The sequence below is a fragment of the Lemur catta genome, chromosome 8 (assembly GCF_020740605.2).
Source record: "Lemur catta isolate mLemCat1 chromosome 8, mLemCat1.pri, whole genome shotgun sequence".
Lineage (NCBI taxonomy): Eukaryota > Metazoa > Chordata > Mammalia > Primates > Lemuridae > Lemur > Lemur catta.
Window position 1 is genome coordinate 9,982,688 of NC_059135.1, and position 62,444 is coordinate 10,045,131.

At 40.2% G+C, this 62,444-nt stretch overlaps 1 protein-coding gene across 1 annotated transcript; it reads right to left on the bottom strand.

The window, feature by feature from the left end:
- Nucleotides 1-569: 569 nt before the first annotated feature.
- Nucleotides 570-39,062, bottom strand: DAW1 (dynein assembly factor with WD repeats 1). Its single transcript, XM_045559131.1, has 13 exons — nt 38,946-39,062; nt 28,729-28,801; nt 26,484-26,628; nt 24,954-25,012; nt 22,643-22,765; nt 19,024-19,123; nt 14,433-14,540; nt 11,862-11,968; nt 10,858-10,960; nt 9,945-10,059; nt 5,139-5,215; nt 3,118-3,280; nt 570-977 (listed from the first exon to the last, which is right to left on the bottom strand). Exons 1-13 carry the CDS (start codon nt 39,025-39,027, stop codon nt 943-945), a joined length of 1,290 nt encoding a protein of 429 aa, XP_045415087.1. The 5' UTR covers nt 39,028-39,062; the 3' UTR covers nt 570-942.
- Between the last annotated feature and the right edge of the window lie 23,382 nt (nt 39,063-62,444).

Consider the following 62,444-nt stretch of genomic DNA (forward strand, 5'->3'; position numbering starts at 1 on the left):
TACCACAAACAACAAAATAACATAAGGAAATTGTTGAGGGTGATAGATATATTTAGGATCTTATTATGATGATGGTATCACAGGTACATACATATATCCAAATTCATGAAAATGTATCATTAAATATGTGCAATTTTTGTATATTAATTGCATCTCAATAAAGTTTTTCTAAAAGAAAATGATTTCATAAGATTCTCATGTATTCTCTTGCTCTGGATTCCAGCATCATTAGTGTTTGCTTGTGTTTTATCTTTTAAAATTAATTTTTTATATGTATTTGTGCACTTTTACAAAGAATAAGCTTTTTTAAATCTTTTTTAAAAATATTTCAGCAGTACTCAGCCTGGTGTTTGATCGTTTTTCTCTCTTACTTCAATTGTTTTCCACCCAAATTTTCAAATTCAGTAGTATGAATGTCTATTTTGCTTAACTTTTCCTTAAAAAGTTCAACATTTTTTCAGCCAACTATCGATCCAACATATATGTACTATTAAATAAGAACCAATTTGTTTTCCTTGTATCACCCTAAAAACATACATTATAAATACAGATGTAAAATTCACAAGTAATTTCCTCCAAAAACTTTATTCAGTAGAAACTAGAACAATAGCCTTCAAGGTAGAATCTAAGAAACACATTATTAAATCACTCTGGTTTCATTTATCAGCATCCTAATGCTATTAAAAAATAAGAAACAACTAAAGTAAATAGTGGCATTAGCCAAACACAATGCTGTTTCCTGTCATCCCCATCAAATAACATCAAGAAATGGTAAAACTTCATCAATTTTAATGATCATATCTGTGAAGTTAGGACAGAGTTGATAAACACTTGACTTGTAGAAAAGAGAAAATATATGAAATAGTAAAATAGCTTGCTCTCTGTGAAGCGCAAGCTCTTGATCGCTGTTGCCGCAGGTTTGCTCAGACCAGCTTCCTTCAGTCAGCGCCATATTCTACAGGTATTATCCTTGCTGCCTAATAAAACACATATCAAAGAGTCATTTTTCTGTTCAATTTATTCACTTCACTCTCTCTTTTTGCAAGTTGACATTTCCTGGGTGTGCTAAACGCACCAGATTCTCAGTGCCTGGCTAGCAAAACCCAAAGCAGTTCATGTATTTTTGAAGTAAGGGTTTTTGGTTTTTTCCATGATATTAGCCAGTCGTAAAGTGAGCAGGGTTCACATTCTGCTCACACCAGCAAGAGTCAAGGCATCTTAGGACTGAAGAGCATCTGAGAGTCCAGCCACTTCAGCCATCCCTCTGCCCTCTCCTCCAACATCACTGCCCAGTGGAAATACAGGGACTCCGAACATCCCCAGGTGTGGGTGCCAAGCTAAGCGGAGGACATTCTACTTCGACAGGTTTTCCTCATGGGCAATAGGTACTACTGGTCCTTTCGCCCGTCGGGACCAGGCATATAACATAAATATAAGAAGAGTGAGGGTTATAGGAATTGGGAAAGCCTGTACAAACTGCACATCCCCCAAAAAGACGCCTCATATTTTTAAGAATGTAAAGACCATGCCAGCCACTTTTATGCCAGTTTATAATTCTAAACCCAGGGTGGGGGGAAGGGCGTTATACGTAACCTAAACTTTTATACCCCCATAATATGCTGAAATAAAAAAAAAAATCTAAACCCAACCTCAGGCAGCCCACTAAAAACTGTCTGCGGTTAATCACACTGAGTTCCAACCAGAAAATAGGGCAGATAGTTTTAAATAAAGCGATTGCTCTACTGATGGTGAGATAGAGGTGTCGCCCTGTTCTAATAGGCTCTGTGGTCCAGTGAGCTAGTATTTAACACTTTGGTGCTTTGAGATACACATTAAATCAATAATATCTTACAAGAACTCAGGAATTTAAGTGCCAGCACTAAAGCAGGGCACAGATAAACACTATTCCTTCCCCCTAGACTCTCCGGGGTCTCCTGTGAAAACGTGTTGAGGGAAAAGGTATTGCAGAGCCAGCCTCACGCACCAGGAACGGCTGGTCCCGCACGAAGCCAGCCCAGACTTCCTTTCTCCTCGCATGGCAGCAGCCCCCTGCAGGGGCGTCCTGTGCCCTCCATCACAGCCCCCACTTCCTTCCTCATCATGGGGAAGGCATTGATAGTGTGTCCACAATAAAATAATGTGGCTTATTATGGCAGTGCTTAGAAGTACCTACATCTTAGTGAACGTTTGAAAATCATAAGCCCAAAGAAAGTAACATGTGATTTTAGAACTTACCCATAATTAAGTAAAAGGGGAGGTATTTTAGGCAGCAAGGGGAAACAATTCTCAGCACCCCTGAGGTTATATGGCTAGGAAGCCTCCTATTCAGCCGATATGTAAAGCCAGCCGTGGGTGTGTGACATTTAACTTATTAGACCAGTTTGATAATTTTTAAATTAGCTCAACACAATGAGAATCACTGGTAACTAGGCAGATCCGGTCCTCTGTCCCGGCTTAGGGCATCCCTACCCCACACTACCGTAGCACCTGCTCTCTGCCAAGGCCTCCCCTAGAGGCACCATGCTAATATTATACCATAATCTTGTCACTTTTCCCCCCTTTCCATAATGTGAATTAACTTGTTCTCAATCCAGTTTTTATAAAACATTGGAATTAATTCGTTACAAATTGTTAGTGGTTGAAAAATGTTCAGTATATGTTCTTTCCCAAAGATATTAGTGCCTTAGCAGGGGACATCTAAAGAGAAAACAACTGAGCTCAAAGAATAAATCTTCTAATGGGCTAAAAAGCCAATTGTGGAGAACGCTGGTCCTGACTTGGTTACTAACGCTTACTGACGTCTGTTGAATATTAACCATTCAACTGATGAACGACATCTGGGGCAATGTAGTACCCAGTAAGGCAGGCCGCTAAACTGCTACCTCGTCTAGAGCAACTGAAATTCAGACTTCACAAAGCCTTACAGTCAATGGCAGAGCTCACTTCTGTGGGTCCTGATGCACCTAAATTTAATAACGGAAATTGAACAGCAGACCAAGGTGAGCCAGGGGCCAAGGCGGAGAGGTTGGAGTGAACTCCTTTTGGAAGTCAGCTTGGGGAATCCTAATAGCCAAAGAAAAACAAAAACTGAGTCTGTGGTACTCATCTCTCCCGTACCTGTAATGACTATGTTGCCTTTATAGTTGAAAGCACATGAAAAGATTTCATCGGTGTGCCCCTCAAGGATCTGGAGGCACTGGCCGGTCTGAGCATCCCAGATCCTAGCTGTTTTGTCAGAGCTGCCGGTTAGAAGACGGTTCCCCTGGGGGTTGAAAGAAATCTACAAAGGAGAAAGAAAAAAAAAATGATCACAGGTTTATGTAATGGTTCTCAATATATTTTTCATCAGCAAAAAGGGGGCATTACTGAGCACCTGTCACCTTCCCAGCCTGGTGTTTATTCTTACACAGAACAATTTCTTCATGATGGGAAAAACATCACAGGGACTAATACATGAAAGTTAAAATCCAGAGAGAAAGTTTAAGTGTCTGCTCCTCACAACTCTAAGAATAAAGACCAAGTCACCCTTATAAGTTGAGTATTTTCCACCCAGCTTCTTTCCAAAGACTCGTAATGCCCTTTTCTGTGCAGAGGCAGAGCCCTGGTGTGGATGAAAACACAAGTCAAGTTTTTTCTTATCGAAACCCTGATGTCATCTTTGTCATCAAAAACATGCAGATCAGCTTTCAAGCTGTGCCATAGGATCAGTGAACATCAGGACCAATAAGAAAGGATATTCTCATCTGTTGCTACCCAAAGTGTAGCATTTTCCATCAATGGAAAATGGGCTTGGGTGCCGCCCATGTGACAGGCATTGCCAATTGGTAATGGAATGGCAGTCAAAGGAATCATTTCCTCCATTCCTTTGGGTGTCACGCTTATATCCCTCTCTAGTCATCAGAAGACAACAATTTTGGCCACATCCTCCTCTATGACTGAAGATCTGAGGAGGGCAGGGCCATGTCTGTTTTGTGTCACTATGTCACCAGTGCCTGTGCAATGCTAGCACAGTGGATGATCTCTGGAAGTGTTTGCTGAATGCAAAAATGAGTGAATGAATACCTTAGCTTTGCACCCCACAGAAATGCCATCATTAGGTGGCAATTCAATAAATAATATATCCACTTAACAACCATAAAATTTAAGAACACAGGGTTTGAGACCTCTTTGTATTCACATGTCCATGAAAGCAGATGTGTACTTGTTGAGGGGATGTGACAGACCTGTCAACAGCTGCCGAGCCAGACGCTCAGACACGTGGTCAGGGCTCTGTCCTCAGCCTGCCTCCCAAGCCCCACTTTCCCACGCTCTCCTGCCATCCTTACGCCTCCTGGCCAATGAAGAGGGTGTGGGCTGCACTGCCATGGAGAGCAGCACTGACCAGCCAGAGGGCAAAGGCCACCAGCGGCAGGTGCAGAGGCAGGAGGGGCGAGAGTACAGCATGGGCAGTTCCAGGGTCTAGATGGAGCTTTCAGAGTCCTGAAACCATCAAGCTGATATTCTACAAGGAAGGAGCAAATCTGATCTCAGATATGAGACCATGAAATTGGGCTGAGCTGGGAGGTGAGAGCCACCAAGTCCCAGCTACACTACAATTTTCTGATGATACATCCCAAATCACTGACTGGGTGGCCCCGTTCCGTGAACAATCCTTTAGGAGGAGTTTATACAAAATCCTAAGCTACAGCTTTGCAGTTTTAAAATGGATAATTTTATACTTTAAGTGTTGAATATTTCCAGGAAATAATTCCCCAATTGCATCTAATTTACAGAACACGTGATACTTGCTGCACAGCATGATTTTTGCAAAATATCAACTTGTGTGTTTACGAGAACCAGGAAAAGCACTTCATAAGCTCCTGCAGTTGCTGTGTTAAGTATTTTCAGCTAACTAAACCTTTTGATGATGGTTGAGGAGAATGCTGCTTTATGCTTTTTAAAAAGGTTTTAGAACTCATTTATTATACTGAGCTTGAGGACACACTTAAAAATAAAGTTTTTATGTAAATGATTTCCAAAAAGGATAAGATAATTGAACAAACCTTAGTACCTCGGTTCCAATAGAGACCTATTTATACTAAACATGCTGTTTATTTTTGGAAAGTAAATAAACTGCTCGAAATATGAAAGCAACTCACCTTTGAAATTTCACCTTCATGGCCTTCCAATTTGGCAATGCATTTTCTTGTGGCTGCACTGAAAACTCTTGCTGTTCCTTTTTGAAAGGGGTGGGGATATATATAAATTCATCTTAAATACACAACTTTGTTTTTTTTTTTAATTTATTTCAGCTCTTCATGGGGGTACAAAAGCTCAGGTTATATACATTGTCCGTGTCCCACCCATCCCCCTGAGTCAGAGCCTCAGGCGTAAATACACAACTTTGGACCAAAGACCTTGGATTATCTAAATATCTATTTCTCTGAAACATGAGCTCTGTGTGAAGTTTGTCTGCTTGCTTGTGGTAAAAACCATCACTTAATACTTTAAATACAAGCTGGTCCCACTGCAGAAGAGGGTGAACAGAACCTCCTCTTTAGCCATGGGCTGATTAGAAGAGATAATGCATTCCAAGGTAGAAAAGGGGATGAGAAAAAAAGAATCCAGAAAGAAAAAAATGTTTTAAAGAGAAAAGGGGTGAATCAAAGAAAGTTTCAAGAGGGAGGTGATGAATCAGCAGCAAGACCAGAATGCTGCAACAGGTATGAGTCTGAGTTTGTGGGAGGTGCACAGGCATTCCTCCGAAGGAACATCAGCCACTACTCCATGTGCAAAGAAGAGGCTCTGGAGTGGGTTTCCACATAAGGAGCTAATAGAATGTTTCGTCCCCTCTGTGTCACCAGTCCCCAGAAGTGACAGGCACATAGTAGACAATAAATAGATGTAGGATAGATGGATGGATGGATGGATGGATGGATGGATGAATTAATAGGTGGATAGATGGAAGTAGTTTTATGTGCATTTCTTTAGAAATAAGGAATGGAGGAGTTGAATAAGCACAGAAACAGAAAATTATCAGTAGTAAAATTTTTGTCAGAAGAAAAGTTACAATTTACCTGGCCAGATGATGGATGCTTCCTTATCTCAAATTTTCTTTAACTATTATTCATTTATCTGCCAATGGACACTTAGGTTGTTTCCTTATCTTGGATATATTACAAAGCTGTATTAATCAAAATAGTATTGGCATAAAAACAGACACGTAGACCAATGGAACAGAATAGAAAGCCCAGAAATACAGTCATACATATATCATCAACTAATCTTTGACAAGAGCACTGAAAACATACAATGAGGAAAGAAAAGTCTATTCAATAAATGGTGCTGGGAAAACTGAGTATCCACATGCAAAGGAAAGAAATTGGACCCCTGTCTTATACCGTGTATAAAAATTAACTCAAAATGAATTAAAGATTGAAATATAAGATCTGAAACCACAGAATTCCTAGAGAAAATACAGGGGAAAAGTTCCTTGACGTTGGTCTGGCAATGATTTTTTGGATATGACACCAAAAGCACAGGCAGAAAAAGCAAAGGTAAACAAATGAGACTACACAAAACTAAAAAGCTTCTGCATAGCAAAGGAAATAATCAACAAAATGAAAACGCAACCTATGAAATGGGAGAATATGTTTGAAAATCATATATGTGATAAGGGGTTAATATTCAAAATATGTATCACACAACCCAATAGCAAAAAAAAAAAAAAAACAACCCCAAAACCAACCAAACAGAAAACCAAATAAATCAATTAAAAATGGTCAAAGGACCTGAATAGGCATTTTTCCAAAGATCTACAAATGGCCAACAGATATATGAAAAGGTACTCAACATCACTGATCATCAGAGAAATATCAAATGTTAGCATATATGGTCATCACATAAATGATGTGGACATAGGGTAGTGTCATGCATAGTCATGAGGGAGATGACACAGACACAGCTTAGTGTCATACTTAGTCTTCAGAGAGATGACACAAACATAGTTGAGGGTCAAATGAAACCACCAGGGAGATGATGCAGTTATAGTGTGATCATCAAGATGACCTAGATACAGTGTCATATGCTGTTGACAAGAGATGATGCAGACATAGTTCAGAATCAAGGGGATGAGGATACATAGTGTAGCACCAAACACGATCATCAATGAGATGATCCAGATGTAGATGTGGACTGAATTCCAACACCAGCTTTCCTGGTTCTCTAGCTTACAGATGACATATGGTGAGATTTCTCAGCTTCCATAATCACATGACCCAAATCCCATAATAAATCCCTCCTTGTATATCTTTATATATCCTATTGGTTCTGTTTTTCTGGAGAATCCTGACTAATACAAGCATCATAGATGGTTGTCAGGGAGATGATGTGAGCATCCTGCACCATCTAAATGGAAGTCAATGAGATAACATACTGTTATCACCACACAAGGTTATCGAGCTGTCACACAGACATGCTCAGAGTGGAGATGATGCATAATATAGCATCATATATAGTTCTCAAGGATATGACAAAACACAGTACAGTGTCATAAGCAGATTTCAAAGAGATGATCCAGATATAATGTAGAATCATACACTTTTCTAAAGGAGATGATGCCGACATACTGAGCCCTGCAGACGTGTTCGTTAGGGAGATGAAGTAGAAATATTATAACATCATATACAGATTTCTAAGAAATTACTCAGTCATGGGATAGTATCGTACATGGTTATAAAGAATTGAATAAAGATATAGTATAGCATCCTACATGATTATAAAGGGGATGACAAAATGTAAATTAAAATATAGTATCAGATATATGACATAGATACAATGGAATATCATACATGGTCATTGAGGAATAACATAGACTTGGTGTAGTTTCATACATGGTCACCAGGTATATAATACAAATGTCATGTAGCATTATCTGTGGTCTTCAGGAAGATGACACATAGCACTGAATCATACTGTGTTATCAAAGTGATGACTCAGAAATCAGTATCACACATGGTGTGTGATGTCATGAGATGATGTAGGCTTAGTGTAGTATCATATACCCTTGCCAAGGAGACAGATGATGCAAACGTAGTACAGTATCACATGGTTATCAAGGACATGGTGTAGAGATAGTGTAGTGTCGAACAGGGAGTGGTCAGGGAGGTAACATAGAAATTGGGTAGTGTTAACACGTTTGTCAGGAATATGCTGCAGACAAAGGGTAGCATCATAAATATTTGTCAGGGAAATAGCACAGACATAATGAATCATCATATGTGGTTGTCAAGAGATGATATATAGTATAACATCATACATGGTTGTCGTGGAGATGAATTGTTGTTTAGTTTCATTAATGTTACCCAGGACATGATGTACACATAATACATCAATACAGATGGTTGTCAATGAGACGATACAGACATCATATAGCACTGCATGTGGCTTTCAATGAGATGACACAGACACAAGGTAGCATACGTATTTTTCAACAAGATGACTCATACATGGTAATCAAGAATATGATGCTGACATAGTATATGTAATAAGTGGCAATTAGATATAGCATAACATCATATATGGTCTTTAAGATGATGCAAGTATAGTGTATTACAACCCATAGTAATCAACAAGATGATGCAGACAGTGTTGCACCTACCTGGTCATCAGGGAAATGGCAAATACATAATGTAGTCTCTTATTTGGTGATCAGAATATGGGATAGACATAGAATAATATCATGCATTGTCATCAAAGAGATAACACAGACACTATAATGTCATAAGTAGTTATCAAGGATATGATGTAGATATTGCTTAGCATCAAACATGATTTTAAAGGAGTAAATGGAAACGGTGTAGCATAATACATGACTTTCAAGGAGATGATGATACAATGTATAACAGAATAATACATGGTCCTTGAGGGGATGAGACAGACACAATATAATGTCACACATGGTCAACAGGGAGATGATAGAGATGGTGTAGCATCACATGTGACCTTCACAGAATTGAGGCACACCTAGTTTAGCACCCTGTACAGTTATCAATAAGATGACACAGACATGGTATAGAATCATAAGTGGTAACTGAAAAGATGATGTATAGCATAGCATCATGTATGTTTATCACAAAGATTTGGCAGACACAGTGGAGCAGGACATGGAGTTATAAAGGAGATCATGGCACCATTAATGGCAGTCAAGTTGATAAGGCCAAGACAGTATAGTACCATACATGACAGTTGACTTTTGAACAACACGGATGTGAGCGGTGCAGATTCACTAATACGTGGATTTTTTTCTGCTTCTCCCACCCCATAGACAGCAAGACCAACTCCTCCTGCCCCTCCTCCTCCTCCTCCTTAGTCTACTTAACATCAAGATGACAAGAATGAAGGCTTTTATGATGATTCCCTTCCACTTAATGAATAGCTAACATTTTTTCTTCCTTATGATTTTCTTAATAATATCGTCTTGCTCTGGCTCACTTTATTGTAAGAATATAGTATATGATACATGTACTTAATAACATACAAAATATATGTCAATTGATTATTTGTGTTATCAGTGAGGCATCCTAGTCAGCAGTAGGCTATTAGTAGTTAAGCTTTGGGGGAGTCAAAACTTATATGTAGACTTTCAACTGCACGGGAGGTTCGTTTCCCTAAGCCCCCCATATTGTTTGAAGGTCAATGGTAGTTATTAAGGAGATGACACAAAAACCCACATATATATTTACAGATGGTTACCAAGGAGGTGACACAGACTTTGTATAACATCACACATAGTTATCAAGAATATGATATGGACATACTATAGTGACATATATGGTCACCATAGAGATGAGGCAGTTTCCATCATATCTGGTCATCAGGGAGATGAAGCATAGTGAAGAATCATGCATGTGTACTAAGCAAAGCACAAATCCCTCTATAAATTAAATGTTGAACAGATTACCTACCATCTGCTGAAGCAGTTGCAATAAGCTTTCCAGCATAATCAAAGCAGCTATCTAGTATTTCATCATCATGTCCTGTTAAAGTTGCCATACATTTTCCATTTGTAGCATCCCATAGCTGTAATTTTAAAACAAACAAACAAACAAAAAACAAAAAAAAACTATGATTTTCTGTCTAAAGTATGAAGAAGGCCAGTAGTCTTCATGACATACTTATGGCTGGCTAAAAAACCGTGCTGTATCCATTGCTTGTATAATTCTCGAAGGTTCAGTGTTATCTTGATTCATTACCAGAGACCACAGTCAACTCCTATAGCAAGGCACACTTTGGTCACAGAGAAGACCAACATTGCACATTTAGAATCTGCTGCTACATTAAGAAAAGAAAAAAACCTCTCAAAGTGTATGCTTTACTGGTTGGAGTGGATGTGTCCTCTTTTTATAGGAAGGACATCAAATGATAAGGAGCTTGATCTAAAACTACAATGCCAGAAAATGAAAAGTACATGGTAAGATTATAATACATTTGGTATATAAGCAAATGATAATTCCAGAATATACACTCTTAGTAAATAGTTTTTAAAGTGCAAAAACCAGGGGCAGGGTAGACACTGTATTTGAGGCTCCTCGAGGGTTACTCTAACCAAAGTTTAATAAATGAATAGTAGAACATTAAACAAAAATAATCTGTCTTTTCAAATAAAATCTTTAATACATTTGAAGCAATTAAAATTGCTTTACTATCTCATAATTTCTTCAAACTTAGAAAATCTAAAACTTGAAATAAAAATATTACCAATTATTATTCATAAATTAATACTTTAATCACCTTTGAAATGTGTTAATGTTACAACAAATATGTGACACAGTAAAGACTATAGACACAACATAAAGCAAAGATGTTTCTTGAGCTCACCTTGCAGGTTTTGTCCATAGAGCCAGTTAATATTAGAGAGCAATCCCAATTGAATAAGGCACTGCTAATCTCAGCACAATGACCAATTAAAGTATACACCTTCCTACAAAATGGAAATAATTGAAACTAGTGAAAGAATTCTTACTTTGGTATATGCACACAACTAATGAGGCCAAGCCCATCTGTGTAAACTAATCTAAATTTTGCTCTTCACAAAATAATACATTTGATGACAAAACAAAAATGGATCTGCTACAGCTCAAAAGGAAGCTACTAATAATTTCATTTCAACAGAAAGGAGCTTAAATTTTGAACAGTCAATATAACATTACTTAAGGCAACACTTCAAAAAGGAATGGGTAACAAATAGTAAAGGCAGTCTAAAATTCTAGAAATATTGTCATACCAGGTGAGTGGACCTTTGGTTGTTCAGAAACTACAAGTGAAACGATGGAAAAGCCCTTCCTTCTCCCTCATTTCTCGTTGCACACATCTTGGTCAGTAGCCCTGATAATTAGCCCTTCCATCAAAATGCAGGCAAATCCACGAGTGGAGTTTTCCAAGACAAATATGCTAATTTAGTTAACTTCTTAGCAACTAGGACCAAAAATCATTAGGAAGGAAATTGAAGTTCTTGGACTAAATTAAATTTGGGAAATTAACTATGAGTTTTATTTATTCATGGTATTCATGCCTGCCATAATGAGAAGCCACTGAAATTTGATTATATAGGACATAGAATAAATAACAGCTATATAACCAGGCAGGTGCTAACATTCTCCTTTGTATTGCTATTTGGCATTACTTGCTCAGAATGCTGAGAAAGTACATATTTTGTAAATCAGAAATATCATTAAAGAATGAATTAATTTATGTTTTTAATGTATCCTATTCCTATGGAATCCAAAGCACAATTAATAGATATAAGATTAAACTAAAAAATAATAGAATGTCTTCTTAACCCCCAATCCATGTTAAGAAAATTCTTCAGAATTAAGAATTACCTTCCGGTATCAGCATCCCACACTACAACCGTATGATCAAAAGACCCCGTGATGATTCTGTCTCCTGAGGTGTCAAATGACAAGGAGATGATTTCAGCAGAATGTCCCTAGAAAAAGAGCAGATATTGTCATGTATACCTGTAGACAAAACAACTTCTGCAAGTATACCATATCAAAGTATAACAGGAGGTGCTGGAGAAGGCCAAGCTCTAGGACAGGAGCTCAGTGGCTGTCGGGTGGGGGTGGGGAGTGTCTGCAAATAGGCATCAGGTTGCTTTTGGGGTGATGGAAATGTTCTGAAACTAGATTTTGGAGATGGCTGCATAATTCTGTAAGCTTACTAAAAATCATTGACTTACACACTTAAAGCCAATTCACTTTAATTCATTAATGCTGTTTTAGGACTGCAAACTAGTACAATCTCTACGGAAAGTAATATGGAGATACTTCAAAGAGCTACAAGTAAAACTACCATTTATTTGATCTAGCAATCCCACTATTGGGCATCTACCCAAAGGACAAAAAGACATTCTATAAAAAAGACATTTGCACTAGAATGTTTACACCAGCACAATTCACAATCGCAAAGATGTAGAAACAACCCAAGTCACCATCAATACATGAATGGATTAATGAAATGTGGTATACGTATACCATGGAGTTCAACTCAGCCACAAAAAACAATGGTGATCTAGCACCTCTTGTATTATCCTGGATGGAGCTAGAGCCTGTTCTACTAAGTGAAGTATCACAAGAATGGAAAAACAAGTACCACATGTACTCACCATCAAATTGGTATTGATTGATCAACACTTACGTGCACTTATAGTATAACATTCATCAGGTGTCAGGCAGGTGGGAGAGGGGCAGAGGGGATGGGTATATTCACACCTAATGGGTGCAGTGCACACTGTCTGGGGGATGGACACGCTTGAAGCTCTGACTTGGGTGGGGCAAAGGCAATATATGTAACCTAAATATTTGAACCCCCATAATATTCTGAAATTTAAAAAGAAGAATAAAGAACAGATCAAATTAATTCACACTAAAAAGAAAAGAAAAAAGAAGAGGGCATGTTTGGGGGACATTAGGGGGCTGCTTTCACCTTGTATTGGAAACACCAAAAAGAGCTGTGTACTTCGTGGGCTAAAAAGAGATGATGTGCAAAAGAAAACAGTGTATAAAGTAAAATTAATTACACTTAAAAAGAAAATTCTGAAGATGATTTGAAATGAAATAGACTAATAAACTTTCACCTGGTTACAGTCTAGTGGGGAAGAATCAAACTGTGCGGGACTATGGGAAGAGACCCGGCTCTACGATAGATTCGGGAATCTGATAAAGGGATCCTGCTTGGACTACGTATATCCCCGTTTCCCCAATTACTTTAGTAAACTAACACAATTATATTTTTAAATAATACAAAGAATTAGAAAAATTCATTTACGAATTGATTTTCTGGTTGATTCCAAATGAAATGAAATGTAGCTAAACGTTAGAATTCTGAATACACATAACAAAGGTACTGCCTGATGGCAGACAGGTGTGCAGAGCAGGACTCATGTCATCAAATGCTGTTAGGCATGGCAGTAAAAGGCATGATTTTAGTTGAAACTGTGGGCATTAACAGGGGTTTTGCCTGAAAGAAGAGGTGGTCATAATGATCAGAAATGCTAAGAACTGAAAACATAAAGATTATACTTATATTAATAATGCTAGCTGGTCAGATTTAAGAAATTTCAAACTGGTGATTTTTTTTTCTTTTTTAGCCCATTTTTAACTTTCTTAGAAAAAGCTTCCTTGCACCCTTATAACCCTGACTCGAGCATTACAAAAATGATCCTTATAACCAAAAACATTTGTACCCCCGTAATACTTTGAAATAAAAGAAAAAGCTTACTTAGCAAAATAATCCTGTTTTTTAAAATTCATCTATAATTTTGAAAGGACAAGAAAACTGGATTTCCCATCCTGCCATTCCCTCGGATTACAACGTTGAATCGCCCCGTTTTTGTTGCCATAACTCAGGCTGGGGTAGAAGGAAGTGGGGGTGGCAGGTGACAGGGAGGTGCTGGACAGTGGTGATGACAGACAAGAGCACCTGCCCTCAGCATTCCCTCTGTGGATGGTGCCCTTTGGCCTTTCCCCTCCAGTCCACTTGCCCCTCATCACTTCAGACTTTGAGATGCAGGAGGGCTCTAGGGTGGGCAGGTACAGAAGAGAGTGTTCAGGGTCATCCCTTTAAGGAATCTCTGGCGTGGTTCTGCAGTTCTGCCTCTTCCAAAAAGTGCCAGCTTCCACCTATTTTCCCTTTAGCCAGATAGATGACGATCGGTTCTAAGCTATCGTTTGTGTGTTTTAGAGACTAAAATGAGTCAAAATAAAAAGCTTACCTGGCTTCCCGGCACCTCACGCAAGTCTTTGGGAACACCCAACCAACCAATTGGAACCCTCTCCCACCGCAGTTTGAAAACCAATAGCTCCAAAACATCTAATTTAGAGGTCATTTTGTAGCAAAAATACAAACAAAAATGAACACAAGTAATAGGCTTGTTAACATTATTAACATACTATTAAAGTGAACACCTCCTCTCCATTCTGAATGTTCCACAGTTTGGCTGTTGTGTCCATACTTCCAGTAGCCACCAACGTGCTTTGAGGGTTAAACGATAAACACACCTACATTAAATGAAGTGGAAGAAATTTTAGGATGAGAGTTTCAAATTGTTAGTCGTAGATGGAAAAGCTTTAAGGTGCAATCACCTTAGCAGATTCAGTTTAATTCTTTGTACAAGTACACAACAAAACTACAAATGTGAGTAACCTGCGATGCCCAGGGTGAATCCTCTCGAAAAGAGGCTGCTGTCCTCCCATGTCACCCAGCTCAGGCTGGGGGAGCACTGGCCCCCCCACTACCATCTCCAGACATAGAAGAACAAGAACAAAAGCAAAACCCATCTCCTATAAGCTTCACGCCATCTGGCTCTCATCCTCCCTGACTACTGCTGTCGTCAGTCCTCCCAATCACTCCCCCTGCTCATCAAAGACTTTGGCTACTGGCTCACAGTCTCAATGCCAAGCCCTGGGTGGCCTTCACATGGACAGTCTGTCCAGTGTCCCCAGACCCATGCCCCTGGGCTCCTTTCAGTAATCATTCCCATGGTCACACCCTGGACCTTGACATCACCTTCTCTGAAAGATTCACCACCAATCCATCAGTCTCCGGTTACAATTTCCTGATACTTTCCTTCCCACTCCCTTCCCCCAGAATATCTTCCATCTCTTGGAGACCCCTGTCTTTTCTCCTGGCCCAGCACCCCCATTCGACTGACACCACAGAAGCATCACTCTTCCAGCATCCTTGACACGCTTAGTTCCTGCTCTCAGATATGTCACCCATACAAATTCCTAATATGAACTTTTATCAAACCAGGATTTGATCCAATCATCTGCCTTCCCTGTATCATCACTTAGCCAAGATAGCTTAAGAAAAATACACCGAAGATGACTGGTGTTGCTCGTTCATGCCTCTGTGCTCAGTGGAGTCCTGAGCACAATTCCCTACTTTAAGATGCCCCCGGCTCAATACATTCTTCCATTCCCTGCTCTTGCCCCTACTTCCATCCTCACCCCTTCTCAGCAGATAACCTGGCTTCCTACTACTTCCCTGATAAACTCACCTGTCAGTGGGAACTTCCTCACCTGGACCTTCCTTTCCTCCCCTTCAGTCTCAAATGCAGAGGGGTCCCTTCCCGCACACTAAAACCCCCTTCTCTGCACTCCTGGAGAGATGTGCTCACTAACTCTGCCTTCCCTCTAGCCTAGATCCTTCCTGGTAGCCTATAAATATGCTTGAGTTTCTCCCACATAAACACAAATCCTCCCTGACTCTATGTGCCCCTTTTAACTACCTCTTTTTACCTTTACAACCAAATTCCTTGGGAAAACAGTCTACTATCGCTTTTTGCCCATCTTCCACTCACTCCTCAACTCTACAGAAACCACTGTGGCTAAATGTCCATCCAAGAGGCTTGGCCAGCCACCCCACGTAACTTGGCAACACCTGTGGTGTTGACTCCTTTGTTCTCCGTAGTTTGTTTCTTCTTGACAGCTTTGACAGCTCTCTGCTTTTATTCTCTTTTTCATGTTTTTATTTTTCTTTTTGTATCAACAGAAGTTTTCTCTTCTTTATCTTCCCAAGAGTCTGTCAGTCTTCCCTCCATACTCTGCCTTTTCCTTTGGGCAATTTCAATCATTGGTTTCTGTCCACATGTCAGTGACTTACACACGTCTCCTTCCCAGACCTCGCTGCTCAGTTCCAGCTCCAAAGAGCCCACTGCCAAGTGGATGCCTCTGTCTGGGTAGCACACAGACAGCTCATATCAATCTGTCTAAGACACAAGGGTCATATGAACGCAAACCTGCTCCTTCTCTTTCATGCGCAGAATTGGTGAATGGCACTGCCAGTCACCCAAGCACAAAATCAGGGAATGGTCTTGGGTTCTCTTTTCCCTCATGCCTCATATCTACCTGGTAACCAAGTCCTACTCCCTCTACTCGCTTAACATCTCTCACATTCTCCTCATCTGCATTATAATAAGCCTTCGTCCCTTATCACTTAGACTGCAGCAAGATTCCCAACTGGCCCGTATTTCTGGTCTTACCTACTTCCCATTTCTCCTTCACAGTGCAACAAAAATAATCTTCCCAAAGAGCAAAATTGATCATACCACCCCCTGGCTAAAAATTCTCAACAGTGTGGCATTACCTACAAAATAAAGTCCAATTCCTTAGCATGGCATATAGCACCCTCTATAAATCTACAGTATGGCCCTTGCCTGCCTCTCCCACTTTAATTACTCACACCCTTTGACCTGACTTTGAATGGGCTATAAGTGTGCCAAGGCACTGATGCCCTTAAGCCAGGCAGCTGGGCAGCACCAGGGGTCCTTGCCCATCGCCTCTGGCCATGTGCAGCAGGCAGCTCTCTTAGTGTGTCCCATGTCCATATTAGCATATTCTGGGCATCACAGGGAAGGTCGGGGAGTTCTGCTCTGATCACACAGGGCCTCCTGAGTTCTCAAGTATGCACCACTGTTGCACGCCTCCTCTGAGCATTTGCCAGTGCTGCTCCCTCTGCCTGGAATGCATGCGCCACCTCTCTGGGAAGTCCTTCCCGAACACCTCTCCCTGGCCAAGGGGACTTCACTGCTCCTCATTGTGCCCTCACTGAACTCCCTTGCCCACTTCTGGCACACTTACAACACACCTCTGAACTTACTCACTGATGCTCTTACTTCCTCTACTAAACTGCAAAATCCCTGGAGGGCTAGAACTGCATCTGATTCTATCAGGTACCACAAGCACGTAGGCCAGGGCTTCAGAAATCGTCAATGTCTAGTAAATATGTATTGAGTGAATGCTGTTGACTGTGAGAAATATGAATGTCTTCCTAGGAATTATACATAAGGAAAGTATTTCCAAAATTCTAAGGGAGCGTGGAAAAATGGCCACACTCTAATGACAAAAATTGTGGTTTTTTCTAACCTTGGCCAAGTTATTTAAGCTCTCTATGCCTCAGTATCTTAATCTGTAAAATAGAGAAATACCTACTTCTTAGGGTCATTATGGGCACAACTAAGCTAACACCTGTGTGTGTACAGGGCTTAGGACAGTGCCTCTCGACCAGTCAGTGCCATCAAAGGGTGTTATAATTGTTCACTGCAGTATCCCCTGTATCTAGCAAAGTACCTTGCACACAGCATGAGTTCCTGATGGATGAACATACCATTAGTTTTTAGGATGACTATAAATAAATTTTACTTCCAAAATAAGCAGCCTGTTTTTGTTCTTGTTTTCTCCGAGGTGCATATAAATTAGCAGAAAAAAAGGACCCTTTCCTACCTTCGGGCAGTTTCTTTATCCTCCAGAAACATTTCTAGGCATCCTGCAATCTGTTCCCAAGTGTCTTGTCCCTAAGTTCTGGGGGCAGAGATGGGCCTGGGAACTAGGACACTGCCTGCACAGTGGCTGTCACCACCTTCTCACAACGGCTGTCACCACTGTGGCTCGCTTCGCCTCCCTCCACCCCTAATAGCTTCCTGTTTGCTTTTTTCTGGTTCACAGCAGGTTTCTTTTTTTCTAGTGGATATTGAGGTTGAAAGGCCTGTGACTCTGTTATCAATTTCCCATCTTCATCTAATAATAGTTATTAGCACGTTCCTTTTGTGTCTCTTTTCAATTCAAAAGGTACTGAGCTGTATTTCCCTACTGCCAATTATGGGGAGAGGTGGTTACATTTTTTTCCCTGCTTTAGCTTTTTCTTTTTTTGACCCTTAAAAGCCTCATTATTTTTATCCCACTAGCGCATTAGTAAAGTGGAGAGCTTCTATTTATGGATCCCTCATTGGTATTATCTACTGAAGAGTGATTTAAATGCATAACAAGTGAAGTGAGTTAAGCATGTTCTACCTGATGAAGACAATAAAGGGAGGGGAGGGGGGGTCCCCATCGACAGGTCAAAACATACCATGGGAATTCTTTAAATGCAGATAAATTTTTCTTTGTTTCAATCTTTGATTAAAGCAATATAAAGCACTGTCAATTATTAGGAGCAGCAGCCTGTTTATTTTTAAGAGCTATCGCTTGTTCTCCAGGGTGCCAATTATCTCACCAATTGTTCTAAGATGTAACACAGGATTGGCCCAGGGCAAGGGCTTCCCAGTAGTGAAAACTGTTTAGAGCATCAGACTATTCATGCAAATTTGAATTCTAATGCTATCCAGAAAACAATTAGCCTAACTATTTCACATAATATTTAAAAAGTTATTTTAAAAGCTATTTTAGTAACTTCAATGACCCTCATTAAGTCAGCATGTTAAAAACAATTCAATGGAAAAGAAAAAGAAAAAAATGGGTATTGTATTCTTATATTAATATTCATCATATTACATATCTATTTAATCATGCAGGATACAATTGTCAGTATTTTCAAGATATAAAAACTAGAGTAGTTTTTAAATTTTATCAACACCACCATTGAAAATATATGCAGACTGAAATTGCTGGAGTAGAATTTGAAAATTAATTATAAAGGTAGAACTAAATAGGATCCTAAAAAGAAACAACACAAAATATATAATAAATTATTAAATATACTCACTATTTCTGCCGTATGGCCCCTAAAGGTGTGATAACATTTTCCTGTTTCTACACTCCATAGTTTACAAGTCTTATCAAAGGACCCAGTGGCAATTTTGTCCCTAAGATTTTTAAAAAAATGTAGATTATAAAAACAAATCAACCACATTATATAAGACACTGAACTAAGACAAAAGATATCAATACATGGGTCTCTATCTGCTTAGAAATTTACTTTACTTTTAAAGCGATAAGCAATCCTGTATTTGTTTCAGTGGATAATAAAATAAAGGCCTAATTTTGAATGGTATCAATTTGTACATACAATTTTCAATATTAAGGATAACACTGAATGTAAATGGAAAATGAAAAATAAATCCAGTTAACCCTATGGCTAATCAGGTTTTGAGAAGTTAGACAGTGAGTGTCCTCTTGAGAAAATCATGCCTGTGCTATTCCAGTAGTACGAGGGTTTAGAGAGGAGACACGGTAAAGACTTCGGTCACTTTCAAAGAAGAGTCTTCTCACATCGACCCACAACACCCAACAAGGAAGAGTGGATCAGCCTGCGTGGCCTTTGATCTTGGAACTAAAACCTTCTCTTTCACCCCTGGCCCACAGCTGCCCTTTACAGCAACTCCATAAGATGTTCACTCCGTGGGGTCATCACTTACAGTAAAACATCATTGTTCAAAAGTATAAGGGGTCCCCTTAAGGCCCAAAACACAGAGGCTAAAGCAAGTTACATAAGAGCCCAGCACAGGTACAGAATTTGTGCAGACTAACACAGACACCTTGCTCCCCTCCTTTGTTCCTGGGACACCCACACTTCCGTGGTGTTTCTGTGGTCCCTCAGACTACAGGAAGGCAAGGTCCTTTCTGTCCCTGCTCCAGGGGCAGCTTGTCCAGGCAAACACCCACCCCCCTCCCAAAGCTTCCTCACACTCAAGGCTAGTTTGCCACCCAGAGTCTCTGAACTGGCTTCCTCCCTGGGCGTCCAGTCTAGGGCATTCCCTGCCAGCTGCTGATGTCTTTCCACTTCTGCTCCAGACAAGCTCAAAGCCCTGTGAGCCCTTTATCACTTCGCTCACTCCATGTTCGCATCCTCCCTGACCCTCAGACACGCTAGTCTTGAGTTGCTGCTGTTTACCAATTTCTGTTCTGTCCCAAACTGTTCTCTATATCCATATAACGCTACATTATAAAAGATACTACTAATGTCAATGGTTTTTAGAATTACTTTGTTGAATCAAAGCTTATTCCTGCTCTAATGTATAGAACAGATAAACACTAAACTGGATGAAGTTCTCTCTCTCTCTCACACACACACACACACACACACACTCCCTCTTACTTTCAGTGTCTGTCTTGAACTCACTCTGCTGAAACCCCAATACCCCCCTAAGTGCAATGAAAATGCTGCTTTAGCACATGCATAAATCATCAGACTGAAATAACTATCTAATTGGACAAGGGAGATTTTCATCAGGGGCTCTTGGTAGAATCCAACTCAAGGGACAAAAAGTATTCTTCACCTTTCCACCCACAGAAAACCTTGTTCTCAGATAGACACCCAAAAATATCATGTCCGTTGAGTAGACTATGAAAGGATATTGTATTATATTATACAGAATACCCTTTAAATAGCATTGCAATGAAAGTAGGAATTATACTAGAAATAAAACAGTGTCATTTATAATTTCAATAAAATCTCTTCCACAAGCTGGCAAAATAAGGTATTATAATTATAATGTAAAAATGCATAGATCAAAGTTAAATTTTCTATAATTTAATTGGAATATTTAATCATTTTAATGTACCAATTAAGTTCAATTGTGCCATCACAGTTAATGTGTTTTGAAAGGATATTACATTTTAAAAAGATATAATGGCCTTAGCAACTTAGATAAAAAGTTTTTAAAAACTGTAGTATAAAATTTCTACTCTAAGTGCATTAAATAATTATAAAATTCCTGTGTTCCTTCTGTCATTATCCCAGATGAAGTTCCCATTGTCTCATGAGTGTACTATGGTATCTGCCTCCTACCTAATCACCTTGCCTCCTGTTTCTTCTCACCTCCAAACCCTCTGACCCCTTCTCTCTGCCAGAGCAATACTTTATTTAAAATAGCACTTTTGCTGTTCCACTTGTTAGTTCACCAACCCTTAGTGGCAACTGAGTCCTACAGATGGAGCTTAAATGCCACAGAATGCCCTGACCTCCCCGACTTCTGTTTCTCAACACGAAATGTTCACTGGAGAGATTGGCCCCTGCGCATGCCCAACACATTCATGCCTTGAAATACTGAGCTGCTGAAGTCCCTGCCCCGGCGTCACCCCCACTCCGCCCCACCTTCCATCCTTCAGGCCCGTGCTTTAATCTCACGTCAACTTTAAACACTCTCTAACCGGGAGAAAGCACAATGATCTCTCTCTCTCCTCTTAATTTTTGAACCATTGGCTGTTTTGTTCTAGTCGTCATTACACTATAGTAAATAAACCATATTTATTGAACCAGCTTCATTAATGGAAAAAGTTATTTAAAGTGGACAAACATGAAAAAAAAAGCTCTTCCTGTCTACAAATGTTTACTTGAATATATGTAAACATACATTCATTTGCCAATCTTTTCCCAAGAGGCCAGGTCTTTTCTTTGACTGTGAGATCAGCTAACTGGAGTTCATCATCAGTCTAACAGAAATCATACCAAACCTCCAAATTTCTAGTTTTCTTTTTTAAAAATGGAATGAGAACTTAACAAACTTAAACATATTTGCAGAACAATCTGAGTGAGAATTTTTTCTATATTTTTACAATGTGTTTTTTAATTTAACATTGATCTCATCTACAACCTCATTTAGAAACAATTTTCCCAAAGTTTACCTTGTCTGTGTTTTCATAGAAAACCACAGCTTTTTTTTTTCATATTCACATTTCATTAGTTTGTGTAATATTTAGTTAAATTACATAACTACAACTGAAAGCACAACCAGCATAAGCAGGTTTGTGGACAAACACCACGAACTCCTGATAAGCTTAGAAACTAACCAGTGGGAAGAGAATACCCACACGAGCCGGTAGCCTAGTTGCTACACACTTTGAGAGTGCCAGGGCTATCAGCAGTATGTCATGTGAAAAGAGAGAGAACAACGGTTAATCTACTGAATCAGTTACTAGAGGTTGGTTTTTAAATGCTTCTATTGTACTTGCTACTGTTATTTAGCATGTTACCACCCCCCATACACTTTTTTCCTACCTGGAAAGACTGTAAAGTAACTTCTCCATGAAGTGAACCATGTCATGCATGTCGCATTCCCCAAAGGCACCAGCCCAGGGCTGCACATCAGCAGGAACTGCCTGCCAGGGACCTCCCAAGGGCCAGAGTCGGGTCTTGCTTGGGCGTGAACGCTTCACCACTGTGTGGTCCTGGGAAGGGTCCCCGACCTTTGTGTTCTACGTGAGGATGGTAATACCCACCCCAAAGGCTCTCCTAAGCACTGGAGGAGGTATTTAAGAGGCTTCCAAAGCACATACACAGAACTCAAAAAATGTTTAATCCTCTGCCTCTTCCCTTACTCCTCCAATAGATGGAGGGATGAACAAATGAATGAATGAAGAAAGAAGTGAATGGATGGACAAACCCATAAGGATTGTTGAACGCTATGGCGTACACCACATTCCTGTGGCCCTCCAGGGTGTGTAGCTCCTCTCCAGACGCGGTGTCCCAGAGCTTGCACGTGCGGTCATAGCTCCCTGTGATAAAGCTGACACAAGCAATATGAGCGTGTGGCAGGAGGAGAATGGCAGTGTTAACAGAGACTTCGCTTCTTACCTGCAGGGTAATAACTCCACTTACTTTGTCTTTTACAGTAGAAATCATGTATACAGAACAGTTCAATTGAGAACAATATATAAGTCCTTTCACTTAGAAATTAATTAATAAACCAATTTTATCTCAAACCCAAAGAGGAGTCATTAAAGAGTAATCTTTCTAATAATGGCTAATTATATAATTAAATAACATGTATAAGAATCAATAATGTTTTCTGAAACTCTAATATATCTCTCTATTATTGCATCATTCTCCCAGTTATTCAGACCACAAAATCTTGGCGTCAACCCCCGACTCCTCTCTTTCTCTCACACCCCACACAAAATCTATCAGTAAACTGTTAGTGAAATCTCAAAATACATCCCTAATGTGGCCACTTCTCACCAGCTCCACTGACTCCACCTCTTGCCTAAACAAATGACACTGTCTTCTAGTGAGTCTTGGCTTATGTATGGTCTTCAAAAATCTGTTTTCTTCTCAGAAATTGGAGCTATTTTTTTGACCTTCCTTAAACGGCTTAGCAGCAATCTAGAGGGAAATTCAGACGTCTGCTCATGGCCTATAAGGCCAGCGGTCCCTGGCTATCTGCTCCAGGATCCTCAGCTTCTCCCAAAAGTACCCTCATCAGCCACGGTCACATTCTTGCTCGTCTCTGAAGTACCAGATGGCTTCTTGTATGCACGCTGGTGCTCCTGCCCATCACCATCCCCGGGACCCAGGGCAATGACTGGCACACTAGCAAGTGTTCAACAAACATACTGTGTTTAATAAATAAACAGCTCCTTTAACATGGCTATTCTGCAACAAGAACAGTTGGTACATTGACATCTAATATTTTAATGTAAAATAGTAGCATCTTAGTCCTTCCTCAAGTATTCAATTAGAAAAGAGGCTTTATTTTTAAAACATAAATAGAAACATTGCTTCAAAAGTATAACAAACACATATTTTCCAAACACAGGAAAAAAGTACACAACATTGAAAAGCCAATCTGAATGTCAAGTGTTAATGATAAAAGGTGAAAACAAATTGTTACTAAAACTCAACTAAGCAAGAAGGATGACAAGCCAGCGGTATCTTTGATACTCTTCCAGGCATTTCCTTCTAACTGCTTCTCCCATGGCCTTCCTCTACATATGGGTAAATTTAGACTAAGGTTTGCAACTCTACACATATCTACTATAGACGTTGTTACGGGTTGAATTGTGCCCTCCTCAAATGTATATGTTGAAGTCCTAACCCCAGTACCCTAGCATGTGATTTTATCTGGAAACAGAGTCATTGCAGATGTGATTAGTTAAGATGAGGTCATACTAGAATAGGGCGGGCCCTTAATCCAAAATGTACTTATAAGAATAGGAAATGTGGACACAAACACACACACACACACAGAGAAAATCGTGTGAAAATGAAGGCAGAGGGCAGGGTGATGCTTCCGCACGTGGAAGAGTGCCAGCACCGCACCAGGAGCTAGGAGAGAGGTCCAGATTCTTCCTTACAGCCCTCGGAAGGAACCACCCTGCTGACACCTTGACCTCAGACTTCTAACGCCCACAGCTGTGAGACAATAAACTTCTGTTGTTTAAGTCCCTCGTTCTGCGGTACTTTATTGCAGCAGCCCTAGCAAACCAAGACAGGCATGTTTATATTTATGTCTGTAGGTCAAGAGCAGGCTTCTACCTCATCTTTCCTACCTGGCACCTCAGATCCCAAGCTGACCAGAGTCGGGCTCTGAACACAGGCTTGAAGCTTCTCTTCGCCATCCTGCAAATCACTGCACTAGATGGAAAACACCTGCTCTGAGTCAATTACCGCCAACGACTCAAGGCAGTTAAGAGACCCCCCCACCTGACCCATTCCTGAGCCGAGTTATTCACCGGCTATAATGTCTGCTGAGATCCCAATATACCTCCCATTCACAATGGCACAAATATTATGGAAAGCTCAGATTAGAATAGTGGGAGAAAGGGTTTGTATTGCTCCTCAGTATTCAGTAGGATACTGATACCAGAGAAATGAACAAATTACATACTTAACTGACTGGAACCTTGGACAAATAAACATTTAAAAACTTTTTAGCCCTTGATTGCTAAAAATTAGAAATAAAAAGAGCATCTTACCATGAGCCCGATTTGTTAAGTGCAACATTAGTCAGTGGCAATATGTGTGCTCTGAGAACCTTCAATAAAAGAAAACACCATTTCTTAGACTCAAAGCAAATTAAGTTTAATTCATTCATTTTAATTTCAAATCAATGAAGATACTCATTCTTGTTTTAATTATATGTCATAAATGAATAATATTTAATATCCAAGCAAATGAGAAAAAAATACATTGTACCCCCTATTATTAAGACAAATAATACATTTGGTAATTACAGATAATTAGAAAAACATAATTTGCTCTTTATTTTCCATCAATTTACCTTTAAGGTAAATTATGGCTATTAAATAAGATACCAAATAGCACTAATTTGTAACATTTTCTTTTACATATTGTTTATAGGTTTGTATGAACAGTATACATAGAAAATATACTAAATAAGTTTCAAATATGGATTTTACAATGTATTATTACTTTTTGAATCCTAAAGCTCCTTCCGAGTATGTCTTATTTATCTTACAATCCCTACAACGTTTAGCACACATAGTGGCTGCTTAATGAATATTTATTGACTGTATATACATAAATTGGGATAATCTATTACTAGAGTGGCTGGCTAAGCTGGGACACCCCCTTTATGTCTGCTGCCAGAGTGTAACTATTAAAAGTGTCCACTTTCACTATCAAAAATGTTCCTTTTGGAGAATAAATTACCAGATCATAGGCGTCACAGACCTCACATTTGAAGTTAAACAGTGCCACCTTCTGGAAGCAGAGATATTACAAGCACATAACCTCATCCTCTTCTATGAACTTGAATGAATGGGAGACTACAAGAGTGTCTAGATATTTTGTATCAGATCGAATAGCTAAGTATATAAGTAATAATTATATTTTATTAAAATAATTATATCTAAATTATAAAATATATTAATAAAATCAGTGTAATATGAATCAATTCTAGAATACACTATTAAATATGTTTAAATAATAAAGAAAATAGAAAAGCTTATCCTGAAGTACTCAATGACATTTGTTATATTTTGTATTTAATCAGCAAAAGTGGTAGAGAAAAATAAACATATTTACATCACATTAAAATTACATAAGTCATACAGATAAATAATTTACTGTGGTATATTTTAGATCATATGAAAGCAGAAAATATGAAATGTTCATATACTTTGAAACACAATTTCTTAATATTACTCTAACCAAAAAAATTTTAATTATTCAATAACTTAAAACAACCTTAATAGATAATGATAATCCTTTAAATTTATCATTACAAAATGGAGCTACACTTACTACAAATCTTTACGTAACCTCTCAAGAAATAAATGTTTTGAATTTCCCTCATTCATTTAACAATTATTGAGATGTAGTCTTAGCAAATATATGTGAGGCACTGAAATAAATTGCTGGTAAACTTTTTTTGTGGAAAAATATTTTTAGGGAAAGAAAAATATTTTGGGGGGAAAGAGATTAATAAAAATCAATTCGTTCACTGAAATTCTTCTACCTAGTATTTTTAAAACATGTATTACCTTAAAAAGATAGAATTTGTGGTTGCCATGCTGGCCAAGTTTCTCTTGCAATCTCTGTATTAAAAGTTTGACTTGCTCTGTCCGGGAAGCTGTGATTAGAGGTTCTGCTTTGCGGATTTCTTCTACTAAAGCGTTGACATCAGTACTGAAATCATCCCAAAAAGTAATGTTACTTTTATTTCATGTCAAAAATTGCCCATATGTTTATTACATGAAGAATTGCATTCCTTTATGAAGCACATTTATAAAATTCAAAAACATCATCATATTTCCTAAGAGGTGTCTAGGGGGAAAATTCACATTAATCAGTAAATAGCACGGTGGCATGAAAACTACTCTCATTGCTATTTTCTCATACTGTGACTCCAGTGTGTCATCTATGATTCAAGTATTTTTATAGACACAATACTTCCAGATTCTTATACAGAACTAGAAAAAGAAAGCATACATTTTTTGAGACATTTATTTACTTTCCACATCACCAAACTGTCATGATTAAGAATGCCCAACCTTACATCTCCTCAAGAAAACACAACACTATTGAGTGACTGTGGCTTCTTACGGAGAACTTCAAAATGTTAAGAGTGCCTGGATTCACAGCCCACGAGCCCTTTTGGAAATGACATAGGGATCCACACTTTTTCAATATAAAACCTGCATTTTTGCTGAATGTCCAGCTGGAAGTTATTCTCTCATACAGGAGTTTATCGGTACCGCCTGTATGATGTTTTGTGTTGTACAAGTTGTCTCTCAAACTAGAAAATAAGCCCATTAAGCAGACAGGTTATGACTAGTATCTTCATAGCCTCTTATAGAACATAACCTAGAGCTTTGCATGTTGGAGGCACACATACATGATTGCTGACTAAATAAGTGAATATCTATCAAAGACACTTTCTGCATGTTAGCATAGACACACAAATCAGTAACATGTTCCATTTACAAAAATAACAAGTTTGGTTTGATCCTAAGCCTCATCTTCCTTGAAAATAGATTAAACAAGGATTGTTGTAGATGAAATTCAATGACACTATCTTTGCCACTGTTTCTTCTTCGATTTAAAAAAAAAAAAATACCCATTGAGTAATTTCTCTGTGTCAGGCACCTGGAATAAAACTTGGGCCCTACCTAGACCATCATCCTCTGAGCCATGGCCTGGTCTCCCCCTAAGACAAGTGTCTCCCTGAAATGCTAATTCCCAAGAGTGGCAGCAGCTCCAGGATTAAGAGAGTCCTTTTCACCAGCCATGCTGCCATTTGGGCTTCTTTTAAAACTAGAGAGCAGCCCTGTAACCTATAACCTATAACCTATAAGAGAGGTCCCTTTGCCAACAGTCTCAAGCCACAAGTCTAAAACACAGTATTTTTCTTATTTTTTTATTATTTTCATCCACTGAGAATATCTTCACTTTATCTGAATTTGGGCTCCCGCAGGTATAAGCACTACTCTGACTCAGTCTCCTGAAGTGGAGTTTTGCATGAGATTTCCTAAAGGGAGTGAACTCTAGGCATTGTGACCTCACAAGAGATTTCCTCTTGGCTCACACTAAGCTTCACAGATAGAGACTAGTTCTCCCATCTTTGCAACATGACGATTTAGGAGGCACATATGCCGTCAGCCCTATAAAATATTTATTTACTTAGAAAATAACAGGCTTAGTAAATATTCTTAAAACTCAATAACAAGTGTTTCTCAAAAATGTTAAGGTCTTCAAAAATAAGGAAAGTCTGAGAAATGGGGACAGCCAAGAGGAGCCTAAGGAAGTATGACAAGTAAATGTCACGTGGGATTCTGGACTCAAAGGGAATTACGGAAAAACTAAGGAAAACTGAATAAAGTGTGAACTTTAGCTAATAACTATGTATCAATACTCACTCATCAATCATGACAAATGTACCATACTAATCCGAGATGTTAATAACAGGGGAAACTGGGTGTGGGGCAGTTTCAAAACTTTTCTAAAATTATTCTAAACTAAAACTTTTATTTTTTTTTTCAAAAAAAAGACCTGTTTTGAAAGAAATTAAATAGCAGAGTGATGGCCCTTTTCCCACCTCCTCCTCCTGCAGCAAAACGCTCCAGTACAACTCACTGAAACAAACAGAAGGTAACACACCACAGAAGAACGATTTTTCAAAAATAATGTATTGTCTGTAGTTTATGTAGCTCATCCACCATCACTCTATGTCAAGCTTTTCCAAAAAAAATTTTGGATCTTTAATACTTGTATGATATAGCTACTTACCTGGGCTCGAGATCAAGCAAATCTATGGATTTGGTCTTTAATTCTCCTCTTTTTTCATATTCCAACATAATTCCTATAAAAATGAATGACAATGTTATAAAACACTTATTATGACCACCTGTGCCAAAAGTTAATCTGCTTTCCCATAATTTTTATTTTTAAGATTTTTATTTTTATTTGTTTAAGATAAATTTTTATTTTAATTTTTTTTAATTTTTATTTTAAAAATTTTTAAACTTTTAACAAAAAATGCACAGTGATGTCTGTTTCCACAACAAGGTTGTGTAGAATCACTTTTCTCTGGTCCTTTCCTCTAAAGATAACTAAATACCCTTGAAATTATTCAACAGACAATGATAATGGAGATTTGGTAGAAGAAGGTGAACCAGCTGGAGGCCTCAGGGCTTGAGGAATGACAAATGGTGAGATCCCTGGACTTTCTTTTCATCCCCCACATACCCCTAAACTGGAACCAAGGGGACCTGCACCCTGGAAGCACTACAGATATAGACAAAAAAACAAAATACAAGAAACAAAAAAAGCTTGCTCCCTGTGACCAAAAGACCAGTAAAAGAAAAGCCCAACAAAGAACTACTAGGGAGCCCTAAACTCTGTCCCACAACTGGGGTCCTCGCAGGTTGTCCAATCCCCCAGTGGACACCGTGGGCTGCCCCGGTCCCCTCTGCACATGCTGGATTTTTTGCCACATATCATATATAAATTTAGTTGTACATTGCAAAGAAATATTCAAGTTGTTTTGATTTGACATGATATCACACAGAAATGCTACATTCTTATAGAAGTCTTCTTTCAATAATTCACATTGCTGATTCTGTTCTTCATAAATTTAACTATATGTTCTCACAGAGATAAAATTTTGGCTAACACCTGTCCCTGCAATAGCCAATGTACTTTAGAATGATATGGCAAATATATACTGAATACCTCATCATTCAACTTTAGCATGTTACCAAACTGACAATGCCCTGTTGCATTTGCACGAGTATAGTTAACAATACTTACAACTTGTTGCAAAGTGCCACTTAAAATAGTAGGTTTAGAGCAGAGATTTTGCTGACACAAGATACAATGAAAAGAAATGAGAGCATCTGGATCTGTTAATGCTTTTTTTATCTGTGCAATAAACCCTTCATGGCTTCCTGTCACAGAAGGTGCACCATCTGTATATACACTCACTAAATTTACCAAATTCAGTCCAACTTCACTGCATTTATATTGAAAGTTGTTGAAGATATCTATTCCCTGTGTTCTGTTCACAAGAGTGCCCAAAGTGAGTGACTTTTCATAGCAAATAAAATCTTCTGTTCCAACCTAAATGAAGTATAAAACCTGCACCAAGTCAGTAGTATCAGTTGATTCAGCAAAAACAATTGAATAATATTTAATATATATTTTCCTTTTGAAGTATTGCATGAAATTGCTAATTCATGCAGCCAATCAGTTATGGTTCTCCTTGAAAGAGGAAGTTGTTTGTACTTTGAAACATCATTGGGGTCTAAAGTAAGCATCCTACAACTTCAACAATGCATTCTTTCAGATTTTCCATATCACGGAATGGCTTTCCTTTTTTCCCCCGAGTACATATCTACTTTATAAGTTACTTAAGTGGCATTATTTCCAAGTCTTATTGCTGCTTGAAAGAGTTGTCTTTGCCTTTGCTTTTCACCTTTCAATTTCTGCAATACAACCTTTCATGCCTCTCCTTCTAATTTAAAATATTTGTCCTCCTTATGGGTGTTATAACACTGATGAGCATTGAATTTCTTTAATATTGATATTGCAGTATCAAAAAGGAAGCAAATCAGTTTATCTTTAGCAGGAACAAGATAATATTGCAATTTCTAATCCTCACTAAAAAATCTGTTTTCTTCCTTCAGCGTTCTCTTGGTGGTCTTTGATATGATGGGTTGTTAAGCAGACAGAATGTAAAAATTCCATTGGAGCTGTGCAACTATTCACAAAGTCCACTTCAAACAGAAACACAGTTCACTGTTGTCAAAAGCTGATAATAGACTGGCGTGCTTGACCCTCATAAACTCTTGCCAACCAGCCTTGTGGAGTAGCGGCGCTAGTCAGGCAGGGGAAGTTAGAACTAAATCATGAGCATAGCAGCCATCAATTTAGCCCTGATAACTTACTAATGTTCTAATTGTGCTGGTCAATCTGGGAGGATTATTTCATTAAAACTTATTTTATTCTTTTGTATTTTAAATATGTTCATTTTAAAAATAAAATTATAAAAGATGAACAAAAAGGTATTAATAAAAATAAAAGTATTTGTTCTGTAAAATTTGGATTCAGTCAAAAGGCCACACTTAAGGACCTGGAAGGCCACAGGTTCCCCAACCCTTTCCTAGGACCTCTCAGACCCCACTCCACAAACAGGCCATTGGTGAACGGTTCATCTACCTACAAGGAGCAGCAGTGAAGTCCTGTGATGTCTCAAACACCACCCCACAAACAGGCACCAAAGCAGCATCAAAAAGGCCCAATGTCTCCCTGCCTCCTAACAAGGCCCAGGAGTGACCCAGAAGGACACCCAGTGACAGCAGGCACATCAGGGAAATTCCTTCTGCCCCTGCAGGTAGCACCAGCAGGGAATGAGCAAGAGCCTTAACAGCACCAGAAAAGCAAAGTCAACCAAAATAATCTTGCAAGTGCTTAGAAAACTAAACTGCCATAAGAACTAAAGCCCACAAAAGTAGACCAGAGCCTATATGCTAAATCTAAACAGATTTAGCCAAATTAGAAGTTTTAGATCCAGTCGAATCCTAATAATAACCAAAATGTCCGGGATATAATAAAAAAAAAAAAAACCTCATCATGCCAAGGATAATCAACAAACACTAACACCAAGATGAATCAGAGGTTAGAATCATCTGACAAGGATTTTAAAAGAGATGTCATTAGAATGTTTCAATAACTGTTTACAAATTTACTTGAAACAAATTTAAAAAATGGAAAATAAAGTTATTAAAATTAACCAAATAGAAATGTTAGAACTGAAAAATATAATAATCAAAATTTAAAAATTTGCTAAACTGTTTCAATAGTAAAGATGACAGAAGACAGAATTGACAGATCAATAGAATATACTCCATCTGAACAACACAGAGATAATACACTGAAGAACAAAAACCCGAGCAGAGCCTCTTAGTCATTTTATTGTACAAGACCAGTAAATCTCAAAAATTTTGGACTCAGGACCAACTTACACTCTTTAAAATTACTGAGGACAATGAAAAGTTTTCATTTTTATAATATTTTCCACATTAAAACTAAAATTGGGAAATTTTTAAAATATTAAGTTGTTTAAAAATAATAATTCATACATGTTAATATAAATAGCATGTTTTTTAAAAAAATAACTATATTTACCCCTTCACAAAAGTAAGAATAACACTGTTTTGCACTTTTTCAAAACTCTTTAATATCTGGCTTTAATTAAAGACAGCTGGATTCTCATCTCTGTTTCTGCATTCAAGCTGTTCTTGTATATTGTTTTGGATAAAGTACAAGAAAAAATATGTTGATACACTGATACATAGCTGGAAAACAAAGGAGTACTGTAATAGCCTGTTTAGATTATTATAAATATTCTTTTTTATATTATATTAAAATTCTTTTTCCATGCATGATCCATATATGATCATGCACTGGACATTTTTAAAATGTAGGTTTATTGAGTTATGTATATCTTCTAAATGTTGACATATTTCATCATGCAATATCAACAACCACATTTGTTACTATCACTATCAATATCTATCATAAGAAAACTCTTACTGTTGATAAGCTGTCAAGTCATGGTGGTAGATAAAAGTTTTCTGAAATTATAATTTTTGCTTAAAAGCTCAAATTTATCACTGCCAAGAAATGCTGACAGTTCTGAATGAAAGTTTCAGACCCACTTTGTTCATTTTCAAGAAAGTGTCTGCCAAATGTACAAGTTTGAAAACCATGTTTGTTTCTCAGTCTTTCAAGTAAAAATGTTCTTCCATTTAAAAAAAAGGTTAGCTCATTTCACAACTCAAGCAAACACATGTGCTTTCCCTAAGACTGCGGTCCCCAACCCCAGGGCCCTGGTTCAGTGGCTCAGTACCAGTCCATAGCCTGTTAGAAAATGGGACCCTCATCACCACCTGAGCTCCGCACCATGACCACCGCCCACTGCCACCTCGTCCCCCACAACACCGCACACCCCCACCCCCACCCCATCCGTGGAATTATTATCTTCCATGAAACCAGTCCCTAGTGCCAAAAAGGTTGGGGACCACTGTCCTAAGATAGCTATCAGACTTAATTAGGCAGCAAAAGTGCTATGTTAGTACTTCTTACTTCATCATCCAGAATATTTAAAATACATGTACTCATATGTCAATATTTCACTACATTAATAATTTTTACTGCTTCATCAAGGACATTCTTAAGTGAAACTGGGTTATTGGGGTTTTTTTTTCCTACTATGAGTGTGTATTAGTGAAGAATATAATGACCACTATTAGAGTTTGCTATCACTGCCTTGATCTGTAGTAAGGCACCCGCAGTTTCACCTTCCATTGCACTTTTGCACCATTAGTGACAATGTCAATACAGTGAAAAAAGCAAATAACATCATATTATTATTATGAAACTAGGTTTGACCTTGAGACCCTGCTGAAAGTGTTTGAGGGTTCCCAGGGATCCCCTACACTTTGAGAACCACTGATTGAAAACCACTGATTGAGAATCAATAAACACATCAAAACAAAAAGTTCCCAACTTTATTAATAATAAAAAATACAAATTAAAATAGACATAATTTTTTTATCCATCAGATTGGCAAATATTACAAAGACTGGTAATACTCAACATTAGCAACCTTGAAGAAACAGGAATTTTTATGCTACTTGGCTCCTTTCAAGAGATTGTGTCAGCTACGATAACCTTTGTCTTTTATTGTGTGCAGTCTAGTTCTTTGACTGAGAGAAGGAACTACACAAACATCAATTAAACTGGCTAATATTCTGGCCACTGTAAAGGTTTCTGCTGATTGAATATGATTTAAATAAAGAACTAACATCATTTTACGTAAACCCTTTTAATATGGGCCATCCCCCTTTCAAGGGGCCATCACATCTTCAGGGGAATAAGGATGATCTTAGATATTCTTGTATTTTTCATGATTTGGCTCTGGGTAAATATTTTATAACCAAAAATATAAGAGAAAAATAAGAAAATGGAGAAGAATGATAAGGATCAACATTATTAGAATATAAACACTTGAAGATGAAGATTCCCCATGAGGTTATTTGAAAACTCAAATGAGATGCCTACTTTAAAACATACAAAGTCTATATCAATGCAAACTGTCATTATCATCATTATCATCAAGAATTGTTTCTTTCCTGATCTGTAATTTTAGTTTTTTTGCATTATATATAAGAGTACTCCATATGCACTATTTATTATTAAGGAAATAAATATTTGAGTAAATAAATTATGGAAACAATTAATAAGCAATATAATAGTAATCTATAACTTAGAGAAAGGTTGAAAAGAATTAGCACTTAACAGCCTACACAGCATAATCTACTATCCTAAGAAAATGCATTTTTTAAATTTTAGCAAACAAATTAACAAAAGTCTGTTTTCTCTATTCACTACTATCTTATTTCTAATAAAATCTTTAAAATATTCACAGTTGTTGAGCCAACTACTAAAAACTAGTTGGGATGCTGTACAAATGGATCTAGAAAATAAAGTGCAAAATCTGAAATATGCACATTTGACTGCTTTACTATGACCAAACATCAAGGCAAAATGATTACTGAGCTCCAATAAGAGCAAAAGGCTTTGACAAAGCTGTGAAGAATAAAAACAGCAAATAGATAAAGATGCTGCCAGAAATATATGTTTTTCTTCAGTTATTGTTTCCCATAGTATTCTTTTTCTTAGAGACAAGATCTCACTCTGTTATCCATGCTGGAGTACATTAGGGCAGCCTTGAACTCTTGGGCTCAAGGGATCCTCCTGCCTCAGCCTCCTGAACAGCTGGGGCTACAGGCGTGTGCCAACACACCCAACTAATTTTTTATTATTTTTTGTAGAGACAAAGTCTGGCTATGTTGCCCAGGTCTCGAACTCCTGACCTCAAGCAATCCTGCACCTCAACCTCCCAAAGCAGTGGGATTACAGGCTGAGCCACCACGTCCAGCCTCCCATAGTATCTTAACAGTCTTGATCTTCTATTATACAAAAAATATAATTCTTACGTAAGAAGCCTGTATTCCCAAAATTCTTCAATATATAAGAAGGGTATGCTTCAAATGATATTAGTGTTCTTTCTGAGGTCATAATCAATAGAAATCTTTAAATTGCTCAGAATATTAACCAGTTTGATTGATGTTTATTTAGTTTCTTCTGGTCAAAGAACTAGGGGCAGCAGACAATAAATAAAAGACAAAGGTTGCCCTGAGTCAGCTGAAAAGCACATAGTCAACACTTACTCTTCACAAAGCATAGAGCTTCTGAATTAGTGAACGTGACCAAGATAAAAAGAGAATGTCCCATGTTTAGTTAGCCATGTTACTGCTATGTACATTTAGACCTCAGGAATTTAGGTAGGGAGAGGGATAATTCAGTGGGTGCCAACAAGATAATGCTCCTGACCTATACATTGTTCCAAAGAAAATAGGAGGGCTGAAACTGGAGGATTAGGAAGCAAAACAAAACTGCTCTACATGCAGAAGGGATAAAGGTAGCATGGGAATGATTCAGTGGTGAGCAATTTTTTCCTATTTGATAATGTTATTGAAACACCCACCAACTATTCATAGTACTTTGGAAACTTGCATATAATATGGCCCACCAAAGATTGGAATTCAGAAATCAAATGTCTAAGCATGCTAAGTAATGTAACCTCATTAGAGTCTAACGCCTTACTTGAATCAAGATTGTTATTAGAACCCTAGACTTTTAAAGCTGGAGTGAATGCCAAAGGCCCCTTATCTGGCCCTTTCACATTTCAGGAAGAGTTCAAGATATTCTTCTCAGCACATGCCACGTCATTAAGCTCATTTATTCAAAAAACATATGAACAAATATATGAGTACGTATTTTATACACCAGACTCTGTCTAGATGCTAGAGATACAGTAGTAAACAAAATTGACAAAGTTCCTACCCTCACAGAGCTTTTTCTTTCCAGTGGGGAAGACTAAGCAAGATAAATAAGTAAAATTATGGTCTGTTGGATTGAGATAGGGCTGAGGAGAAATGACAGATCAGGGAAGGGGACGGTGAAATACCTTGGAAAGAAGATGGAAGTTCTAGAAAAGAAGGTCACCTAAGGTTTCACTTTACACATTTTTGAGGAAATAGTTTTTAAAAATGTAGAGGCACGAGCTCTGCAAATGTCCAGGGGATTATTCCAGACAGAAAAAACAGCAACCGCAGAGACCCTGAGTGGGCACACACACTGCCATGTCCAAGGAACACCAAGAAGAGTAATGTTGCTGGCAGGGGAATTGCAAAGTGGTGAGATCAGAGAAGCAAAGCAAGGGGCAGATTCTACAGGGCCTTGGGGATCACGGCCCCTTTACTTCAGGTGAGATGAAAAGCCATTGCTCGAGCAGAGAGTGACATGGTCAGATTTATGTTCTAACAGAGTCAACCCACTGCTGTACAGACTGAAGTAGGAAGTGGATGGAAGGAAGTTTTAGCCCTAAAGAGAACAGTAGTGTCTAACTGGGGAGAAGTTGTTGAATTCAGCATATATTCTGAAGGTAGGACTGACAAGATTTGTTACTGTACCAGATATGACATGTGAAAGAGAAGAGACAAGGATGAGTCCAAAATTTTGGCATGAGCAAGTGGAGAAATAGACCTGCAATCTACTGAGATGGGGAAGACCACTGGAGATGCCCATATGAGATGCACACAAGGCAAGGACTGTGGCTTGGCCTGTTGATTTAGCAACACGGAGGTCGTTGGGGATCTTGAAGAGGACAGTTTCCATGAGCAGTGAGGATGAGAACGTGATAGAAATGAGTTCAAAGCAGAAGGAAGGAGAGAAATTGAAGAAAATATTCTTTTAAGGACATTTATTTGCTCTGAAGACAAAGAATCAAATGAGATAGCAGAAGGATCTTACCATCCTCGAGCCCACATTCTGAACCTAAGCTCCACAACAAAGAGATGAGGACAAAACCTTCATTTTATCGGTCCATATATGGGACCCAGCACTGGCCTATGGGCAACTATAGCCAAAAGAAAACTGTGGAATGCTTGAAGGGAATAGGCTATTAGTCTCTATTTAAAATTTCCTACATACTAGATACCTATATATAATTTAAATTTCATAGATACTTTCATATCTGTAGCCTTTTCGTGTTATTTTAACTGGAACACTACAAGGGAGACAACGAATGCCTTTCTGACAAATGTTAACTTCACACTGGAGAAAGTTGCTGCCCAGGCCCACTCTTGCAAAGAGGCAGAAGCAGCACCCCTTGAGACTTTAAATACCTATTCAAAACAATTTCCATGCCTGGACTGACCTTTTTCATCATACACATCCATTTATTCACACATTCATTCAACATACACACCTCCTGTGTCCCAGGATCTCTTGTAGAAGCTAAGGATACTGCAGTGAACAGAAGAGACAAGGTATTAGTTTATATTCTATGAGAAAGAGGCAGATATTTGAAACATAATAAATAGAGTTTCAGACGACAACCAAAAAACATAAAAACAAAAAACTAAATGGCATAGAGTGAAATCAGTGCAGGCTACTTTGAATGGGTGGGAAAGGAAGGTCTCTCTGGGTAGCTGACACTGACTGAAAATGAATGAAGAAAAGGATCCAGCTATTCCTAGGTCTAGAGAAAGCTGGGTTCAGAAAAGGAACAGTGAGTAAAAGGCCCTCTCTTCAATCTTGGAAAATCAGCTAAAGAAGTCTGAAGTACAGTGAGGGTAGAAGAGTAAGGTTCTAGAAGTCAGCAGTGCAGGCTGAGTCAGATTCTGCAGAAGTGGGGATTTTATTCTAAGCGTGATGGGAAACTGAGCTTCAATGCAGATCCCACTGCCTGCTGGTGGCAGACGGATTGTAGGAGATGAGAGGTGAAAACCAGGAATCCAGTTGGCAACTCACTTAAGTAGCCCAGAGAGAGGAGACCGACGCCAGAATGGAGAGTTGGATTAGGTTGGTAGCTGGAAGGGATGTTAGACCAAGAAACCTGTGCTATGGAATGAGGGATAATCTGATGGATTCACAGAATATTCTGGAAGAAGAGCTGACAGAATTCGTCAATGGGATGGGTGAGGGAGTACAGAGAGGGGCCGTGAGTGATCACAAGAGAGAAACAAAGGATGACCACCAAGGTTTCTCCCAAAAACCTGGACGTGTGATGCCATCTACCGACAGGCCCGGGGGAGGAAGCAGCAGGATTAGGATGGGACTGGAGAAAAGGAATCGTGAGAACTCTGTTGGACACCTCGGTGGAGACGTTGACTAAGCAGTCGGATGTGTTGCCTGGAAAAGTTGGACAGTGGACCCTAAATTCTCCAAGTCCCACCCTTCATAAAGCTATCCTAAATCAAACTGGCCCAAAGTTTCTTACCCTCCTTTGAAATCTTTATGACATGTCTTATCCGAAGTTTTCTTTGGGCACATATATTTAACCATCTGCTGCTTTGTGGCAAGTTTTATAGATTTTTTGTTTTTTATTTTTAATATGAGTTCTGTATTAGAAGCCTAGTTCCACTCCCCTTTTTGGCCCTACCAAGACGGGTGATCAGTGAAATTCACCTATTCTCTAAAGGTGACCATGACCTATAAAACTAGAAGACTAGGCAAGGATATCCTGCTCTAAAACTGTAGCATTTTGTGGGTTTATTTCATAATTACTTAACTCAATGGAATCAAGGACTAAGAACCTAAAGTCCCACAGCACGGAGCACAAGCGTGCGCGCAGTAGACAATCAAATGACGATTGATTGACATGCACAGAATAGTTTAATGACGTCCTAAAAGAGTTATTTAAAGTTTTGAGGAACAGAGTCCAGCATCGGAAGGAGCGAGGGGCCCAAGCTGGGAAGTGCGCGACCTCGCGTCCCACCCGGGTCACCCACTCCGGGACCCCGCCGGCCCCCCGGGTCCCCGCACCCTTCCCCGCCCAGACCCTCCCTCTGGGGTCCGGGCCCGGCACGTACCCGGAGGGTAATACCGGAGCAGGAGGCTCTTGAGCTTCATTTTCTTGCTTTCGGATCCGCGGCCGATGGGCTTCGTAGCCATGGAAACAGCCAAACAGCCGCGAGACGCGGGCGCGCATGCGCGGGAGCCTCGGTGCGGGGCCTGGAGCTGGGAGCCAGGACGGCCGGGGGCTGCGTGGCGCTGAGCCGGGCGAGTGTGGTCACGGCTCCTGGAGTGGCCTGGGCTAGGGCAGCTAGGGTCCTCACTAAGGGCGACCTCAGAGGAGCTAGGCATGGCAGGGGACCGGGACCGTAGGCCTGGGAAACAGCCTGGGTCTCATGCACTTGAGCACGCTGGGTTTCCAATAAAGAGGGGTGGGAGAAAAATCTCGCTCCTGGTTACCCTTCCAGGGCCCCAACTCCTGCCCTGTCCCTGTCCCCGCAAAAGAAAAATGACCTCAACGTATTATCCTATATTTCCTGACCGACATACATTGCGCTGGACGGTTTATATACCTAAACTCATATAATCCTAACAAGGTGTGAGTTATGCACCACTTATTACCATCCCCATCTAAAGGATGAGATAAGTGAGACTTAGAGAAAGTGAAGGACAACCTAATGAGTGATGGGGGCAGGATGGGAAGGCAGGTGTGTCAGAAGCCTACAGCAAAAAGCCTACAGCAGTGCTCTCAAGCTGGATTTAAGGCTTTGGAGGCCTTCACGTGGCCTGTTCTGTTTCTTGCCGGCATCTGTGCTTCGCCTGCCAAATTTCCATCAGGAGACCTGCAGAGAGGAAGAGTCAGCTAGCCAGCCTGTCAATTTCCTTTAAGGAATTTGGCCTAAACTGAAATTTCCCAGACTTAAGTAATTCTCATGCTATCTTCACAACTATGGGCCATATCTTCTTACCACTTCCATAGCTCCCTGCCTAAGAGTTTTAAGTTCTTAAAATTTCTCACTTATTTTACTTCACTTTTTAAAATGTAATTTAAAAGAAAGATTTTGTTACTACTATTAATGAAAATTTTACATAACATTCAATAAAGAGCCAGTAACTATAAAAATATATGTAATTTTTAAAAAAGGTATTGAAGTACTGTATACTATTGCCTGCCAAAGACCCTTTCCTTCCCTTTCTTTGTCCCTTTTTTAAAAGAAAAGGAAAATATTAGCAACTAGCACCCAAATGAGCCTTCCTACCAGATGTGCCCAGAAGATTGGAAAGATAATTGCTATTAAGTGATACAATGAAATCTAATACAAATGTGCAACACATAAAAATCATCTTATCCCACAAGCAGTAAGCACCCCACACTTGGGAACAGGGAACCACATGAAATCTAAGATCGCTTCCAGCTCAAACTTTCTTCTAGTCATTAAGATACTCTGGAAAGGGTTTAAGTAGGGAGGGACAAAGTTCATTTTATAGAAATGGGGGAGCCCTTGGTAGATTTTGCTCACCCATGTTACTGCTTACATTCATGAGATTTAAAGTGAGGTCTTTGGAAAAATAGTAACTTTACAGTGGAGAAATCTGTTGGACACCATCTTAACTGCATGATCAAAGTTAACATCATCACCAACATTGGGACAAACTGAAATCCAGTACCTGCTTTTACAATGTACTGAGAGGGGACACAGCAATTTTCAGGAATTCCTGCCCAAAATGCATTAGTTGATTCTAATCATGAGGAAACATTATAGCAAACCAAATTGAGGAAATTGTACAAAATAACTGTCAAGGTTAGGAAACAAAAAGACTGAAGACCACTCCAGTTTAAAGGAGACTAAAGGGATAGAACAAATAAATGCACTGAGTGATCTTGAATCCTGGACCAGAAAAATAGCTAGTTACAAAGGACATCATTGGGACAATAGATGACATTTGAATAGAGATTATGGTTTAGATCATAGTATTGTATCACTGTTAAGTTTCTTGACTTTGATCACTGTACTGTGGTTATGTAAGAGAATGTCCTTATTCTTGGGAAAAGTACACTGATTTATTCTGGGATAAAGGGGCATGATATCTGTAATTAACTCTCAAATGGTTTTGGAAACAAATTATATATAAGTATAGACATGGTATACATTTGGATAGATAGATCAACAAAGAATGATAAAGCCAATGAGCAAAATGTTGAATCTAGGTAAAGGCCTCCTTTTGAGGAATTTCTTGTGTGATTCTTTCAACTTCTCCATTAAATTTGAAATTATTACAAAATAAAAAGTGTTTTTTGTTTCTTGCAGGCCTGCTAATCTTTAAAACATTCCAGGACATAGATGACAATTGCAGAAGTATTTGGCTTAGGTTTTGTTAAGAGAGCCTCAATTTCACTCTCCCTTCATCACCCCTGGGCTCATCTCCATCTTCCTCTTGATAAGGGATGAAGAGTCCTCATCGTTGTTGCCTACCCTTTACCCCCTGTGTATCCCAGGGTTCCTGTCCTACCTTTTTCAAGTGGAGGATTTTCCCTAGTTCCTTGAATGAAACTTAAAGAGAGGTTGTTCTGCTGCTGCTTGAGAAAGAATCCCAGCTCTGCTTTTGACAGCTCCTCCCTTGGCTCCAGGAGTTTGTGCCAAGTTCTCCCACATAAGTAATTAGAGAGCGTCCTGGGGGGTGGCTGCTTTCCCATCATATCCAGAGCCATCTTTGCCAACCCTGGAACACAGGACGGTGAGGTCCACTCTTCCTAGGGCCCATGTCCACCAGGGGCAACCAGCCCTAACTTCTGTCTTTGCTTTTGAGCCCTTTGCCTGGGGCGTGCGAGCACTCTGACCTCCATGCACAGTTTCCAAAACCCTGACAGTTTCCTCCCGGGACCTGGCACCTCGCATGGAAACAGGGCTCTGGCGTCCTCACTTGCTAATCCAGAATCCTTGTTAGGTTCTGCATTTGAGCTCTCCCAGCCCCGTTTCTAGGAAGACAACAAAGTTGCATGCAAAGGAAGGGATGATACAAAGCAGAACAAGTAAAGCTCATGAGGGAAAGCAAATTTCTCTTTCAGCCTTGGCTTGAATTGAGGTTAAAGCTGTGCTTAATCGACTCACCCTTCACTCATTCCAAAAAGCTGCTGCACTATTCTCTCAACCTGAGTAAGGGATTGTTTCATTCCAAATCACCCCCAGGTCCATTAGTTACAAATGATATACAGAAATCTACAAAACAAAATCCCTACATTGCCCAAGTGATGGGTGCTCATCCCAGTGTGGGCTGACCTTGGTTTGTCTTTTTCACTGGGTTCCTTCAGAGACCTTTCTGAAAGTTTTAATCAAATAGTTCCATTCTTGACCATTGGCTCACTAGATCAACAACTGATATGCATATAGATTTATATATATAAATGTAATATTTGACTCTGGTTTTTTTCTCTGCAATGGACTGAGTGCTTATGTCCTCCCAAAATTCATATCTTGAAATCTTAACCCCAGTGGGAGTTTAGGGGAGGTAATTAGGTCATGAGGGTGGCTATCTCTGAAATGGGATTAGTGCCCTAATAGAAGGGACCCCAGAGAGCTCTGGCCCTGTTTCTGCCATGTAAGAATAAAACAGGACATTGGCAGTCTGTAAGCTGGAAGAGGACCTCACCAGAACTGACCATGCTGGCATCCTGATCTAGGACTTCCAGCCTCCAAACTGTAAGAAGTAAGTTTCTACTGTTTACGAGCCTCACAGTCTATGGTACTTTATTATGGAACCTGAACTAAGACATTCCCATTGAACCTGCCTTGAACAAGCAGAAACTCAATAATTAGTAGCATTAATTTCACTACCCAAACCAATTCAGTCTAGTACAGTGAAGTCATGCTGGCTTCAGTCCTCAAAGTGTGGTCCCTGGACTAGGAAGTTATTGGAAATGTACATTCCTGCCTCCTGACTCTCCCAGGCCTATTGAATCAGAAACACTGATGGTGAGGTTGAATAATCTGCGCTTAAACATGCTTTCCTGGTGATGCTAATGAATGATGAAGTTTGAGAACCACCATTCTAGCTTAATAGGTTACATTGGCTTGGTCAGAGCAGAGTGAGTGGCACTGGGCTCTGTCCCCCACTGTCAGGCCTGCTATGCATCTGGACAGCCCTCCCTGACTGTCAGGGACAGTGAACTGGCTACTCAGCCACAGCCTCGAATATGAATGAGACCCAGAAACAACACAGGAAGAAACTTGAATTCTCTGCATAATTGGGTTTTAGATGATCCCAACGCACTGAGAGAAGTCAATGGACATCAGGTTGAGGGAGGGTAAGAAGGTCCCGGGAGGGTGGGTGTTGGGGAGGGGGCAGTCTCTAAACTAGAGAGAGAGAAAGAGAGAGAGAGAGGAAGGAAGAGGATGAGAGAGGTAGGGCGGGTCATCCTGGGGGGTCCAGATTCCACATTGAGTCTATGCAGGGTGGGGCAGGAGTGGGGCTTCTGGTGACAGCTGGGCCCATTCATTGGCTTCCTTGTGGCCCTGTGCCCCCTGGAGAAAGTCACAGCACCAATGAGGTGACTGCATCACTAGTGTTTGGGCCCTCACTGAGAGCAGCAAATAAAAAGAGAGGCACAGTTTCCTCCTGGAGAGAAAGACGGAAAGAGAAGATGTGGATGTTGACAGCCAGCAGGAGCAGTCAGCTGGGGTTAAAGGCGGCCTCAGGCAGCAGGCTCCAGAGCAGAGGGACTGCGTCAGGGCAGGGGCACACTGATGACACGTCCTTCTTACCCTGTCTCCGTCCTGCCACCGCTCCCACCACAGGACCCAAAGGCATCTGATCTTACCTGGGACTCGAAAACTGACAGGGCAGGGGCCCCTAACTGAATCACTCAATAAACATGTATTGAGGACTTACTGGTGCCAGGCATGTGCCTGTTACAGGGATCTAATTCTGAAAAACATTACAAGGGAACCATTCACAGAGAGAATCAGACTTCAGGTGGGTTTGGAAGGATCGTGTATGTCACACAATGGCTCTGTCGCTGAGTCATTAGAGCAGAATGCCTGACGTGCAGCCTGGCTGTACCATTTGCCAGACGGGGCATCTTGGATAGGTTCATAAGCCCTCCGGACTTCAGTTTCCTCATCAGATCACAGTATCCAATTCATAGAGTTGTTACCACGAATCTGGCTCGTTTGAAAACATTCTGTAAGTATTAGGGATGGTGATGATAGTAATAAGTGTTATTATACTAAGTTTGTTTGAAACTGAGGAAAGGGTATATACACATTGTCTCCATTTCAATTGATAAGCTGGGTCAACCATTGCTCCAATAACTACATGCAATTTGGACTCCTTTGTGTGATACTTGACAACAAGTGTACTTACTACTTACGTTAGTGAGTGTTAGTACAATTAGTTTAAATATTAAAACTAGTTTACATTCCTTAAAACATAACTACTTTCTCTGTGGCTCTAAATAGATTTATCTTCTTAAAGAAATGGCCTGTGAGGATTTAGAAGGGAGGAACGGGTTCTGTAACATAACAAGCTAGAGTCGGTCCAGAGAAGAAAGATACAGGTGCAAAAGGACCAGCAATGTCTGAAACATGAACAAGAGGACTTGGGCTGGGCAGGATGACACCTTCTGTGCCCAGCACACAGTAGACCTCTGATTAATGAGTGATGCTCGTTATGATTCAGAGGACCCACTTGGAAGAGGAAGTAACTGATTATGTGCAGGACCAGAGGCTGGGGCTAAAACAGCAGGACATGCAGAGGCAAAGATCAGCCCCATATGGAGAAGTCTGTACCAGTGTGTCCAGTAACGACCCAGGCTGTCTCCAAAAGCACTGAGAGCTTCCCAGCATTGGGAGGTTTCTAGCTGAGGCAATCTGCCCAGTTGCCAGGATTATTGTAGAATATAATACCAAGTTGGCTGAGAGGAAGACTAGATAAAATTTCCCTTCCGTTTCTATGATCCCATGATCTTGTGATGTCTGTGTGTTTTCACAAGGGAATAAATGTGGAGAGATGGGAAAACGTTGGGTTGCTAGTTAGAAGACACAAGTTCCAATCCTGCCCTCTCATCAGTGACCTTTAAGCAAATTATTTACCCTTCTAACTCTCAGTTACTCAACTGCAGGTGATCTTCTCTCATTCCGTTGGGCACTTGCATACCACAACTTGCTTATTCATGCTCTGGGCTTTTATCCTTGTCATTCCCGCCACCCGATAAGCCTCCCACTTCAGCCGTTCTAGGGTCTTACCAGCGAAAGATCACCTTGTCCACACGCTCAATTCAGTTTCCTACGGCAGCATGTGGTAGGTGTGGATTTGACATCACAGACTCAGGAATGTCCCTACCAGGCAATGTGGCCCCAGCTCCCCTGCAGACAACCACATCAAGCCACTTTCATGTAAACTACTATAACCCTAGTGATGCCTCAGTCATTTCACATGGAGAACTCCACTACATTCATTATTGCTTGTTAATTTGTTTATTTCTTCCTCCAACAGAGTTTGTTATAAACTCCTGAGGGATCATATACAATAGCCAGTTAGTGTAATTGACGGAAAAAAGTCTTCAGTCATGGTTATCCTTGGTCCTGTGCTGCTACCTGCAATTGTGGCTCCACCCTCGGCTTGTCAGCATGCCTCCTACTACCTGGATGCAGCCATTTGCTAAGTCACTTCACCCTGCTTCAGTCCCCAGCTGGACTGGCTACCGGCACAGGGCCTCTTCTCTTGGCCATGGAACCTGTCAAGGACCTCCAGCTCTTGGTAACTTCCAGGCCCTCCTCCAGGGTCCAGTGAACTTTCAAATACCTAAACTTGCCAGTTTGACCAGATAAATTAGGGGACCCTCTCCAGCCCGCATTGGGCTGCCATTTCTACTCAATTTCCATTCATTTCTACGATGCATGAAAGCTCTTTTTAGGGTTTGTTGGATTCTGGTATCACCTCAGGGAAGCTTGACATCATTCTTCTTTCTGTTTGGATCCCAAAATTCCAAAGAAGCTCTCTCCTGCCCTCCTACATCCAAATGTAACTCATCATCTCCCTCCTTCCTTCTACCCAGCTAAATGATGCATTCTCTAAATACGCTGGTGGCAGCGGCGCTGGTGGTGGGGGATTTCCTGGTGCACCCCGCTTTGCCTGAGAAGAGGGCCCTTGCCAGGCTTGTGAATTTCGTTCAGGCAGGTAAACCCCTTCAGCAATGCTTCCTACAGTGCCAAGACCAGCGCAAGCCATGCCTCCCGGCACATTATGAAAAGGTGTCACCTTTGGGTTGGAGGGTGTGCCTTCACTCCTCCAGAGCCTCCAGGGCCAGGCCTAATGGGAGCATTTCCCCAGCTGGGAGAGCCAAGCTGAGCAAGGGCCAGACTTTGCCCACCACATCCCTCCTGGTCAGGCTTTGGTAGCTGCCCAGACCTCCCGGTGGGCCGTAGCAGCCCTCCACAAGTGCCCAGGAGGCTGCTGATCCGCGCAAGCCTTCCCTAGACTAACCCTGCCCACACGAAAGCCTTTACCCCTACACACCTCTTTCTTCGCTCATACTTTACTATAGTGTATTTGCTTGCAAATCGCTCCTCAATGAAAAAGAAGTGGAGGAAAGATGGTGCAATACCTCATTGCTTCAGACTTGCCGAGAATCAAACTTCTAATGCTTGGGTTGAAGGAGTTTGAAGTTTGCATGCCAGTTCTGCCAGTTACTAGCAGAGCCACTTTTAGAGTCTCAGTTTTCTCAACCTAAAATGGAGATAATACTACCATCTACCTCATGGGGCTACTGTAGAAATAAAATTATGTAAATTTGTATAATGTGCTTGTACCCAATTTCTAGGCACGTAAAATGGTTTTTCTATAGACATTATCTTACTGAAATTATCCACCTCTATAACTGAGTCATTTAACTCTGGAATACATATTGATATACATAATATATTTAACCCCCCATGCAAAATAAACATCACTTACAGGGATTTTTGCAATCCAGTCAAGGTTATTTATCTGCTGAACAGTTCTTTGGCAGCAGAGGGCAGCAGTGTACACATGTTGTATATGAGAAATAACACTTCTTTCCTTTGAACACCAGAGCCTGGGTCAGAAAAAAAGATTGTTAAGTCGCATAACAGGTACAATGCACACTATCTAAGTGATGGGCACACTTATAACTTGAATTCAAACTGTACAAAAGTGATTCGTATAACCAAAAAGTTTGTACCCGTGTAATATTCTGAAAAAAAAAGAAGTGTAAGTATTGAGCAAACGCCTTCCTTTTAGCTTCCTAAATTTTATCTTTGAAAGTAACTCCCTGTATATACTAAAACAGTATATTAATATAAGACAGGCTCTTGTTTGTTTTTTGTTTTTATAATTTTGTTTTTATTTTTGAAGTTTTTATCATTTGAAGGTGTCCTCTTTGCTTTGAAAGAATAGCTAACATTGGTGAACTAGATTTATTTGTTGCTTTCTATTGCATTTAACTTTCCTTATGTGTTATTAATGTATTCTTAGCCATAATTTAATATATTTGAGAGAGAAAAAAATCCAGATTTTTGGATGTATAATTAAATTGTGAGAATTGTGGTTGACATAGCTATTTGAAAAATCTAAACTTACAGTTTGAATAGCCCTCCTAAAGACACAAATATGCTAGCAATTTTAACAATAATAACATTAACATTTTTTTGAGTGCTTACTTTGTGCCAGACCCTGGGTTAAGTGTATTACACAAATTATTACCTGATTCAATCTTCACAAAAACTCTGTGCAGTAAGGACAATTGTCCCCATTTTACAGATGAGAAACTAGGACTCTGAGAAGATAAGATAGCATGATAGCCTCCCTCTGTTTATGGCTTATTTTTCATAGTTCTTTTATCTAGCCAACCTTTTTGTTTGCCTTTTAGTCTAAATTTTTTATTTAAAAGAAAGCAAATTTTTATTTTCTTCTTTTTTTTTAAGAACATAGCCCTTTACCCATGAGTGAAGAACTGCTTATAATACCACTTCTCTGAAGTGCGTCTATCCCAACTCAACACCACGCAGTCCCTGCAGGATTCACTGTGATGCCTAACAAATTCCAGGGTGATAATAGTTTGCATATCTCACAGCCAGGAGTTTGTGTGTATCAATTGAACTGAATGTGTGGTTGTTAAAAGGTGATATTTTAAAACAGAAAGGGAAAAATCAGCTTGTCCTTGTTTTCTTGATTATATGCACAGATATTTTAAACAATAAAAACTTTGAGGACCTGTGCTTTTATTGTTATTGTTGTTACTGCTGCCGTTAGCTTTTTCCCCGGTTCTGAAATCCCACAGACTGTCCACCTCTCCAAAGAGCAATGTTTGTGGGTAATTATGGGAAGATGCAGCTGAGTGTATCTTGGCTACTTTCCCATAAGTGGGGTTCCAAACCCTTTCTCCCTCCTCTCGTTTTCTTTCTGTTGGCACGCCCTTCCTGAAGCTTCTTTGGCTTTTTTATGCCTTTCTGATCTATTTTTTCCTCTCTCTCTCTGTCTCTCTCTCATCTCTATCTTGTGTTTTAGTCCCACATTTCTTTCTCCAACTCTACCTTTGCAGCATCTCCTTTTCCCAAACCAGCTCCTCTTTAGTGACTCCCTTTCCCTTTTCATCATAGTTAACCCGTTGATAAGTCCTTTTGTTTCCATAACTCTTGCATGGCCACTTTGGCAGATCCGGTAGGTGGGCTCACTCAGTTCTGTTCCCTGCCCCTGGCAGGTGGCCTAGTGCCTGCTGGAGACTGCACACATCCTCAGAGCCCAGGTTCCACGTGTGGCCTGACTCCCATCACACAGGTGACACTGAGGTGGTGTCCATGCCACCTGGAAGCAGAAGTAATGCTGGAAGGCAAGGTCTGTGCTGCAGCTGGCAAGCTGGGTCCTGGCACTCGGTCACGGAAGCAGGCTCTTTTTCTCTGCAGCAGCTTTAACGGGATTCTCCACGTGTGGCCTGTGGCTTCATGGGTATAGAGAAGCAGAGTGTGGACCACTGAGAATGCCAGCAAGTCCGGGGGCCCATGGCCATCAGCTGTGCACTGGCGTCCTGGTTCCCTGCTCCCTGACCACGGCACAGCTGGCCACAGACCTGGTTGACGGGTTCTGCAGTGTTGTCTCTAGTAGACCCACCTGAAAGCTCTGCTCAGAATCTGCTCTTCCAGCCCTCCAATCATTTGAAAAACTGCTTATTCTCTGATTTAATCACTTTAGTTCAAGTTACCACTGAAGCCTACCCCATCATTGATGAGTAAAAGGAATGAGTAGAGGCAACACACTCTCCAATACGGGAGTCCGACGGGTTTAGGTCAGTGACCATCACAGGATGAGATCCTGAGAGTCCATAGCACACAGGGACCTGGGTCATCTGACCAGCCCACAGGAGATCATGCTGCCTCGCTAGACGATGACACTATGCTGATGAGATGGTATGAACAAGAAGGCACAGGATACTCTAGTATGACCCATGGATGTCCATGATTAAAAGAAAAAATTCCATTTAATGTGATGACCTGCCACCCTACAGATGTTTCCAGGAGATTAGTGTTCAGATCTCAAGCTTGTTGAGATACGCCCTACAAAGAGAAAAATAGGATGCTGCACTCTGCACCCCATTCCAGGGAGAGCCAAAAGACTTGATGAGAGTGTGAGGACTCTTTGAGTTGGCAGTTCCTACTCATGTACTGAGTAACCTCTGACGTAACGTTGAGCGGGGCTGAGCGTAAGGAGGCTTTTCAACTGGTCCAGCCGCCATACAGGCAGCTCTGCGGCTTGGCCTCATGAGTCCAAGGGCCTCTGGCAGCTCAGACTGCTGCGTAGAGCCTATGGCAAGCCTGGATGGAAGAATCACAGCTCAGACCCCTGGGATTTGAAGCAAACCATGCCTTCTTCTCTTAATAACTCTTCTTGGTTTGCTCTAGGGCCCTTCTAGAGACTAAACACCCAGATAAAGGACACCTGTTGTCCTTGTAAAGAGAGGTGCCCATCTGAACTGGGTGTTGTCTGGCTCCTCAAGCTGCCAGGTCAGGCCTAACCAACAGTGTGCTGAGTGGGAACAGCACTTGGGGAATCCGGCCGGAGCATATGCTGAAGGCGCAAGTCAGCTGTGTGAGCAAAGCCTGTACCCCTGTGTGTCTACCCTGACACACCTGTGGCCACGTGGAGAGCGCCTATCAGTTGATTAAAGCAGAAAAAAAAAATCAAATATGGCTTCCCAAGTTGGAAGTGGACTGCTGCAAAGTCACGGCCACAGTCAGGGGTGGCCCTGAAGGACAGTGTAGAATGGGAAATCACGCTTGCAGCTGAACTTGAAACAGCCCATCTCCAAGTCCATTTTGCTTGCAGTGGGAGAGCCGGCCTGGTCATGAAAAATTGCTATAGTTTGGACAAGAGTTCAGGGACTTGGGAGGAAAAAGATTGGAATTTGATGACAAGGAAGTCTGGAGAAGAGGAAAGCAGAGAGACATCTCAAAGTGGGGCCTGAGGGGGGCTCCCCAAAGGCCTCTCGAGTGGAGGTTAGCAGCAGTCAAGACAAAAAGACCCCCGCACTGGAGCTGTTAGCCTCCTCCCACCATCCCCACTTAATGCTCAGTGGGCTCACTAATAAAGTGTCTTCAGCAGAAGGGAAACAGCGCTGACACGGCCCAGAGAGGACTTCTTCTCACCAAGACTGACCCTTCTGTCATCACTGGGCTGGCTCGCGGACTGCGCCGCTGAGCTTTCACGTTGCCTGCAGCTGCAACCAGCCTGGAATCCCGTTCTTGTACCACACCCCGGAGGACCCGGCTGCTGCCCGTCAGAAGGTTGATGATGTTGGAACTGCTCCATCATTGAGGGGATAGAAAATTGCCCTCGGTGGAAAGGACTTTTGCTGGATAAGAAGTTCCCCTCTCTGCCTACCTGCTCCCTCCTGCGACACAATCTGCCTTATCCATCATCACGGTATCCAAACAATATCGCTTCTCAACAAGGAACTCATGTCTAGGCACAAGAATTAAGGCAGTCAGAGTTCCCTGCTCTTGCCACGTACTTCACCATCTGCAACTGGCCCACAGGGCACTCAATTCCGGGGCCAGTGGAAAGCAACACTTTGTTAGGTCGAGGTGTGTTGTTCTTGATGTGGTTATCTGCTGTGAACCAGCAATTGTATTGGGTGCTGATGCTCCCAAGGCCAGAACCCATTGTTCTGGAATCCAAAAGATGGAAATTGGGGTAGCATCTCTTACCATTTCACCTAATAATTCCCTCACAAACATTTAATCATCTATTCAACTATGGTTGTGCTGGTTTAGAAGTCTGAGAGTCTAAGGACAAAATTATTCTACCATTAGACACAACCACTTTCCCATAGCTAACTGGCCTTTGGCCATTTCAGGTTCCTTGTGTCCCTGAATAAACAGGCGAAACAGGGGGCTTACCACGTTGACTGGAAATAGTAGATGGATTATCAAAGGGAACTGCAGTTCCTGTTAAATTATGCAGTTGATGGGAGAGTGTTCGTCAAACCCAGACATCCTGTGGAGTGGCCGGTTACTGTGTCATCTCAAGCAGTAAAAGTCAAGGGAAGACCGTGGGAACCAGCTCAAGGACCTCCCTAAGGTTCACACTGCTCACGAATGAAGGTTTGGCTTGCCCCCTGAATAAGGGCACTAACTTGCTGAGGGACTGGTTGTGGGCCAAAGCAAGGTAGAATTGACACTTGGCACTGCAGAAGGAAGATATCAATAATAAATACCAAGGAAACCTCATGATCAGTTGCAGAAATGAATACCACTGGTCGTTATAGCTAACGTATTTCTTGTCTCCATGCTGTGTCATATTGCTTTCTCTCTCCCTTTACCCTACTATTTTACAAAGGGCTTGTTGGTGGGTGTTAACGTCATAATTTTATCCACAAAATATAACAGTAGAGGACTATGATTAAACTAAAGGAGGAAGGACCCACACCCAGAGATGAATGCTGCCACTGACAGCATTTGGAGTCTCTGCTTTTGTAGAAAAGTTGAAAATACTCTCATTTGCATGAGGGATGGTTTTATTACAATTATGAGAGAATTTTTGTTGCTGTTGTGTAGTTTGAAAGTATAAGTGTGGCAAGGTGGGGAAGCTTGGGTGTCCAATAGCCAAAGTTGTGGTCTGTGGTGAGAACTGTATATTAGGTCGCCCCACCCCACCCTTGACCCTGGCCTTGCTGCAAGCTGGAGCATGAGAAACCAAAGACTGCATTTCCCAGGTGTCCTTCCAGCTCAGGCTTCCCCCATGACCTTGCCACCCAAGCCCTCTCTGAGCTACAAGCAAGAGCAGGAGAAAGGTGTTTAAACCCAGCGTTGGGCTATGTTCTTAGCTACAACGGAAAGTTCAAGGGTGTTCAGGTCAGAAAGATGGGAGGTTGAATCCGTACTCTGCTACTACATCCTATGAGGATGTGGGCAATTTATTGACCTTCCCAGAGCCAAGCCTCAGTATCCCATGTGTAAAATGTTAATCTAGACCTGGAAGAATTATCACAAAAAATAAGTGTAAACCACCTAGTACAGTGCCTGGCACAAGTCACGAAATTTCATTTCCATATAACAATTGACAGACCTCTCTGGCTGTCAGACAACTGGTCCTATCTTTCCCAAGGCCATGATGAGTAAAAAAAAAAAAACTGTGCAACATTACAGGAAAGATAAGAAAAGATTTATGACATTATCTAACAAGGCATGAAGCCAGGGGAAATTTTATCCTAACTGCGGTCTGATTTCTTTTTGGAGGTAGAAAGTTATCTGGGCAAAAGCCCCCTTTAGACTGCAGGACCAATATCCCATTAAAACTTCGAGACAATATCCCTGTTTCAACAAATATGTTTAAACATATCTGCCCACAGCTTACAAGTGAGAGAACTGTGTTCCTATGCAGCCCCTGCTTCCTCTACTGTCTTGATTTACTTCTCTCTAGGAGCAGGAAGTACTGTTTAATACATAGGAATTGCCTACAGGGATATTTTTTTAGTACTCTCCAAGTTAAAGTTTCTAAAATATGTTGTTACATGCTCTCCACTTTCATGTTACAGCAGAACTATTTGAAATGTTTGCTCTCAAAATTCACCCATGATTCTAACCTCCAGATGTGAAAGAAATAAAAATTCAAACCATTTCTTCACAGTGGAAACCACCACTTTTTAAACAATAAAGCAAAGATAGCTGTCAGGGTTGGTCATTCTACTGAGGCTATTGTTCTCGAAATGTTTGGCACCTGATAACCCTGAGCAGAACAAGAGAGTCATTCATTAGCCAGTAACAAAATATACAACGTGGAATATATTTCCTCGTATAAACTACTCAGTACTTCCCATGTCTAAGGTGGAGGGAGGAAATTCCCCTTTCAGAGAATTGGTTTGGAGGAGAGAACAGATCCAGTTTCTCTTTTATTAAAATATGTCGTGGGCTTTATGAAAGGTACATGTGATACTTAAATAGTTTCAGACTGTATTAATTTGACTTTTCTATCATACCAAGGAATATAGAAACAATGAGCAGATGTTTAGGAATATACCTACCTAAGCATAGTACTTAGATATTATTTAATAAATGTATTAGTTCCACTCATATATTAGCAGGTAAGAGGAAGGGGGTAAGTGGAAGAATAGGAGATAAAAGAGAAAAAAATAACTAAAAGACAGATGGTTAAAGAGGAGGAAAATGAGACATTATAAATAGAGACAAAATGAGATAGAAAAAGATATTAACTTTAAAATATAAATAGAAAACACAGTGCTAAATAATCTGAACTCAGAGTCGAGGTCTCGGGTGAGTGTGGGAGGGAAACTGTTTATTTCTCTGTCTTTTCTGCTAGCCAAGTCTGTGTATTCACCACTGTATCGCTAGTGCTTAGCACAAGACCAACAAACTCTTGTTCGATAATTGAGTGAAGTTGAGGAATCATCACAGAACCATTAAATGTCAGTTACAAAGATCTCGAAAGGTACACCCTCTCCGAAGCTATTGTTTGGCTTATCTTGGTTCCTTCCAGTAATAAAGAATACAGTTCTTAAGGCAGTTGGAGGTAGCTTTCTTCTAATAGGATACATCCTCCAGCCTAGATCTACCACCAGTTGAACCCTCAGGACTGTACCCAGTAGGTCTGGTCCCTCTTCTCCAGGACAGCCCAGCATAAGGCAGCTGTACACCCCCTCCAAGGTCACCTTGAAACCCCTCTGGTTCCTTAAACCAGTTTCCAGTGCCTTCATCATTGTGACGTCATCCTCTGAAAGCTTTTCCTTCCTCTTCTTCTTTTCAAAGCTGGGCTCATTATCTTGGCATGATCTGAACAACACAAAGGAAAGGGGCCTCATTCTAGAAATTGCAAGTGTAATTGCAATTTGCAAGTGCAATTTGCAAGTGTAATTGCAAGTTGTACTTTCAACTCAAATGACTTTTCTTTGGGCAGCCACAGGGTAATAAGAAGAGCTCACTACTGAAGAGCACTTTACAGTTTACATGCTTCACACTGTAAAACAGTTTCCATCCTCTCCTCTGGGTACAAAGCTCTGGGAAATTGTTGAAATAGGACAAGGAAGTGTGTCTTTGCTCAAACAAACTTCATGCACCAAGTCTTCTTCCCACTAGGGACATTCCCAAGTGCTGTTTCCCTTCAACTTCTGCATTTAGCAAGGCCCTCCCTCGACTTACCTTTATTTGCCAACATGCTGTGAGCCTCTAGGTTAACTGCTGGATTTAACAATCCCCCTCCAAAGCCTTCCCTGCCCAGCATTCTGGTTAAGAGGGTGTGAGCTGAGCCAGGTTACATAATGACTTGGCTGCATGAATTCAGCCAATTGATTCAACCTCCATTCCATCTCCTGTAAAGTGAGGATAATAATGATGCTGACCTCCTTGAGTCCCTAGGAGACACAGCAGTAGGTAACAACCCCTAGAACAGGGCTGGGGACTCAGTAAGTCCCCAGGAAGTATTAGTTAGTATCACAGCGTGTACCCTGGGTCTACCTCCTAAGGACACCCTCATGATTTACACAGTCACACAAAAGAGTGGCAGACTATTGGCTCCAAAGTGTCATGGATAGGATTTCTTAATACTGAGCTCCTGAAGTGACATGCTAAATTACGCAAATATCATCTGGGGAACTTTTAAAAACTACTGATGTCCAGGTCTCCCACGCCCTCCCCCAGATATTCTGATGCACGCAGTCCTGAGTAAGGCGCTGTTCTCCAGATAACTAAAACAGGCAGACAGGGATGAGAACCACGGATTCTTAGCAAGGCTCTTAACGAAGGTGGGCATCAGGTGACTTGTGTGGTGTAGGGGAAAAAAGTTGTCAAGGCATCCCTCCCAGAAACTCTGATCCTATAGGTCTGAAGTAGGATGGAGTAACTGTTTCTAAATCTATAGAGGTGATTCTGACGTGCTCTGGAGAACCACTGGTTGACACATTTTCATCATGTGTTCAAACATAATGAAAAAAGGTTGGCTCCCAAACAGAAATCAGTGATATGTGTCTGGGATGAGGTTCCCCCAAGCCAGACTCTCTCATCTGGGCTCAGATGTTCAGCCCTAAGCCCCCCGGGGCCAACCCTGGTTGAGAGCAGCTTCCAGGAAGGGAGCGAGGACAGGAACCCTGAATTTTTTCCTTCCCAATCAGGCAAATCACCAGCCAGAACAGCTTTCTTCTTCATCCAGAGTGAGAAAAAGCAGGAGAAATGGCTGAAGCCATGAGATGCCTTCTTTATCTTTATCCATAATATTCTACACTGAGTGAAGCTTTAAGAGAGTTGTTTCTATTTCTGTCAGCATATGCATGGGAGAACAGATTTGCAACAATAACTGATAAAAATGAAATCCAGGAAGAAGTAGGATATTGTCACTTCATTTCACACTCACCAAATATAGACGTGCAAATTGACAAGCTTGTATAAAGAAAAAAATAAACTCAAGTAAAATTTCTAAGTGCTTTAATATATTTTCTTTTAAAAAAACATATTTGTATATCAACATAAGTATATCTCCTGTGCTTTGTTGAGATGAGTTTTCCATTATTTTGAAATTGTTCTTCCTGTATTAATAGTGTTAAAATACCCTTTTATAAAAAACAAATGGTGGCATATTTGCTTGTTCATTTGTTTTTAATGACTTTGAAAAATAAAGAACTGGCAACTCTGTGTTAGTCAAATCTCTTCTGCTGTGCATCTCCCACAACTTTTATTGAGCTGATCTGTGAAATCTCAGGTTGTCTCTGCAAACCACTTTTAAAAGTGCTTAACCAATGTGCAAATACCTGGACCTACACCTACAGAATGAATATCTCCAAAATATTGGCACTTAACAAGTACCCCAGGTGCATACTGAAATTTGACAATCAAATTGAAGGTATTATATTTTTAAAAGGAAAGTTTCTTTACTCAAATGTATCTATAACTAGTGACACACCATAAGGAAAGGAAGGACAAAATGTATCAAGTATTTTGGGGAAGTGTAGACTAGTGAATTTGAAAAATACTCTTTTTAAATAATAAAAACAAAATCTAGAAGAGAATGTTGGACAGATAGATGGGTGAATGGATAGATGGATGGGAGGATGGATGGATGGATGGATGGATGGACAGAAGAATAGATGGATGGATGGATGGATGGATGGATGGATGGATGGATGCATAGATGGATGAATGGATAGATAGATGGATGGATAGATGGATGGATGGATGATGATGGTTGGGTAACTGATGGAGAAAAGGATGGGGGATAGAAAAAGGAAGACTAGAAAGAATTGGGAAGAGGGAGAGAATTAGATGAGGAGGTGGAGGGAGAGAGAGAACTATAACATGGTGTGTAGGTAGCATCGAGAAAAAAGTTCTGAGAGTTCCTCTACATGTGGAAATAGTGATCATGTCCTCCATTTCATCTTCTGAAAATGAATAAACTGCCTCTGCTTATCGCCATGTCCTCTCCAGCTGCAGCACTCTGCGTGTCTATGAGGTAGACAAAGAAAAAGGAAAAGGAAGAAAAAGAAGTGTTGGGTTATATATTTGTTTCCTATTGTCACTGTAACAAATTACAACCTTAGTGGCTTTATTCTCTTATAGTTCTGTAAGTCAGAAATCCTAAAACCTAGGCAGCCTTTCTGTGTAGTCCCCAGGCAGCTCTGATTCAGAGACCCAGTCTCTTTGCATCTTTTGACTCTACCTTCTTCTACTCAGGGCTTCCAACAGTGTCTTGAGGATAAGATTGGCAGATTTAGGAAATAAAATACAGGATGCCCTGTTAGCTTTGAATTTCAGAAAAACAGCACTTTTTTTTTTTTTTAGTATAAGTGGGTTCTGAATACTGCCTGAGACATAATTATGTTTATCTGAAATTCAAAGTTAATGAGGCATCTTCCATTTTATTTTATCTGGCAACTTTCCTTGGGGATCATGCTCGTTCCCCAGCCAGATGGAGGAAAGAGCAGGATTAATCATACTGTAAGGAGTATTTATGGTCCAGGCCAGGATGTGTTTGCTCACCAAGGACCAATTTGCTCCCACTCTAGTTTCTCCCACCAAACTCCACCAGCCATTCCAGTCTCTTCTAATCTGCTTCAAAATGAGAATCTGATCATATCATCACTCTTTGTTTTTGTCATTCTCCCAAACTCCTTAATGTGGTGGATAGGGGGTGTCTTTACCCCTAACCTAACTCTGTAGCCTCATTCTTTACTCATGTCCCCAAGTCTACCACCTTGTCTTCCTTCTGTCCCTTATAGGAATCTTTGAGCTAAAATGGAATTCATCTGCCCCTCAGAAATTGCTCAGACAGGGAGAAATATTTCCACTGAAGTGAGCTGAATGTCACTTAAATTAACACCAGGGGCTATGCAAGGAGGGAGTCTGAAGCAAGCCTTCCTGCTTCCCTGTGAAATCCCGGATTCCTTTCTCTTTCTCTATGGATTCAGAGTCCAGGGTCCTTAACTGGCCTGAGCATTTTGGGTTACCATCTCCAAAAAGGTAGAAGAGAAACTGAAAATAGAAAATAGTGCAAAATATGAATTTGTTTAAGGGAGGGTGGTTTTTCCAATCCGTTTAAGAAAAATGGTCTGACCCAATTTTCAACTAGGTCAAGATGTGGTAGACTGAGTGAAATCAGGAAAGGCACAAATTACCCTAGAGCAAAGGGAGACTTCTGTGAAGTCACTTCCTTGCTGCTCCTTTAGCTGGAGTGAAACTTGCCTTTCCAGTTGAGCGAGGTGGTACCCTGAGGGGGTAAGGAAAGATGAGCTCATGACTTTGCAACCCCCTACTTGAATTTTCCCATCTCTGCCCAACTTTTACTTTGCTGGGTTTGCCATTCCTTTCTGCAATGGTTGGTTTTCCCCTGTTTTAATGACTAGGAGTCACCCAAAATGGATGGCTTTATGGTATTTTTTATCTTTTCTGTCCCCTCTTATTTTATTTTTATTTTGCAAAGAGGTTTGAAATTTAGAAAATCTAACAGTTTCTATCTTTTTTTCTTTTTCTATATTTTCTCCGGCATCATAACTCTTAAATGTCTTTTGGTCCTTTCTCTTGACTATTTACCTCAGCCCCTTTAAAAGATCAAATAATTAAAATTTTTCTCTTACGTCTTTCTCGGTTCTCTTCTAAAGGTTTTTTCCATTACTTGATTTTGTTAATCTTTGCAATTTAAGCCCTTTAAATTTCCTATAAATGTTTGTGCTTTTAAAAATGAGATATAAAAATAAGCCTTATTTTTATTCTTGCCCTGTGGAATTTTATTAATAGCTTTCATGTTTCTATTAAATATTTCTGATCAACTTCCCTTTTTTCTGCTAAAACTTCATTTTCCACTTCTTTCTTTTATCTCTTCCTTTTCTTCATCTAGGAGGAAAATGATGTTAATCACCCATCCTCTGAATTCTTCTTTGCTTGTTTCTTCTCTTTTCTCACTGTAATTCTTCCCTATATATATTTTTTATATCTGTAATATCTTTCCTCCTCGTCTCACTCCTGATGCATTCCCTATTTGCTCTTCTTTTTTGCGTCTATGTCTTCATTTTCCCTTCTAAGTTTTCCTTGTTTCCTCTTCTTTTCTTTAGGTCTTCCTAGGTTTTTTGTTTGTTTATTTGTTTGTTTGCTTTAAGAGAAGAGGGATATTTTAGGTCTTCCTCTTTTTGTTTCATAACAAAAATATTCTTTCCAACAAGTCTCCAGTAAATCCCCTAAACACAAGCAGGGCATATTCTGGCCTCTGACCTGCCTGGCCAGCCCTATTTCTTAAACCCTCACGCACAGAACTGGCGTGCTGACTGTCAGAACCGTCTGCTTACTCTCCCGGAGTGAGTCTTGCCTCTACCTGGAATGCTTTTCCCTTTTCTCTGCTTATATCCTACTCTTTCTTCCTCCATGACTTATCCAGGTTGTCACCTTCCACCTGACGTTTTTAGCTGGTTGGTCAAATACCATCTATGCTTCTATCAATCCATGGATTTAACATCATTATCAATTTAAATTCAAAGCAGGATTTGAATTTTAAAACTTTTTTCAGATATAACAACATATGAAAGAATGTATACAACAAATACACAGTATACTGAATAGCTATTTTTTTAAATTCACGCACCTCCACACAAATCAGCACTCACCGAGACCTCATGTTTCCCATTTCAGTCACGCCCTGCTCACATGCTTATTAAGATAACTGCTGTCTTTGCCTTTATGGTAGTCACTTCTTCGCTTTTCTTTATAGTTTTACTACCTTTGTATGCATGCTTAAACAATAGAGTTTAATCTTACCTGGTTCTGAATTTGATGGAAATAGGCTCATCCTGCAGGTATTCTCTCATGTATTCCTTTCACTCAATGCCACGATGTTGCTGAATTCAGCTACCGTTCATCTATTTTCCCTTCTTTCGAGATTTCCATTGCATGCGATTTTCCACAATCTACTTATTCATTCTAAACTTGATGGACCAGTTTGGAGCTACTATAAACAATGCTGCTGAAAACATTCCTGCACAAGAATCCTGGCACACGTATGCACGCTTGTCTGGAGGGCATGTAGGAGACAGAATTGCTGAATCACAGAAGAGACATGTTCAGCTTTAGTAAAAATGCCAGCTGTTTTTCAAACGAGTTGTGCCAATTTACTTTTCCACCAACAGGGCATGGGAATTCCTTTTGCTCCATAGCCTTACCAAGGCTTGCTCATCTGATGGGCAGGGATTGCATGTTCATCTTTGTATGCCCAGAGCTATCAAACTGACTGGCGTGTAGAAGATGCTGTCATCCATTTGTTAATTTATAAAACTCCCTTAGATTTAGAAATCATTATAGCCTTATTCTATGTCTGAAATTTTCCAAAAATCCATCTTGTGGTCAGGTGTCTAGGGACAACACCTACTCTGAAAATTTCTTTTACATTAACCTGTAAAATATTTGGTCCACTTAGTACTGCCGGCACATAGGGATATCAACAGAAAAAAAGCCAAACTCTGTAAAATAATTTTAAAGAGATTTACTCTGAGCCAACTTTGAGGTCCATGACCCGGAGCCACACCCAAAAAGCCTTGAGCAAGTAGACTCGCTGTGGCTGGGTTACAGTTTGGTTTTATACATTTCAGGGAGACAGGAGTTATACGTAAAGTCATAAATCAATACGTGGGAGGCATACATTGGTTTGGCCCAAAAAGGTGGGCCATCTGGAAGGGGGGCGCTTATAGGTGGGTTTAAAAATTCTTTGACTTGTAATTGGTTAAAGACATTGAAGCTTTGTCTAGAGGCTTGGAATGTTTTAAGATAAGAAGCTCCTAATCAGAGATAAGCCACCAGACATATGTTTATTGTATAAATTGAGGACCTGTAGGTTTGTCTTGAATACCCTTAGGCCTGCTAAAGAGTTACAAAGGATGTCCACAAGAAGGGAGGGGGGCATGATGAGGCATGTCTGAACTTCCTTTTCCTGGCAGGCAATTTAGTTTTAGGATATTCCTTTGGCCACGAGGGGGATCCATTCAGTCAGCCAGTGGGGGGTGAGCCTTAAGATTTTATTTTAGTTCACAGGGAGAAGTCAGTATCAGCCTTCGCACAGAGCAGGGTGAAGAAGCTGGGTGTATCACACGCCGGTGCCTGGGGCCCTGAGACGAGGGATGGCGAATGCCCACTGAGGCTCTGTATTCTTGAGCTCAGAAGGAGCCTTTCCACCTCCACCTCACAAGTTCTGGATTCAAAAGATTTTGAGATTCCCAGAGATTTGTGTGGAGTTCTGCTTACTATGGGAGAGGATGCAAGCAGGATATTATATTCCTATCTATCTCATGAAGCATCTCTTTAAACCTTACTCCTAATAAATTAATAGATGCCTGCCAGTAAATTTTCTAAAATTACCAGTCTTCTTTTTTTTTTTTTTTTTTGTCACCTAGGCTTGAGTGCCGTGGCCTCAGCCTAGCTCACAGCAACCTCAAACTCCTGGGTTCAAGCAATCCTTCTGCCTCAGCTTCCAGAGTAGCTGGTACTACAGGCATGCGCCACCATGCCCGGCTAATTTTTTCTATTTTTAGTAGAGACCAGGTCTCGCTCTTGTTCTGGCTGGTCTCGAACTCCTGAGCTCAAACGATCCTCCCACCTCAGCCTCCCAGAGTGCTAGGATTACAGGCACCCAGCCAAATTACCAGTCTTCATGTATTGATTTTTATTAAAAGAAATGAAAAGAGTCACTTTTAGACAGACCTAACACTGTGTCTTCATACTTTTCTGGAGATCATTTACTAGGGTGATAACAGGAGTGAGGTGAAGTCATAAAGCACAAAAAACCTGAAACTTAAAAACACATGTTCAAGGATTTTTTAAATGGCAGTGAAATTTTGCTAATAAAAATTTCCCCACCTACAAACGAATGTTTCCCTGAACTCAGATGTAAATTGAGTGTATGAGTTACTGCTCTACAATAACTCATGCCATTTAAATGCCATTTGGCTAGGGCCTCTGTGATAAGTTGGTTAAAAACACTCATTAGATATTTTTCACCTTTAATATTTTCTTCTTTAGACAATGTACATTTGAAAGGGTTCTTCAAATAGAATGTTAGGCAAATACATGCCTATCAGAGAAATGATTTCCCTTTAAAAAGAATTTTCTAGCAAGTTGATTAGAAAAGACAATATTCGTCATTAGGAAATTTGTGTAAATTGTTCTGACACTCACAAAAAGCAATGTTTGAGATATGTAGAAAGAAAGAAACTCCAGGCTCCATCCCATCTTGTTAATATCATTCCCTATAAACTTCATCAAATTCTAATAAGGATGGATGAATCCTTATTATTGAATTACAGTTATGAGTCCATAAAACATAAAAAAGATAAAAACTTTATTCAGAATGACCACATTAGCCCTCCTCATCAGCCATCTGAATTTTTTAAAGTCAGAAATAAAGAACTTTTTGTAAGAAGAGAATGTTATCAGTAAGGGAAAAAAACACATAAATGACAGGGATTTTACATAGTAAAAACAGCACGGAGCCAGGGCTCTGAGGGTCAAATTCTAGACCCTTCTTGGCATATACTTGAACAAGCTCCCTGAACTTCAATTTCTTCACATGTAAAATGAATGCAATTAGAC

Bases quoted from the DNA above. Each gene is read 5' to 3' on its own strand.
- DAW1 (XM_045559131.1), bottom strand. From the start codon at position 39,027: ATGGCTACGAAGCCCATCGGCCGCGGATCCGAAAGCAAGAAAATGAAG. The intron at 22,766-24,953 runs GTAAGATGCTCT...TGCTTGTGTCAG, and splicing joins CTTAACAAATCGGGCTCATG to CTTTATCACAGGGAGCTATG. The intron at 978-3,117 runs GTACGGGAGAGA...GTGTTTTATTAG, and splicing joins AGGCAACATAGTCATTACAG to GCAGCAAGGATAATACCTGT.